This window comes from Mugil cephalus, chromosome 2 (genome assembly GCF_022458985.1).
Source record: "Mugil cephalus isolate CIBA_MC_2020 chromosome 2, CIBA_Mcephalus_1.1, whole genome shotgun sequence".
NCBI classification, from domain to species: Eukaryota; Metazoa; Chordata; class Actinopteri; order Mugiliformes; family Mugilidae; genus Mugil; species Mugil cephalus.
Genome location: NC_061771.1, coordinates 20750136 through 20811083, shown reverse-complemented (window position 1 = coordinate 20811083; position 60948 = coordinate 20750136). Strand labels below are relative to the sequence as shown.

Genomic DNA, 60948 nt, shown 5'->3' with positions numbered 1-60948 from the left:
ACAGAGTCACACCGCAAGGGACAAAGGAGACGTCAGATTTTTCCAGTCGCCCTTCCTGGTGTGTGGCAATTAGATGTCTATTTGTGTCAGTCTGTATTAAGTGTGCAATTATTCAGCTTTTTCATCATGTGTCGTGTATATGCACAAAATGAGGAAGTAGACAAAAAACTCTGTGAACAAAAAACTCAAACACAAAAAAACAAAAACAAAGAAAAAAAAAACAAAACACAATGGCCCACAGTAACAAAGCCAGGTAGGTCGTAACGCAGTTGACGCTGTCTGATCTCTGATCCGGTTACACAAGATGGAGGAGTGGGCGGGTGTCCATCTCAGGTGAACTATATAGGATTCACCCTCAGGGACCGATTCACAAGTAATCGCAACTGCGTCAGAACAATGACTGGAAGGCAGGGAAATTTTAGTCCACCTGAGCAAAGACGGGGCAAAGCAACGGGAACCAGCCAAAGGTGAGCAATGAGAAAACAATGTTAACACCTCTCTGTGCTATTTTGTGATTACTTTGTTAAGCGTCCTATGTTTTGTTTTGTTTTTATCTCTGATACTTTTTTGGATGAAGCATAGTGACTTTATTGTTTTATGATAAGTAGATAAAACTGTGAAGTTAAGCTACACCGCTGAGTGACTGTTTTCTACAGATCTTGATTGAGTATGTGGATAAAACCAACATAGACAGTCGATATGTTTATACTCGCCCCTCCTGTCAAACTCCACATTCGTACCCAGATTAGATAGAGAAGCATTGTGTTGTTTCCGACTTTTTTTCTTTAATACTCAAATGCATTCAATGCATGTTAGAGCGTTTTTAATTGTATCCGATCTATGTCTCCGATATAATCATTGTTGGGGAAGTATGCAGTCAACTACAAGTACAGTCGGGAAATCTATAAAACATGTGTTGCCATGGCAGATTTCTTTGAGTAGTAAAAGCCTCCTCAGTTAGTAAAAGCCGTCACATTCTTAACAGCCCTGCACTAAATGTCTGCTTCGTGCAATGTCTGCAAACTCAACCTTATGATCATTTTGGACGATCAATTTTATTGACTGAGCTGCTACTTTGCCTAAAGATTCAAGTTACACAACTTTTCGTGTTGTTTTTATTTTTTCAGAAAAACCTCATCAAAGTCGTCTTTGGGGGTTTTAGGATTTATTTTTCTAGGTTATGCTTGAGGATTTTTCAAATCTTGCAAATGCTAAATTGCACGTGTATGGCATTTATAATAGTTTAAATGCTAACTACATGGTGTGGTCATTCATGCTGGTGTTTGAATGTAACAAAACTTGTTGCAGCTTGTGCTTTTTTTGTAGCGCTTATCTTCATGAAAAGCTTGCCAGCAACCAAAACAAATACATTTGCAGCACACAGCAACAGCGTTTTTTGTCTCTCTCTGACACGTTAATAGTGCAGCAGCTTGAAAATCCAATCACTCTCAACAGTTCATATTGGAGCTAAGCCAACAAAAAGAAATCCAAAGAAAGGTTATACTGGAACTATTGTGCTGTTGTTAAGCTTTTGATAGGAATATGTGTTGATGTTAAAGCCAAGGTGTAAGACTAATACTGCTTGTAAGCCTGACAATAGAGAGTACGATGACAGACAAGAAAGCTGATAGTTGACAAGCTACATACTCATAATGCCAATGTTTCTGTTCTGTTTGCTCATGTCGACTACACTGTTTTTCATTTGCGTCTTTCAAGGTGGCAACCTGGACTAACCAAATTAGAGGGAGTGGTAAAAGTCTGCTGGGCCTGTTCAGTCCATGAGGAGAGACAAAGGGTAGAATGGTGTTGTCTCTCAGGCAGGGTTGTCTGTGTTGATTGACCTTCGTATGTTGGTTTTGCAGTTATTGTATGCGGCTGGACTTTAGTTGCTGGCATTGAAAAAAGAATTTGGCATTGAAAATAATAGTTGGCTTTGTAATAAATGTTGTATGTCTTTGTACGATGTCTTTTTTTTTTTTTTTTTAAATTCAGTTTACTTCCTCAAGGTTATAAAAGGCTATAAAACAACGCTGAGACTAGGGGTGGGCAATACTGGGAATTTTGATATCCATTTAAAACAAAGTAAGTACAGGGCTAGCATCACCGATACGCTTTTTCCCTCCTTCACTGAACGGCATCAGGAAAATCACAGAGGTCGCATAAGCCTTACAGACATAGCAACAGTAACTAAGGGGGTGGGGCGTAGTGAACGGTTAAGTACGTCATTAAGTTGCGACCAGAAGAAGAGTAGTTGGAAGAAGAATGTATGCATGTATGGTGCAAGAACATTACATGGTTGTTGTTTGAAATGCCGGTCCGCCGCATGAACGACTCTTGTTTATTATATTGGGTAATACGTCAACAGGAAAATGGGCCGTTTTAACGTGGTATTATCCCGCTGAAAAGACACGTATCGCCACCTAGTGTGTAGGAGGAGAACAATTATTCGATTTTTTTTGCGCTGCGTGTAAACTGGGACAAGGACTGCAGTCAGAAAGTCGAATTTTGAGCATAGCTCGATTAAGGTCTGCTGTGTGTGTGTGTGTGGCAGTGGATGGGTGTGTGGGTCAAAATAGGTGTCAGCATATCAGAGTGATCCATCGTTGAATAACAACACGTACTGGTTTTAGATATAAAAGAAAAAATAAATTTCTGAAGGCGACATAAGGGTTCAATATATATATATATATATATATATATATTTTTTTTTTAAACATATGATAGTCCTTACCGTTCTCAAGATCGTTTTTTAGCTTGTCATATGCATGTACTTTGTTCATTTCCTGACATAATTCATGTTAAGAAGCGATTATATCAGTATCACACACGCACACCCTTGTACTTCTATCTTAGTGAGGACACTCATTGGCATAATGCATTCCCTAGGCCCTTACCCTAACCCTAACCCTAACCATCTCAACTAAATGCCTAACCCTAACACTAACCATGACCTAATTGTAACCTTTACCCTAAAACTGAGTTTTAACCTTCAAAAGTGAGGCCAGAAAGTGAGACCGCAATCTTACTCCAAAAAGACTCACTTGTGGTTAAACTCAACTGGCCTTCAGTAGTACAGTACAAAACCTCACACACACCACAAACAGCACCGCCAAAATCACACCACAACAACACAGACACACATTGAAGTTCTACTGGTCCTACGTATCTTACGTTAAGTCAAGAATGTACATCAACACAAATGAAAGCTACTCACCTTCAAAAAACACACCTGAAAACAAGAATAATAAATAAAACTTACGAGTGTCTCCTTCTTCTTCTTCCGCAATTGGCTTTCTTGGAAGTTTTTGTTCCGGGGTCACATGCCAGCGCAGTGGTTGTATAGCATGCACACGCGCATTTTCCGATGAAAACTCCGATTTCAATCACATCTGGGTGTCTCAATCAGATAATGAGAACTGATTTAATGAATTTAATCAGAGTAACGTGTTCACATGCACTTAAGTTGTCCTGTTACAGTCATGCATGTAAACGCACCATACATGCCCAAGTTCACCCCCACCCCCACAAAACCTCATCTGAAAATGACTTCTGTCCAACACACACACACACACCTCAATAGAACATTCACTTATCTGAGGCTAGAAAATAATTTCTGTCTGTAAGCACTGTCGTGCTCAAATGACCCGGTGAGAGTGATGTACAGGTTGTTAAGCCACCCTTACGCAAATGTAGTTTGTAATTTTGGGTGATTTAAATAAAATTTGAGTTGATCTATTTCATTGTCTGCCTCTTGTGATTTTATTTTTTTATTTCTATTTTTATTACCCATAAAGGTTTTGATGCCAGCATAGACAAAAAAGGTAGGACATGACAGATTTATTTTACAGCTGTCTGTGTTATTATTGGAATTCTATATAGCACATGGATCACATTTCTACTCTGTTCATTTTTGAATCTGGGACACCTAATGCATTTTTAAGTAAGGAAGCCAAAATTATATAATGTTTAAGATAACAATGTGATGGTGAAGTTTTGGATCAATCATGATCTGGGGACCCACTGCCCAGTATTTTTAGATGTTCCCCTCTTCCGGCATCCATGGTTCAAACGACAAGCTGAGTCTGATCTCCACTCAAGTTGAATTGGATGCGTTGGAAGACAGAAGCATCTGAAACATGCAGGGCAGTGGGTCCCCAGAGCCACTTTGCATAATAGTCAGCTTATAGGTACATCTATATTACAGGCGTAGCAGAGGCTTTCAGCATGGCCAAGAAGGCCGTAGGGGGAGCTGTAAAAGAACAGTGGCAAAGTACTGAAGGTTTGTGAACTGTGTGTCACAGATACTGATCGTATGAATGTCTGTATGAAAGGTCTTTGTTTTGTATGAATAGATCTTTCACCTTGATGGTAGATAAGACTGGCCCCCATGGAGTGGAGGCCAAGAAGCAAAACCAGATCTACCAGGTACCAGCGGATAGTGCTTGAGGAGACTCCACCAAGAGTCATTTTGCAAGAGGATGAGACATATGAGGACCTAGTAAACCTTGGGAAGTCACGTTTCTGGTCATCGGAGGATGCAGAGGGGTCTGAGTTCACCCTCTGCAATGCAGATGGAACGAGGTGGAGCAAGAAGGAGACTGGTGTCCTGCTAAAAAGAGACTGTTTGGCGAAAAAACGACTGCGACCGGAAACGCATCGGCGTGTTACTACACAGCAGCATTATGAGATATAGAATAATAATAGATAATAATAGAATAGAGATGACGTGTATTACGCTTAGGCTACAACTTTTCTTCAAAGTTTGGACACACCTTGTCATTTAATTAAATGACTGGCAGTGTACATACAATAACAAGGAAGAGAGCTCTCCAACACACTTTTAGAGGCAGTTTTGAGTTGTGAGAGAAAGAAAAATAAAATAAAATAAAACTTACGTTGCGTGTCCTGTTCTAAATATGTCGAGTAGTGTCTTTCCCTGTTGCTGTTTGCAGCGGTTGCCATGGTAGCTATGGTCGCAACTCGATGGCTTAGTTGTCTCTGGCCGACGTCTTTTATTTCCGCGATCAAACCATGGATGTATTATACTGTATTAGATCCATGGATCAAACTTAGACCAAAGACTATCTTTGCCTAGACTCTGCACCAGTGACTTTTTTTTTCCAGATTCCATTCAGTGAAAACTTTTTTACTGATGCCGTTCAGTGTGATATGTTTTTTCCTGATGCTGATCAATGTGATAATGTTTTTCCTGATACCATTCAGTGTGATAACTTTTTCCTGATACTGTTCAGACTTTTTTTTTCCTGAGGCCGTTCATTGTGAAAAGGTTTTTTATGATGCCTTTTAGCCCAATGATTTTTTTATGAGGCAGTTCATTGCAACAAGTGTTTTTTCTTAGGCCTTTTAAAATAAGTGAGCAGGCCATGAGGCCACGCATTGGTGATATTAATAAGTCAACATGTATTGATCATATTTTCACTAATACATGTTTTGGGATGTGTTCACAGGCAGTCTCGATGGCAGTGGGTTGCCGTGACCATATGATTGCTTTAACAAGAAAAACTAAAATGCCTAAATCAGGGGTTAGGATTGCTTACCTTAGGTCATATAAAAGATTTAACGCTGATTTTTTTGTTAATGACGTTAAAGATATGAAACGGTCTGACGTATATCAGGAAAATAATGCAAATATTGCTCTGAAAATCTTGGTGCATCATGGATTGACCTAAGCTAAGGAAGCTAAGGAAGTAGCACTTAAATCATGGAGCTTTGTAGACAGAAATTTGTTCGTAAATTGAGAAGTTGTTAAGTTAAATTACATTAACAAGAAAGCATGCTTTAAGCATAAAATCTGTAACTATGAATGACAGTAAAAAATTACGGAAAGTTTTGAATGAAATTATGTGTAAGAAGTCACGCAATTGTATATATGTTGAATGTGCAGGTCCATTCATTACCAAGCCATATGATATAGCTAATTACTTTAAAAATTTCTTCATCAATAAGGTTGACAGTCTGAGAACTGGTAGGCAATCACATGATGTCAATTTGACAGACAACAAAATTTACAGCATTATGAGGGATAGAACCTTAATAAAAATCTTTTGCTTTTGAAATGGTTAACCAAAGCATTGTGGAGAAGATGTTGCTCTCCCTTTCAGATGACACATCAGCGGGTGTAGATAATTTGGATGGAAAAGTTGCAGCTAGGCTGCTTTCTGAGCCAATATGTCACATTTTTAAAAGATGCATACTGGGTGCATTTTGCAAGGAGCAAAATTTGCATATTACCTGTGCTTAGTAAAATGTTTCAGTTCAGTTTTTGGAACTGAAAGCCTGCACCGTCTTGTGCTCGCTTGGTCGGTCTGGTGGTGATCGCTGTCGCTTGCCATGTGCGCCGGGGTGTGGCGTGCCCCATGGTTGTGGCGGTTGTCTGGTCTTGCGGTGCGTTACTTGGTTCTCAGCCATGGGAGCCACAAAGGTGTTTTTGGCGAGGAGAGAAGGGAGGGGCGAAACAACCGCTGATGATGATTGGCTGGAGTAGGCTCTCACGATAAGCCAACCTCAGGCAGTGTTCAGTTAATGTACAAATCACACCCAACTGGCAGAGGTAATCGGCAGCAGTGCTGGATGTAGAATGCCTGATAGACTGTATCATTGTAGAAGCTTCAGTTCAAAAACAAGTTTTGATCTTCTCCCCTAAAGACCGATCTCTGAAGGGCAGAGATTGTTGTTCCTTTTTTTTTTCAATCAAACACATAAAATGTGTTTTTACACGATCGTTAATGGAAGCGCATAGATGGACAGCGACTGTGCTTATGTCCAGCTTGTATAGAAAAGGGGGGATTTGGTGGCAGATATCGGGCTCTGTGCAGGACAGTGATTTATTCTAATATCAGCAGCCTTTTGAAAGAGCGGGGGTTTGACCGGTCCATTCTTCAGGTCATCAACAAATGTTATCTGCAATGTACGCGATGACATATGAGGGAGGAAAAAGCAGGCTGTTTTGCCTGTGTGAAAGTGGTGTATGTCTACCAGTTGGGGTCTGAGGTGCAATAAATATTCAAAGTTTATACGTGTCTATACAATTCTACTCTATGCAACTGGCTTGTGAAACCGGCTAAGAAAAAAATTTAATTATTAGACATATTTTAACCTAAAAAAGGAAGACTAACGCAATAGTTACTTTCCCTGGTAACTAGTTACTTTTATAGTGGAGTAATTCAGTTACTAACTCAGTTTAGCTCACTTTTTGGGAGAAGTAACTAGTAACTATAACTAATTACTTTTTAAAAGTAACGTGCCCAACACTCTTTACAATTGCTCAGCATCCATTGCTCTCTACCAGCACAGCATTAGTGTATATGACTGACAAATGGCTGAAATCCATGGCAGTGGTAGGTGCTGTACTTCTCTATTTTACTGCCACTTTAGACTTGATTGATCACAGCATTAAGCTCACCGTTTTCTCTGGCTTCGATAACGAGTTACCTCGATGGCAGACTTGTGGAGTTCCCCAGGGAAGTTGATTAGTTCCACTTTTATTTTCTATTTTCATACATTACTTACCCTGTGGCATTAAATAGGCTGATTTCACTTCAGCCTATTTAATGCCACAGGGCTTAAAACTCAAGAATACCAGAAGCTGAACTTTCCATTGTTCCTTCTGTCTGATCAAGTGAAAAGGTAAGATACTTGGGCCACATCATCAGAGATCATTTATGTGATGATGATGATGTGCAGCGCTAGTGTTTGTATGCACAGGCGAATGTGTGTACTGATGATGTGAAGATAGCCCTCTTCAGATCTTACTGCACACGCACTGCTCTGTACAGCACACTTGTGGTGCAGTTACAGTAAAGCAAAAATGAAAAAGCTTCAGGTGCTGTATAATGATGCTTTTAAGATACTGTTAAAACAACTAGTGTACTAGTGCAAGCCAAATGTTTGTGAGCAGTAATGTTCCCACTTTGTATGCAGTGCTGAGAATTTTTTTATGTTCAAAGTTATTTGCAGATTATATGAACTGAATAACAAAGTTATCCAGGTCTTGGTTGAGCCTACAGATACTCTTCCTGTTTCTGGAAGCACTGTAGAATTATTTGTATGTGTTTTAGCTAGTTAGCTTTTGAATTTTAGTACCGTGTTTTAATGACTAGATGACTAACTAGTCTGGATTAAACTCAACTATTAATGATGGTTTGACTTGATTTTTTCCATATAAAATCTTAACAAACGTCAAAGAGACATTGACATTTACCTCACATGATAAGGAGAAATCAGTTGACATCCAGTTCTTCCTTTTAATCTTCTTCTCCCATAACTTTTCCCGTTTTTGTTCACGGGGGAAACAGTGGAGTTTCTCCCATGTTTTCCTGATCCTGTGCTTCACATTTTAAATTTTAATCCAATTTTATTCTATATTATTGCTACTTCTCTATTGGTGAGATATTGGTTAAATGCATCTAACATGGCGCCCATGAAACACGCGGCCAGCTCAGAACCAATCAGCATAGCGGGATAGCTCAGACGGTCCATTCCCTAGTTGAACAGACACTCTCTAATATACGGCTCTGGCTTTTCCCTGACAGGAGTCAGAACAATACATTTATGCGTCTGGACAGACTTGTTACCAACCTCACTAGTAGGCGCAGGCATACACTCAGTGCATCGGAATTGCACTTATTTTTCATAAGACATTTAAAGTTGTTCATGAAATGTTTTGTAAGGGGATAGTTCAATAAATGTAAATGTTTTCATGATGTACTTGTACTCTATATCTTCTCTTTTGTGATAACACACGTCTCTTTTCTCTGCAGTTTTAATGGACAGCAGAAGGAAGACACTAAAAACAATCTTGAGCTGCATCCTGGGAGCAGTGGCAGCCTTGTTGTTTTATCTAAATGCTGTAAATAGTAACAGACTGGTAAGAAGATGGAACCTGCCAATTCACAGGAAATCTCCATCAACAACAACAACGGGAACAACAGCAGCAGAACCGCAGTGGGAGGATCCTGGGCCGTATCATGTGGCTTACCCACGAAATTACACATTCGTCATGGACGACACGCCTACATGCAAGACCACGACCCCATTCCTGATCCTTGTAGTTCCTGTTGCACCGAGTAACGTGGAGAGTAGGAACGCCATCCGGGAGACATGGGGAAGTGAAAAGCTGGTTCTAGGTCAGCTGGTTGAGACTGTCTTCATACTGGGCCTCCCCGGAGGAGACAATGCTGAGCAGCAGCAGGAGAGACTTAAAGAGGAGAACCAGCAGCATCGCGACCTGATTCAGAGTAACTTCCAGGACAGCTACCGCAATCTGACCATCAAGACTATGGTCATGTTGGAGTGGCTGGCGAAGAACTGTGACAAGTCTTCCTTTGTCATAAAGATTGACTCAGATGTGTTTCTTAATGTGAAAAATTTGGTCAAACTGTTACTGGATCCTGGCACGTCAAAGGAAAATTACATGACAGGCTTGGTGTGGTGGCACAGCCCGGTTTTAAGAAACCCATTCATCAAGTTTTACATGCCGACAGATGTGATCCCCGAGCCAGAGTATCCCCCGTATCCTCTGGGCATGGCCTACGTCATGTCTCTGGATCTCCCTGCAAAGATCTTGAGAATTTCACCTCAGATCAAACCTATCTATATTGAAGACGCCTACCTGGGCATGTGTCTGAAACGCCTCGGCATCTCTCCCACGGACCCCCCTACGCAAAAAACGTTCTTCGTTGATCCCAAGCATCCTCTGAGCCGCTGCGATCTTTCAGAAGCGATCGCTACGATGACAAAAATGCTCTCGCAGATGAAGTGGTACTGGGAGAGAAGTAGGAAGGAACAACCGTGCTCAATTGCGCAGGTTAACCAAGAGTGAATTTAAGGCTGTTGGTGGTGGTGGGAGGAACAGAACAGGTATTTATTGTGAAAGATTCTTGGGTAGAAGATTTTTCCTGTTATCAGATCAGATCACCAACCATCACTTTACAAGCCTTCTAAACGTAACTTTATTGTGTCTCTTTATGTTTGTCCTTTTGCTTGAGCTGAAATGTCTTTGGTAGATGTTGCACAAGATTTGAACAATGTTATTATGAGTTAAAGAATCCTGTTGATTTATTTTAGACATAAAAGTAGATTTTTAGTGACTATACTTGTATAAGTAATACTTTAATTTCCAGCATCTCAGGGTTATTGTGACAGCTGTGGATTTCCTATTTTTATATATGTCATCCTGGGGTGAAACCAAGGAGAGAATCCTTTCTGATTGTGTGTTCAGGGTCCTTTCAAAGTTACAGAATGAATTGCGGGGAAATTAATTACCTTTTTGTATGGTATTCCTCTATCAATAATTAATAAGTAAATGGTTTGCATGGGATGTTTTTTTGGCACCGTGTTGTGAAGATGTCCATCAGGGAGGGGAGAAGGCAGCGGACAATCCTCTTTGCTGCCTTGACTGTCCTCTGAAGTCTCGCTCTGTCCGCCTCGGTGCAGCTCCCGTACAATGTGGATGCACAGTACGTCAGCAGGCTCTCTATGAAAATGAAAATCGTATCAGACTTTATTGTCATTAAGTACAATGTTTCTGTGCAGATGGTGGCAAGTAAGCAAGCAAAGTAAGTGCTTTAAAAAAAAAAAAAAAAATGGTGCTAAGACTCTGATGGAGTCAAATTCTTATTTTACAGTTGCTGTTTCTCATCCTTCCAGTAGAGGTCAGGCTAATATAAGATATAATTTACGCTCAGAGCGGCTCAGCTCTGACCTTCAGGAATTTTTTGTTTGAAAACATTTGCAATCTGGAATGACACTTTTAAAATGATTTTTTTTTTTTTTTTTCATGAAATAAAAAAAAAGACTCACATGAACTGTTCTCAACTTGTCATGAGTGACTTTGTTTTGGTACAAAAGATGAAGAAAGATTTCCTACATGTGGCATCGATGCATTTCTATTTTCTATCTATATACACTAATGAGCCATACCATTATGACCACTGACAGGAGAAGTAAATAACACTGACCTTCTTGTGTCAATTCAGTGTTCTGCTGTGAAACCTTTGGGCCTGACATTAGTGTGGATGTTACGTAGACATGTAGAACCCATCTAGACCAGACCAGGTACCCCCACTCCATAGCAATGACACTCCTCAAAGGCAGCTGCCATCCCCACCAGGATCCTGCCTGACACAGACACACACACAAAACTGTTATGGAGGCACAAGGGAGATCTACACAATGCTAGAAAGGTGATCATAATGTTATGCCTGATCGGTCATTATGTCTGCTCTTGAATGGAATATGTCAGTGAACACCTTTAGGGCATTTCTTCAAATGTGGTGTGAACTTTCACTTGGACTCAAGGTTGAAGCAGCTGGAATTTGGTGCTCACAGCATCGCTGTAGCCCCACAAAACGAGAACTCCTACAAAACAAGTCTTAAGCCTGACCTTAAAAGTAGAGACGGTGTCTACCTCCCGAACCCAAACTGGGAGCTGGTTCCACAGGAGAGGAGCCTGATAGCTGAAGGCTCTACCTCCCATTCTACATTTAGAGACTCTAGGAACCACGAGTAGACCTGCACTTAAAGATCGTAGTGATCTGTTGGGACAATATGGTACTATGAGGTCTTTCAGATATGACTGAGTTAGGCCTTTCAAGGCCTTGTATCTAAGGAGGAAGATTTTAAGTTAAGTTTTAAGTTCTATATTTTATAGGGAGCCAATGAAGAGAAGCTAAAACTGGGGTAATATGGTCTGTCTTGCTAATTCCTGTCAGTGCTCTTGCTGCAGTATTTTGAACCAATTGGAAGCTTTTTAAAGAGCTATTTGGACAGTCAGACAGTAATGAGTTACAATAATCCAGCCTGGAAGACACAAATGCATGAACTAGTTTTTCCGTATCACTCTGAGAAAGGATGTTACTAATTTTGACAATATTACGAAGGTGAAAGAAAACAGTGCTGGTCACCTGCTGTATGTGTGAATTGAAGGACATAACCGGGTCAAATATAACAACAAGGTTTTCCACAGTAGTACTGGAGGCCAAGGTAATGCCATCCAACAAAAGCAGGTGATTAGATAATGAATCTCTGACATGTTTAGTGCCAAATACAATAACTTCTGTTTTGTCTGAGTTTAAAAGTAGAAAATTACATGTCATCCTGACGTCTTTAAGGCATGCATGGAGTTTAACCAGCTGATTAGTTTCATCTGGTTTCATGGATAAAAATAGCTGGTTATCATCTGCATAGCAATGGAAGTTTTTGCCATGCCCTCTAATAATATTGCCTGAGGGAAGCATGTATAATGTGAATAGTACTGGTCCTAAAACAGAACCCTGAGGAACTCCATAGCTTACTTGGGTATATATAGAAGAATTGTTGTTTACAAGGACAAAATGAAATCTGTCTGACAGATATGATTCAAACCAGTCTAATGAAGTTCCTGTAATCCTTATCATACTTTCAAGTCTCTGCAGTAGAATACTGTGATCAGTAGTGTCAAATGCAGCACTGAGATCGCCAAGGTCCATCGTCTGAAGCCATGAGGAGATCGTTGGTAACTTTGACCAGAGCCGTTTCTTTACTATGATGAGATCTAAAACCTGAAATTCTTCTAACAAACCATTCCTGTTTAAATGATAAACCAACTGATTGGCAACACCCCTTTCTAAAACTTTAGAAATAAAAGGAAGGTTGGAAATTGGCCTATGGTTTGCTAGAACATCTGGGTCAAGAGTAGGTTTTTAAGTAAAGGTTTAATTACAGTAGTCTTAAAAGACTGGGGCACATATCCTATTAATAAATATAAGTTAATCTGATTTAATATGGGGGTATTAATTAATGGAAAAGCCTCCTTGAGCAACTTAGTCGGGATGGGGTCTAGAAGACAAGTTGATGGTTTAGATGCTGTAATCACTGAAGTGAGCTTAGGAAGATCAATTAGAAAGAAATAATCCAAATATTGACCAGGTCCTACAGAGGTTTCTAATGCCACTGTACTTACATCTTGGACAGCTGAAAGGATGCTATGAATTTCATCTCTAATGCCAACAATTTTATCATTGAAGTGAAGTCATCACTGCTGAGGGCTGAAGAAATAGATGGCTGTGACTCTTTGTCAGCCTGGCTACAGTGCTGAAAAGAAATCTGAGGTTGTTCTTGTTTTCTTCTGTTAATGAAGAATAATATGCCGTTCTACTTTAACCAAAACTATCTTTCCAGGCTATGTGAGCTTCTTCAGAATTAGTGGAATGCCAAATTCTATCCAGCCTTCAAACTGCCTGCTTTGAACTACGCAACTGTGAATTATACCATGGAGATACTCTATTTATTACCTTCTTTTTCAGAGGAGCAACTTGTACTCTATATCTTAGCACAACCTTTAGTGTTGTGCTAAGTGATGCTGTCGTACTGTCAACAAAATAATCTATTTGTGATGGAGTTTGATTGTGGTTGCTGTCATCCACATCACTTACATAAGGCACTGAGGTAAATACTGAAGGTATTAATTCCTTATATCTAGTTACAGCATCATCAGATAAGTTTCTACCATAACGAACTGTCTTTCCAATTTCAGTGTAATCTCTTATACTAAATTCAAATGTTATAAGGAAATGATCAGACAAAAGAGGGTTATGAGAATATATTGTCAGACCTTCAGTTTCTATGCCATAAGTTAGTACAAGATCTAAGGTGTGATTGAAACAGTGATTTGATCCATATACATTCTGAGAAAAGCCAATTGAGTCTAATAATGATATAAATGAAGAGCTAAGACTGTCACTGTCAACATCAACATGGATGTTAAAGTCACCTACTATAATGACTTTATCTGTTCTAAGCAATAAATCACAGAGAAACTCAAAGAATTCTGCTAAAATGTCAGAGTAAGGAGCAGGTGGGCAACACCACAACAAAGAGAACAATTTTTTGTGTTTTCCAGTCGGGATGAGCAAGACTAAGAGTAAAGCTTTCAAACGAATTAAAGCTTTGCTTAGGTCTAGGATTAATACATAAATCAGAGTGGAAGATTGCTGCCACTCCTCCTCCTCGGCCTGTACTTCGAGGAATGTGATAGTTACTATGACTGGGTGGCGCAGACTCATTTAAACTGACATACTCATCATCCTGCAGCCACGTTTCAGTCAAACTAAGTAGATCAATCTGATGATCAGTTATCAAATCAGTCACTAAAAGAGATTTAGACGAGAGAGATCTGACATTTAAAGGACCTCATTTAATTTTCTTATTGCTCCGTTGTACTTTTCGATTTACAACATCTGGGAGCAGACAGCACATCTATGGAGTTTGGGGAGTTTTGGGTGTGAGACGGTACTAGAGAAGCGGCAGAGAAGCGTCTAAGACTGCAACTCTGCCTCCTGGGTTGAACTCTGGGTTGTCATGGTTTGGGGGGTTTAATAAAAGCGGCCTTAGCCTTAGCCAGCAGTTTCAGATAAGAATTAGTGTCGCCCACGCTGGCCCCCGGAATGCATCAAACTATGGTCGCTGGTTTCTCTAACTTCACGTTCCGCAAAACAGAGTCGCCAATTACCACAGTTGGTTTCTCAGCGGGTGTGTCGCCGAGTGGGGAAAATCTGTTTGAAACGTGAAGCGGTTGGTGCTGCTCCGTGGGCCGGGTAAGACTGTGCTTCCTTTGTACCGTCACCCAGCCGCCCTGCTTTGGTATTATGGTATTAGTGGGAGTGGGAGCAGCAGTAGTTATAGTCAAGCTGTGAAGTTATAGTCATGGCGAAGTGGTGGTCCCATTAACAGCACTGACTTGATTCACAGCTGATTGGTTTGCTACCAGAGACAGGACCTTAGTGCACAGAGGGAAGTTTATTGAGTCTTCCTCTCACTTCCTCTTTTTGTTTTTTGTTTTTTTTTTAGCTGGCAGCAAAATCCACCTGCTCTTCACCTGGTACGACGTGTACTTTGAAGATTCTTAGCCCTCCATCAGAGGTGCAGTTTGTCAGCGAGCTGGGGAAACTACTTCTCTGTCTACATGGTGCACATTATAGGTTGAACAAACCATTTCCCACTCACAGTAATTTTGCATCTGGTTCAATGTTTCTTTTTTCTCCCAGCACTTCCCTGGTAGCTTCACTGATCTCAGCGTGTTTAAGGCAAAAAGGCAAATTGTACATTTGAAGAAACACGCTCCATTTTAATATTTATTAGTGAAATAATTATTGTTCATTCTAACAATGAACAAAATTAATGAATGTAAAGTTACTTATAAGAGTATAGGGAATTAAATAATACCTACTGTGGCCTTTAAGGGTCTGATTTTACTGTTTATTTGGCATTTCTATGACAAATGAATTATACCTAGTGCTTTGCAATGCCCACACAGAGGCACCTCTCTTTAAAACTTTTTTAAATCATTTTTTTTAAGTAAATAATGAAAAAAAAATGGATTTATTTAAAAAATGCATGGAATATTTAAGGACTGTGTTTATTTATAACTACTTTTAAATTTGCCCCCTGGAGACAAATAAACTTATGTGAATTGAACTGGAATGAACTGGACTGAATTAAATCTCTGGCCTAGTGTGTGTTTCTGCTTGTGAATGTGTGTGTGGTGTGGCTGTCAGTGGGTACAGGTGGCAACCAAATCATCAGCGGAGAAAAGGGGCTATTAATAAACCAGAGTCTGAGAAACACACAGACTGGGCATAGGAATAGAGACAGACAGAGGACACAGTGTCTTCAGAAAGGAAACGAAAGATAAACCACACTTCACAAAACCAGAAAGAGGCATTCACATAGAACAGTTAATAGAAAGAGGGACAGGGTAAAAAAAAGAAGCATGGACGCTGTTCTCATCTTCCTTTAGTGTTTCTGGCTCAGCACCAAACACAGAGTCTGACTGCCTCCCGTGGGGAGAATAACTCCAGGCCTGAATTCCTTTGTGTTATTTCATGTTTTTTCTCTCTCTCTGCCGCAGCAATCTTTCCCTGTATGTGCACCAGCCCTCATTAAGGGCAACTTCACCAATGCTGACAACGTTGTAAAACACACCGTAGGGGCGGCTATATGCAGTGTACAAGCACGTAAACCCATACAACCATGCAGCCCTGCTGCAGCCTGCACGGCTTGAAAAACACATGCATGCACATTAACGCTCTATCTGCGTCTTTGTTTTACTGTCAGTGAAACACTCCCACTCTGTACCCGACTACAGCCTTCCTCCGGTGCTCGCACGGCAGGAGCCACACTTAGCCCATTACATGGCACTTTCTACTGTACGTTTAGAGTGTTTCAGCATGGGAAGTGTCTGGCGACGCGCATGCCACTTATCCTCACCAGGGCAGCGGGGAGTTGCTGGAGCCTGTCCCAGCTGCCAGAGGCGTGGTACCGCCTGGGAGGTATCAGCGCTAACCACCGAGCCTTTAGCGTTTTATGAATGAGAAAAAAAAAAAGAAAAAAAAAGTTGCACACAGACTACAACAGTTATAACAGTGGATGGTACAGACAGAGCAGTTTAAACATGTTTGAGCAGGGCTCTCAAGTCTCACGTGAGACTCACTCACCGCACCACACAGACTTTAAAAGAGATTAAATTCAGGCAGCTCTGCATAATCATCGACTAATCATAAAACATCAGTGACCAATCAGCCAATCAGAACTGAAAGGGTAATTACTTCATGACTTAATTTATTGTTATTATCACTATTACTGCTTATGACTCAAGGTTATCTTTAAACCTGTGTACAATGGTATAAAAAAGTTTAGGCACCCCTTTGAGGCTGCATAATAATTTACTCCGTCACATTGGCATGCATGCCATTAATTTTCTAATAAAAGCTGAGTACTGGGGTATGTTCCAGACAAAGATTTTTAGTGTAGCATTATTAAGTTGTATGAAATTAAATCACATGTGAAAAATAGGCTGTGCAAAAATTTGGGCACCCTTGTCATTGTGTTGATTTGAACACCTGTAACTGCGTTAGGTCATAACGCAGGTGACGCTGTCTGATCCTTGATCCAGTTTTACAAGAAGGAGAAATGGGCGGGTGTCCATCTGACGTGAACGATATAGGATTCGCCCTCAGAGACCGATTCACACCTAATCGCAACTGCGTCAGAACAATGACTGGAAGGCAGGGAAATTTTAGTCCACCTGAGCAAAGACGGGGCAAAGCAACGGGAACCAGCCAAAGGTGAGCAATGAGAAAACAATGTTAACACCTCTCTGTGCTATTTTGTGATTACTTTGTTAAGCGTCCTATGTTTTGTTTTGTTTTTATCTCTGATACTTTTTTGGATGAAGCATAGTGACTTTATTGTTTTATTATATGTAGATAAAACTGTGAAGTTAAGCTACACCGCTGAGTGACTGTTTTCTACAGATCTTGATTGAGTATGTGGATAAAACCAACATAGACAGTCGACATGTTTACAGTCCCTGACAAAGTCATGTCACTTATCCATTTTGTAGAAACAACAGCTTATGACCTGACTTTTAATTAATCCATTGCTATTCCTGATGACTTCATCAATAAATTGCATGAATCATTGTCTCAGGTCAGATAAGAGAAGCATTGTGTAGTTGTTGGCTTTTTTTCTTCAATACTCAAATGCATTCAATGCATGTTACGAGTGTTTTTAACCGAATCCAACCTGTGTCTCCAATGTGATGATTGTCGGGGAAGTATGCAGTCAACGACAAGTACAGTCGGGAAATCTATAAAACATGTTAACAGCCCTGCACTAAATGTCTGCACAAACTCAACCTTATGATCATTTTGGACGATCAATTTTATTGACGAGCTGCTACTTTGCCTAAAGATTCAAATTACACAACTTTTCATGTTGTTTTTATTTTTTCAGAAACATCTATGGCATGGCATTTATAATAGTTTAAATGCTAACTAACTGCATGGTGTGGTCATTCAGGCTGGTATTTGAATGTGTGCTATTTTTGTAGCGCTTATCTTCATGAGTGCACCCAGTTCTTACACTCTGATCACATATAATAAAGCACACCAAAACTCAACCGTCTCCCTGACTGGAGTTAGGAACTTTGAAAAGCTTGCCAGCAACCAAAACAAATACATTTGCAGCACACAGCAACAACGGTTTTTCTCTCTCTCTCTCTCTGACACGCTAATAGTGCAACAGTTTGTCAACCAATCACTGTCAACAGTTCATATTGGAGCTAAGCCAACAACAAAAAGAAATCAAAAGAAAGGTTATATTGGAGCTGTTGTGCTGTTGTTAAGCTTTTGATAGGAATATGTGTTGATGTTAAAGCAAAGGTGTAGGACTAATACTGCTTGTAAGCCTGACAATAGAGAGTATGATGACAGACAAGAAAGCTGTATTTCACACATCAGGAATCACCACATGGGGGACCCTGGTCCGGGCACGGACACAGTGACGGTTCATCCCAGGCCCGTTAAAATTCTAATATCAACCCTTTAAAACCTGAATATCCGTCTGCGCACACAAAGAAGCTTGCAAGTCATTCAAAAATTGGTGGACATTTTCTGTCCCACACCAAAAAAAGTCTTTCCATTCTACATTCAGTGTGTCACTCTAACCAACGCAATCCTGTTACTCAGATTATCAGAAAAATACAACTTAATTCAAAGTTTTTCAGTATTTATTAATATAACTAATTATGTCTTTGACGCTTACTGTACCATGACAAAGCACATCTAGCATGTATTACTGGAAAAAAGCTAACATTTGCATTGATTAACCCTGTTATTTGCAACCCTGTTATTGTAATTACAGTAGCAGGGTTGTATCTCATGTAGTTCCCTCAGAAGGGAGAATCCAAAATAAAATCTGTATGTATAATTTATCTTAATTTACTTGTTTTAAATGCATTACCATATTTTTCAGAATATAAACTGTATTTTTCCTTCTTTTATTGCCACCAGGTCAATGTTGCAATAACTTCCTGAAAGGAATTATTCATTTAGCATGAACGCAAGTGTTTTCAAGTGTTCATATTTAGAATATTTACAACTGCAATTTTTTTTAAATCTGTAAAATGTTATTTAACAGCACTTCTGTGGTCCTGAGTATTTATTTGTCATATTTATGTAATGATTTACAATCAAAATTCATGTGTCCATTCAACCGTTACTCAGTGCAGCCCTGTTACTGTAATTCCAACCCTGCTACCATGTTATTATTCTTAAAATAATCTGAAATGATCTTTTAAACTCATGAGGTCCTCTTGACCTTTTAGTAGTTTAAATGATTTGATGTATAATGTTTTTGAGCCAATATTGGAAAACCAATACTGAAATAAATTTTAAGAAAGCAAATTACTATTGAAATGTTGGGTAAGCTAGACTTCAAAAGTTGCTTAAATTAAAAAACAAAACAAAAAACAAAACAAGTTTTATCTGAAATTAAATGATTATTCAATGTGAATGTGACTTATGTAATGGTGAAAGATTTAATTAGTTCTTTTTTTTTTAAATAAACTTTTTCAGGTTCATGAGTATTTGTAACAGGGTTGCACTAAACACAGCCCAAAACAAATATAACATGTCATAAAAAGTGTACCGTTGATGCTTGAGCTGAACGATTCAAATTATTTGATGGGTTATTACATGGTTTTCTTAAATATGTGACAAAAAAAAAATGGAGGATAGATTTTTCTACGGTTTTCATGCCCAAATTGTCCTCAAATTCTGGAATGACCCTTGCGGTATTTGAATGGCGTAACTCACGATGGACAAAATTGCGCTTTCTGGAAAAAAAGCTGCCATTACGGTAATGGTGACGCACCACTGCTGTCGGCTCCAGACCAGTATACACCACAGACATGGCATACACAGTCAATGCTCCACATGCTTCAGGCTGAGGAGCAAACACGATCACGGAGCCCCAGAGCTATACCCTTGAGTTATACCCTTGAGATGTCACGAAGCTCTTCCAAACAAAAGCACAACTTCCCAGTATTCAGCCACCCTTTGAATATTGTCAATAGCGCAAACAACTGTGAGTTACAGTAACTGAAAATTGGCGTGCTTTTACAGAGGGTATAAATGGTTAATAAAAAGATATTTCATTCGTGCATGCGCCGCTTTTCTTGTTAATACGTCAGGAGTGTCATCAATGGCAAAGGTGTTCCTTGGGACTGTCTGTGTTTATTGACCTTCACATGTTGGTTTATGGGGCCGGACTTTAGTCTTCAGCACTAAAAAAAGAATTTGGCATTGAAAATAATATTTGGCTTTGTAATAAATGTAACGATATCATATTTTTTTTTTTTTTTTTTTAATTCAGTTTACTGCCGCAAGGTTATAAATAACTATAAAAGACTGAGACTAGGGACAGGAAATACTGGTAATTTTTATTTCCACTGGATACCAAGTAAGTACAGGGCTATCACCGATACTGATACCATTTTATTTTTATTTTTTTCTCTCTCTTTCTATACTAGGGCAGTAGTCATCCGATAACTGCAAATTGGAAGCCACGTTTCCGTCAGTCTGCCAGTTAGTGATTACTGCACTGTAACGAATTTCTTGTAGAATTTACAGTAAATACCAGGCAAAAAAGTTTCCAATAAATGCTGTAAAAGTGTTGTTAATTACTGTAAAAAATAATTACAGTATATTACTGGAAACTTTTTACAAGTTTTCGGTGTACATACATTACAGCAATGTATTGTTGTTTTATATTAGAAACAACCATTAATTGTATTTTAGTTTACAACATTATCTTGTATTCCATTCAAATCATGCGACCGTCTCACATCAGTGATACTGGGGTCAAGCTTCCTTCAAGCATCAGATTCTTAGCAACAAAACTCTTCCAGGTCTAATTAAACCCAATAAAAACGCTGAGCCACAGTGGCTGCTGAGCAAAAGAGTCAATGTATTAGCCGAGCGCTCGCACACTACGAAAAGCCTTAGCTTACATAGAGGTGTGGATGAGAGACTGGAGATAACCGGGTAACTATGCACGTACAGGCTTTCGCTCCAAAAGTTTTCTAACCGGGAGGAATTTAGCTAATGTGCTCATATTCCCTCCGTCCGCGAGCTGACGGCCTAATGTTCGTAGCTAGCGTTAGGTCAACCTAGCAAACATTTGCAAAAATGGTGCAGTCCCACAACCTGCATTTTCCATATAAAACGGGACTGGAATAAATAAAATATGATAATAATAACAAATAAAAACAAATATAAAATACAGTCACTCACACAAATAAAGAGGACAAATATCATGTCCTCTTTCAAACCACCTTCTAACAACAGTGTTTAACTGTAATTAGACATGTACGTGCGTTTGTACATGTACAATGCACAATATTACATCGGGCACACTGGGCCAAAGAGAAGTTATCAGAGAGGTTCCCAGATATCGATCCAGCATGTAATTGTGGTAAAATGACCCCATCTTCATATATACACCGGTCTGGAGTTGTTCCAAGCTGACAACTTTTTGGACCTCAGTGTTCACAACAATCTCGGAGATCCTTGAGGTGTCCGTTGATTTTTTTCCCTTTTATTTATTTATTATTTTTGTAAGTCTTCATTTATGTACTTTCTGGGGTGGGAGATGAGGGCTGGGTTTCTGAGTGTCTGTATTGTGTGTTCTGTGTTCTGTATGTAAAAAGCTCAATAAACAAAGTTTGAAAAAATAGTTTGAAATTACTTAATTATTATCACTCAGTAATAGTGAAAAATGAACTAGTCTTACTGTTATTTGGCATTATCATTGGTATTATCATTATAACAGCAAGCTAGCCATAAGTCGATCAGAGGTAGTTTAGAAGCTCGTTGAGAGAAACACAAGCAACTTCTATAATAGAAACCAAGCTGACCCAAGTCTGAGTTCTTTATTTATTTATTTGACCAGGTTTTCAATATATAATTTAAAAGAGAGCTCCTGATCTAAAAGGAACCCCAAGTATTTGTAACTGGTAATAATCTGGATTGGGATACCTAAAGTAGTATTATTAGTGGATATATTTCCATTGAAATAAGAAGCTTTTGAGAAAACCATGATTTTAGATTTGTTGGCAAATTGAGACTTTGCAGGGGGGCTGGACAACAGTAAAAGCAGACCGTAACCACTCAAATGCATGCACTACAGCATAGAATTGATAGGCAGCAGTAGACGTATTGACACAAAGATTGTTTATATAGATAGAGAATAAAACAGGACCCAAGACCGAGCCTTGTGGCACACCTTCAGTGATCTCTAGTGAATGATGTAAAACTGGCCATCTGAATGATAAAATTGTATTAAACCGAATGTTTTTGGAATTTTAAATGTGTATACTCCTTATGAATGTTATGGAAATGAGGATGAATACCTGAACATACTTGCTATTATAAGTTCATTTATTAAAGAAAGTGCTTATACATGTATATTTGTCATGGGTGATATGAATGCTGATATTTCAGACAATTCTGTGAAGATAACAAGCTAGTTTCATTTCATCTCGTGTTCCGTACCGCTTAATCCTGCACTAGGGTCGCAGGGGTTGCTGGAGCCTATCCCAGCTGGCATAACAGCAGAACATTTTAAGCATGCTAGCCACAGAGTTTCTCAGTTTTGCTTGAGATGTGTTTTCCTGGGTTTTTAATGATGACATATTACCTGAATCTATGCTGGCTGTCCTGTTAGTGCTAGTAGTTAATTAACCATCTGATGTATGCTAATAATCTGGTTGTTCTGTCTCCTTGTAGTGCTGGCGTGCATTAAGTTTTACTCTGAGAAGAGTGTTATGATTTTTAAAACTCAAGAATACCAGAAGCTGGACTTTCCATTGTTCCTTCTGTCTGATCAAGTGAAGAAGGTAAGATACTTTGGCCACATCATCAGAGATCATTTATGTGATGATGATGATGATGTGCAGTGCTAGTGTTTGTATGCACAGGCGAATGTGTGGACTGATGATGTGAAGAAAGCCCTCTTCAGATCTTACTGCACACGCACTGCTCTGTACAGCACACTTGTGGTGCAGTTACAGTAAAGCAAAAATAGTTTGTATGTGTTTTAGCGAGTTAGCTTTTGAATTTTATTACCATGTTTTAATGATGTGATTGTCTCGTCATCTGGTATTTATTTTTGTCTGTGTCTATATTTACCAAATTAGTCTGGATTAAAGTTAACTATTTACTATTTTTCCTATATAAAATCTTAACACAGATTTAACAAAGAGACACGTTGACATTTACCTCATATATAATAAGGATAAATCATCTGACATCCCGTTCTTCCTTTTGATCTTCTTTTCTCATAACTTTTTCTGTTTTTTTTTGCTGAGAATGTTTTTATGTTCAAAGTTATTTGTGTTATTTGTGTTTTAGCTAGTTAGCTTTTGAATTTTAGTACCGTGTTTTAATGACTAGATGACTAACTAGTCTGGATTAAACTCAACTATTAATGATGGTATGACTTTATTTTTTCTGTATAAAATCTTAACAAACATCAAAGAGACATTGACATTTACCTCACATGATAAGGAGAAATCAGTTGACATCCAGTTCTTCCTTTTAATCTTCTGCTCCCATAACTTTTTCCGTTTTTGTTCACGGGGGAAACAGTGGCGTTTCCCCCATTCTTTCCTGATCCTGTGCTTCACATTTTAAATTTTAATCCAATTTTATTCTATATTATTGCTACTTCTCTATTGGTGGATATTGGTTAGATGCATCTAACATGGCGCCCATGAAACACGTGACCAGCTCAGAACCAATCAGCATAGCGGGATAGCTCAGACGGTCCATTCCCTAGTTGAACAGACTCTCTCTAATACACGGCTCTGGCTTTTCCCTGACAGGAGTCAGAACAATACATTTATGCGTCTGGACAGACTTGTTACCAACCTCACTAGTAGGCGCAGGCATACACTCAGTGCATCGGAATTGCACTTATTTTTCATAAGACATTTAAAGTTGTTCATGAAATGTTTTGTAAGGGGATAGTTCAATAAATGTAAATGTTTTCATGATGTACTTGTACTCTATATCTTCTCTTATGTGATAACACATGTCTCTTTTCTCTGCAGTTTTAATGGACAGAAGAAGGAAGACACTAAAAACAATCTTGAGCTGCATCCTGGGAGCAGTGGCAGCCTTGTTCTTTTATCTAAATGCTGTAAATAGTAACAGACTGGTAAGAAGATGGAACCTGCCGATTCACAGGAAATCTCCATCAACAACAACAACGGGAACAACAGCAGCAGAACCGCAGTGGGAGGATCCTGGGCCGTATCATGTGGCTTACCCACGAAATTACACATTCGTCATGGACGACACGCCTACATGCAAGACCACGACCCCATTTCTGATCCTTATGGTTCCTGTTGCACCGAGCAACGTGGAGAGTAGGAACGCCATCCGGGAGACATGGGGAAGTGAAAAGCTGGTTCTAGGTCAGCTGGTTGAGACTGTCTTCATACTGGGCCTCCCCAGAGGAGACAATGCTGAGCAGCAGCAGGAGAGACTTAAAGAGGAGAACCAGCAGCATCATGACCTGATTCAGAGTAACTTCCAGGACAGCTACCGCAATCTGACCATCAAGACTATGGTCATGTTGGAGTGGCTGGCGAAGAACTGTGACAAGTCTTCCTTTGTCATAAAGATTGACTCAGATGTGTTTCTTAATGTGAAAAATTTGGTCAAACTGTTACTGGATCCTGGCACGTCAAAGGAAAATTACATGACAGGCTTGGTGTGGTGGCACAGCCCGGTTTTAAGAAACCCATCCATGAAGTTTTACATGCCGACAGATGTGATCCCCGAGCCAGAGTATCCCCCGTATCCTCTGGGCATGGCCTACGTCATGTCTCTGGATCTCCCTGCAAAGATCTTGAGAATTTCACCTCAGATCAAACCTATCTATATTGAAGACGCCTACCTGGGCATGTGTCTGAAACGCCTCGGCATCTCTCCCACGGACCCCCCTACGCAAAAAACGTTCCTCGTTGATCCCAAGCATCCTCTGAGCCGCTGCGATCTTTCAGAAGCGATTGCTACGATGACAAAAATGCTCTCGCAGATGAAGTGGTACTGGGAGAGAAGTAGGAAGGAACAACCGTGCTCAATTGCGCAGGTTAACCAAGAGTGAATTTAAGGCTGTTGGTGGTGGTGGGAGGAACAGAGCAGGTATTTATTGTGAAAGATTCTTGGGTAGAAGATTTTTCCTGTTATCAGATCAGATCACCAACAACCACTTTACAACCCTGCTAAGAATAACTTTATTGTGTCTCTTTATGTGACACAATAAAACTGAAATGTCATTGGATGATGTTGCGCAAGATTTGAACAATTTTATCATGAGTTGAAGAATCCTGTTGATTTATTATTTATTAATTTTTTGTTTGAAAATATTTGCAATCTGGAATGACACTTTTAAAATGATTAATAAAAAAGACTCACATGACTGTTCTCAACTAGTCATGAGTGACTTTTTTTGGTACAAAAGATGAAGAATCATTTCCTACATGTTGCATCAATGCATTTCTATTTTCTTTGTATATACACTAATGAGCCATAACATTATGACCACTGACAGGAGAAGTAAATAACCACATGTAGAACCCATCTAGACCAGACCAGACACCCCCACTCCATAGCAACGACACTCCTTGAAGGCAGCTGCCTCTTTCTTCATATGTGGTGTGAACTTTGGACTCAAGGTTGAAGCAGCTGGAATTTGAAGCTCACAGCATCGCTGTGGCCTCACAAAACAAGAACTCCTACACATTTCATGTATTGTCAAACAGGATAAAATGCTGAGGGGAACTTCACTGTCAAGGTTGTAACTTTCTGTTAAAACCTTCATAAAATTTCTTTACTGATTATGGTTCCATAGACTTGCGAGAACCATAATCGTGAAATGTTGAAAAAAAAAAAAAGCTCTATTAGTTACAACTGAAGGTTGTTGTTATCCTTTGTGCAATCCACACAATTTCCTGATCCCCGCCTCGCCCCACTCCAAAGTTCAGCCACACTATTTGGTTGGTTTGCTCAGTATTGTTTTATTGTGCACATGTCGCCGATTGTCACAAGCTGCGCGCATCCGCCAATGCACTGAAACTAAATAGTTTCACACACATGGGCCACTGTCTTTTCACCTTCAGGTCTTAAAAGCAAAGTAAAATGACAAAAACAAAAACCTCCTGTCGACGGCAGCCTACACAAACAGGTCATCAGGTCTTGGTCATTCTTTTCACTTTTTCATCATGATTTTCAAAAGCCAATTCATCAGATGTTCCTGATTTAATGTCTTGTAAACATTTGGTTTTCCTCCCTGAGATAGTTACATTCCCTTGTAATCTTTCAAACCTTTCCTTGCACGCCCTGTTTTGACACTGTTGCTCATCCTCAGCAGGCGGCGCAGGCTCAGCATCAGGCACTGATGACAACTTTTGGAGGACCACCGGATCTTGCTCTGCCCTCTTGTTCTTCATTCTGTTGTGCTGCTCATACCTCTCCACGTCTTTCTCTCTTTTCATCTTCTTGGTGGCTGGTCTGTGTGTGTTTTATTCATTTCCCAATGAGTACTATGCTTGGCAGACTTTACAGGGAATGAATAGCATTCCCATGCAGGGTATCATAGAAACAGAGCCCACACATGGATGCTGGGGAGGTGGTGGGACTGAGAAATTTCACAGACAGCCAGAGCAACAGCAAGCAGTACGAGCAGTTGCAGCAACAAGTAGCAGAGTAGCCAGGAATTATCGGGAAAGTAGAGGATTTAAATAGCCCGCCTTTCTCAGATGAGGAGAGCATTTTGATTTTTGACTGATTAGGATTTGTTGTCTTGTCTGAACTAGCTCTGCATGCCTCACATCATCAATATAATATGTATTATATTATCATTCCTGACTAGTTAAACAAACTGTCCTATAAACTACTAACTATCCATACTAATATTGAAACAGAAAATCATTGTTTTCATTTAATTTTCACGGTATAGGTGCCAATGTAATGTAGGGCAAGGAAAAGTAGCTGTTACTTACAGAGGATGGTGGCTGCTCTCCATCGTCAGTCATGGTTTTACCGTGAAATCGAAAGTGAAGTCCGCTTAAGCAGAGTGTAAACCATAGCTACATCAATGCATAGAACAACACTGCTGGTTGAGGAGGACGGGCCATTTATGAATCACGAGATATTTGTTTGTGGATCTGTGTGGATCTTCGACAAGAATGTCTCAGAAATACGTAACCGAGGAAAGAGATGCATGTGTGTGATTGATGATCCACAAATGCTAAGTCATACTTCACAAGCAGAACTTTCAGTTTTACAAATGGCTTTTTTGTTTTACGAATACACATTTAGTGGTAAAAACCAACAAACAAGTTACAAATCCTTGATTTCTATTTGTGGAAAGAATATTTGTATGCATACAACAACACTGCCACCTACTGGTGAGGAGGGCAGGCCATTTGCCAATCACAAGCTATTTGTTTGTGGATCTGTGTGGATTTTCAACAAGAATGTCTCAAAAATGCGCGAGGAAAGAGATGCGTGTGTGTGATTGATGATCCACAAATGCTGAGTCATACTTCACAAGCAGAATTTTCAGTTTTACAAATGTCTTTTTTTGTTTTTACAAACGGAAAATTGTGTATTTACAAAAACAATATATCTACAAGTGTAGTGTAATTTATAAAGCCTGTAATGTGCTAAGAAGATAAATGAAAAACAGAAGCAGATGACAAAGAGGTCATGTTTTATCATAATGTTATAATGATTACACTGATATCTCTGATTATAATGTCATTAGATTGATTACAATATGATGTTTGATATGATGGGCCTTCACCAGGCATATGCTACTGGAACACAGAGGGAGAGTACTGAAATCAAAAGTAAATCTACTGTATTCCTCACAAGGACACGTGTGTATGTAGAAGATACGCACAACGCATACAACAAATGTTGTTGCTGTGTGCTGCAAATGTATTTATTTTGGTTGCTGACAAGCTTTTCAAAGCTCCTAACTCCAACCAGGGAGACAAGTGAGTTTTGGTTTGCTTTATTATATTTGATCAGACTGTAGGAACTGAGTGCACTCATGAAGATAAGCACTACAAAAATAGCACACAAGCTGCAATGACTTTTGTTACATTCAAACACCAGCCTGAATGACCACACCATGTAGTTAACATTTAAACTATTATAAATGCCATACACGTGCAATTTAGCATTTGCAAGATTTGAAAAGTCCTCAAGCCTAACTCAGAAAAATAAATCCTAAAACCCCTAAAGACGACTTTGATGAGGTGTTTCTGAAAAAATAAAAAACAACATGAAAAGCTGTGTAATTTGAATCGTTAGGCAAAGTAGCGGCTCAGTCAACAAACTACATCCTCCAAAATGGTCATACAGTTGAGTTTGCAGACTCAACTGTATGACCATTTTGCACGACGTAGACATTTGGTAAGTGTACAATTCATGTGTCGAATATAGATGTCTCCACATGAGCAAATTTGAGTCACATTTTGACATATCTGCCATCAAGGAGTGTCATTGCTATGGGGTGGGGGTGTCTGGTCTGGTCTAGGTGGATGGTACATGTCTAAGTAACAATCACACAAATAATGTTGTGGCTGATTGGTGTATACAATCAAGCATTGTAGCTCATTCAAAAAATGAAACATTGTGAGAAGATCTGCCTCAAAGAAAAGGGAATCAGCTTTGACTGTGAACTTGTAAAGACAGTCGATTGTACAAGGTGAAGAATATGGATTACTTCCAGCAGAAACCAAGTGGGGGAAGAACCAGTTCTCCAAGGCAACAGTAACTCAAATAATCACTGGTTACAACCAAGAATTGCAGAATACCATCTCTGAATGCACAACACGTCAAACCTTGAAGAAGATGGACTACAGCAGCAGAAGAACCAGTTCTTCCTCCTGGAAGTTCTCCAAAACAAATATAAACACCTGGCTTGAATATAAACAACTTGGCACCAGACCAACATCTGGAAAAGACATTCACAAGAAAAACTGGTTTTAACTAATTTAACCTTTTCAGTGGACAAATGACCTATTACTCCCAGGCTATTACAGGCAAATGGATCAGAAAGCAACAAATGATCTTGTGAACAGAGAGTGAGGACCAGGCAATAGTCCAAATAATACTTGATATATGAAAGTATAGCAGTGACTGACGCTTCAGGTGGCCAGAACAGCCCATCTCACCTGAGACTATAACACAAAGGTGTGTTGTGTGTCAACACTTCACAATTAGTAACGAAGCTCAGAGAGGCACGGTACACAGTGTCAGCCATTCAAAGTCAACCCCATGTAGTGGCTGGGACATTCATGCACAACCATCTCTAGGGTTTAGAGAGAATGGTTGATGTGAGAGATCAGAGGAGAATGGGCAGACTGGTTAGAGATGACAGAAAGGCAACAGCAACTCAAATAACCACTGGTTACAACCAAGGAATGTAGAATACCATCTCTGAATGCACAACACGTCAAACCTTGTAGAAGATGGGCTACAGCAGCAGAAGACCACACCGTGTGCCACTCCTGTCGGCTAAGAACAGAAAACTGAGACTACAGCTCACACAGGCTCAACAAAATTGGACAATAGAAGATTGGAAAAACGTTGCCTGGTCTGACAATTCTCGATTTTAGCTGCGACATTCAGATGGCAGGGTCAGAATCTGGCTTAAATAACATTTAAGCACACTTTGGGCCCCTTATTACAAACTGAGCATGGTTTAAATGCCACAGCCTACCTGTCCATCCCTTTATGACCACAGTGTATCCATCTTCTGATGGCTACTTCCAGCAGGATAATGCACCATGTCACAAAGCTCATATCATCTCAAACTGGTTTCTGGAACATGACAATAAGTTCACTGCACTCCAATGGCTCCACAGTCACCAGATCTCAATCCAATAGACCATCACCTTTGGGATGTGGTGGAGCAGCTGACAAATCTGCAGCAGCTGTGTGATGCTATCATGTCAATATGGACCAAAATCTCTGAGGAATGTTTCCTAGACCTTGTTGTAAGTATGACATGAAGAATTAAGGCAGTTCTGAAGGCAAAAAGGGGTCCAACGTTTTACTAGCAAGGTGTACCTAATAAAGTGGCCGGTGAGTGTAGAAATAAATAGTGCTTTACCTAATGGACATCTTCGTGTGAACCTTTGGATATAGAGAATCACTATTGTGGTTATTAGGTGAAGATATGTCAACTACATGGATAATAATTATTAAATGTATAAAAATAGCTTGTACAGGCCTACATGAAATACCAAAGCACAGTTTAATGAACATGGTTACAAATGAAAAAGTCAAAATAATTAATATTAATATAATGTGTCTGCTGATGTGCATGTGCATGCATGTCCTTTATAATTACAGTATTCAGTGATGCACAGGTCTGTCTTTTCATAATTATTTCCGTGACAGTTTCCAGAGGTGAACGTGATGCTCGTTGCGAGGAAATAGGGTACTGCGAGTCCTGTTACTCATACATTATTCAGAAGATGAACACAGGCAGTTTGATTGTGTTGAGCTTCGTTTGAGCTTCCTGCAGTGGGTTTAGGTATTTGTTGTTTACCTCTTGCCAGATAGATGAAACCATTCTCTTAATTTGCTTATGCACTGTGTATTTGCATGTGTTCACTCAGGCTGCTTTGCGTAGACCTTTCCTTAACTCTCTTGTGAGAATGACACTCTGTTCTTCTTTTCATATTCCGTATTTATTCCATATTTCCCCATACACGCACACGGTGGTCTTTCCATCTCAGGATTCCAAAGACTATTCAGCATTGAAAGCCACATGTATGTATGTACGCTGACAACACACAGTATCCAAGCCAAATATTCTGCTTACAATCGGTTTAGAAGCCCAAACCAAATAAAAATGCTCCATATGAACACCTCAGTCAGAATAAACAAGCCCAAACTCAATAAAATTTCATTTGGTTTCACAGGGGCAGAATATTCTTTTTCCCAAACCGATCTAAAGTCATGTGAATGGTGAATCAGAATGAAGTCAGGCTCCGTTTTGTATGAGCATGCTCTGTCTTGACGTAAATGTGCAGTGACGTTCGAGTGACGTTTGTTTTTAACAACAAATCTGAAAGAACTAGACATTATCGCACGCTTAGATGGCAGAAAAAATAGAAATATTTGAACTGTTTAAAAAGGTCCATCGAAAATTCACTGAAGTCAGGGTAGACCCGAGTGTGGAACAAATTCAGAACCGCTATTATAAGGTTAAACAACGCAATAGCAAAGGTGGATATGAGCCCACAAACTTTGCGAATCAAGCCGTTGCTTTTATAATAAAACCATATAAATAACAGCAACTTGTGAAGTTCTTCCTTGGTATTTCTTGCCCTGTGTTTTTCCCCTTTCATTGTTGGAATTAGTTTTTTCCTTTTGAGCTCTGCCCTGATTAGTTTCACCTGTGACTCTTTAACCCCTCTGCTCCTGTGTCTATATAACCCTGCCTTTTGGCTTCCATTTTTCATGAAGTTTCCTTTTTTTTGGTAGAGTATATTGAAAATGCGGGCTCGGTGGTGAGCACTGATGCCTCATAGCAAGAAGGTTCGGGTTTGAGTACTGCTTGGCCCTTTCTTTTTTTCCAGGTGTGATGAGCTGTGTAGCATTCGCATTCCCATCACAGCTCCTTCAGTCAGTGATTATATGATATTATATCTCCTGTGATCCCCCATTGTAAATGAAATTTTAAAATGGATTCTTGTCATTTCATAGAAGAGTTTGATGGTTATACCTGCCTGACCAAGGATACCTCTGACAGCCCTATCCACTGACCCCTTGTCCTAACCTGAGCCTGAGGATATGAGGGACATCATATGCAGTCATCAATTCTTGATTGACCCATCACCTCCCCCAAAAAAGGTGAAAGAAGGACAGCATGCCTTTCATTTTACAGGGTTTTATTTATTTCCTGAAAGACAAATGTACACTAGTTAATTTTTGTTCATACTATTTAAAGTTGTCCGCTTGTGGGCACCTCACACAAGTTCAAGCTTATTGCCTTTATCTGTAGGCACTGTAACAAAGACAATCACATGCTTTTCCAAACATGACAGAAATTTAAATGCACTGTACTGTAATAGCTTTATTCCACCAATAGATGTCAGACTGCGTTCCCTCAGGATATTACTGTCCCACATTCAGAGCCTGCAACTCTACTATACGCCTGTGTTATGTTTGTTTGTGTTGTATTTAACGTCCAGTGCACACCTAATACACAAACATGTAAAGAAAATGTGTGTAAATGTAACTATGACTAGTCAGACCCACATTAATTTTAAATTGTATTGAATTCTAATTTTAAAACATAATTATTTGTCTCCAAATCAGTTTTATTCATATAGGGATCAATAGCAATGTAGAAATAGTCTCAAGATGCTTTACAAATCCCAGCCTGAAACCCCCAGATCAAGCACCAAGCAAAAACAAAGAAGAGAGAGAAGAGAGCAGCAGGTGAAATTAAATACATTTAACTAGAGCGTACATGTAGAATCTAATTGTGATAAAAATACAATATACAGCTGATTAATTAATTACATCATCATTATTGTTATTAAATTAATGACAGCAGTAGTTCTATTACAGGTAAGTTAGCTGCTCTAATTATTTAATACAAGAGGCATCATATGCAGGTTGGAGAATGATGCATTCAGGTTGGCGTGGATAACTGCAGGCTGTGAACACTGGGCAGGTTGAACCATGGTTAAAGTGGTATGGACCTCCATAGGTCAGAACCACACAACTCTAGACCAGAGACACTTGCTAGAAGATGAAAGAGAGATGGAGACAGAGACGCACAGCTAATGTGCTATACAGTAGTAGCACACAAATGCAAAATTAATAGAGTAGGGGACAGATGCATCATCCCCCAGCAACCTAGGCCTATGGCAGTGTAAGTAAAGGATGGTTCGGTGTCACCTGCGACAGTCCCCACTGTAAGTTTTATCAAAAAGTCTTGAGCCTAACCTTAAAAGTAGAGAGTTGTCCAGCAGCTGCTTCTGCTGCTAGGAGAGAGGTCTGGTAAATTAAGGCTTTAGCCCCCGTTCTACTTTTCGAAACTCTCTGAAGCACAAGAAAGCCTCCACTTTGAGATGGAAGTGCAGGTACGGTTTGGTATGGTACTATGAGGTCTGTGAGATATAATGGAGCTAGAAGGGACTTGTATGTTTTGGAGGAGGACTTTAAATTCTATTCTGGATTTGACAGGGAGCCAAAGGAAAGAAGCTAAAACTGGAGTTATATGATCTCGTTTGTTAATTCCTGTTGAAATTCCTATTGAAGATATATAATAATATGAATACATGATGCTCTGTAAAGAATATACAGTAGTGGCAGCAATGTTTACACATAGGGAGGCGCAGTAGAGTCTTATATCCTGAGGGGACAAATAACCTCCTCAACCTGTATAAATATATATAAATATATCAAGCGGAAATAACAATAGATAAGGAAGCATTTATGATGTGAAGAATAATGGTCCTAGCACAGAACCTTGAGGAAAGTAGAAGACTAATGGTACAGTGACAGCCTGGTACAGTGCTGATAATAAATCTGGGGTTGGTCTTGTTTTCTTCTACTGTTGATGATAAGCTGTTAAAGTATCTATCTGAGCTATCTGAGCTTCTTCATATTTAGTGGGGATTCTTTCCAACTTTCGAAGTGCTTTGGACCGTGCAATTGTGAATCATACCTGGAAGCAGAGTAGCAACCAAGTTAAGAATTGTTTATTGTTTTATTGACAATACTCAGTACTGCTCACGCCCAAGGTGCAAGATGGTTTTTGGCAGAACACGCAAGAACCTCTGTGATGTACAAACAGCGTGCTGGCACTCATCCACCACGGGAGTTTCAGCAGCATTCTGAGTGCATTGTTGTAAGCCATCCGTAACTTATTAAAATTAGCGTTGGGTTCAACTGGACATTATTGCCCAGACCGAATAACAAATCATGCACACGAACAACAAAAATGTGTTTCTCCAACAAGGCAACTGAGCAAACCCAAACATAAAAATATTGGACAGGCAAACTACACAATCAGACATATAGACAAGCTAAGATACTGGAAAATCGCACATCATTTTCACAGTGGTTGGATTTCACAGTGTAACAGAGTGACGAAAAAACACTGAAGATTTGTGGGAGTTGAATATCTTGTGTTCATGCAGTCAGTTTGTGTTTGTGTGTTCAGTCATTCAACAGTCATTTGAGCAGTCGGGTGTAGGGGATTTGGAGGCCAGGTCAACACCTTGTGCTGTCTTCATGTTTTGTTCCTAAACTGTTTTTGTGTGTGTCTGTGTTAGGTTATATCCTGCTGGGGATGGCTGCTGCCATCAAGGAGTGTAACATCCACACGAATGCTAGATCCAAAAATTTCCCAGCAAAATGTTGTATTTGCCCAAGATGGTCAGTGTTATTTTCTTCTGTCAGTGGTTGCAAAGTTGTGCCATATCCGTCTATGTCATTTCAGTTTCAAAATTTAGTGTCTCTCTTTTGCGCTCGTGTGCAGTTCTGCCAGAGTTCAGCCATGCATTTGTGAAATATTGCATCAAGAATCGATCTTAGGTCTTCAAGGGCATGGGCTGTCTGAAATTTTTTTTTCACCAATGTATGTATACATCTCAGGAACAACACCTGAAGCCTCAGTCCAGAAGAGTACAGTCCTAGGAAAAGCTAAGATACTGCGCGGGACCCTCAAACTCCCATGCCTCTGGCTCAAGGGTAAGCCAGGACAACAGGTCGGTGGAAGATGTCTTCATCAACCCCACAATCAGAGACTGGGTACCAAGCCCCAAATACCAACAGCCTCAATACAAGAGCTGCTGACCTGAGAAGGAAGATTGTGACCCAACTAGAGTCCTGGAGCCCCCAACAAATACCAAAGCCAAGTTGTGAAGTACCTTCATAAGATCTACCAATGGATGTGAATGCTGCACTAATGACAGTCCCTATGGGAACCATCACCGAGACCAATAAACTGATACACAGTACAGCAGCAGTGATGCTAGAGATGCTTGGGTGCAAGATGGGCTCAGGGCATAACAGGCAGCACCCCCCATGGAATATACAGTTAGAGGCCAAGATAAAGGCATCACGGAGAGAAGTTACATATACATATACACACACATATATACACATATATAAAATCCATGTTTAGGTCAAAACAAAACCGAAGTGAGTAATATGTATTTTAAGGCCTACGGACAAAATGTAATGTTCCACAGGCTGCTGATTCTTGGACTGTTTAAGTTTGAAGTGAGTTTGGTGACTGCAGGTCCTTACCTTTTCTGATCTTTCACAGCTGAGTGACAGCTCCGGATCCATCTTGACTGGTGTGACCCTTCCTTTTTCCTTTCCTTTCTTCTTCCTAAACAAGCCAACACAACATTTGAGAATTCAAGTCATGGGGTTATAGGAGAACTTCGACGCACCACTTTTTCCTCTCAAAAATAAAACATACGAGGGGCACTAGTAGTGTGTATGAAATTGTTTACAGAGATTTTACTTATTTTTTGGATTACAGTTCATCTGTTTTTAATAGTCAGACCTTTGCTCCCTTTGACATTTCTGTAATTGACACTTATAATTTAGATGTTGACCAAGACCAAATTTTTTTTCATCATTTAAGTTTTCAAATTTTTGTATTTTTTTATAATAAATCTCAATTTAATAATTTATGTGATTCTATACCTCCTGATGTATTCTCTACTTTTCACTTGAATATAAGAAGTCTTTCTAGCAACTACGATACATTTACTCATTATTTATATTCACTCAAATATATTTCTATCATTGCTCTATAAGAAACTTGGCTTACAGAAGCCTCTAAAGACATTTTTAAATTACCTACATACAATGCAGTCCATTATGTAAGAGAGAATAGATCTGGAGGTGGTGTTTCTCTGTTTATTCATGAAACATATAAATTTAAAATTAGAGAAGATTTCTCTCTGAAGTTAGATGGAGCTGAGGTGCAATCTGTCTTTATAGAGCTCTCTGGTGTCTCTGGAGGAAGGAATGGTAACATCGGTGCTATATATATATATATCGCCCTCCTGTCTCTGTTAAAGACTGTAATGAAAGTTTGTCTTCTTTAAGAAGAGTCATCACTTAAACAAACCCTAGCTTACAAATGATTTACTGAAACACCTAAGGAAAAAGAACAAATTGTACGCTCTACTCCTTTTTTCTCATAGTGTTTATAAAGCCTATAGAAATAAATACACTCATTCCATAAGATTTGCAAAAAAAAAAAAAAAGAAATAGAAAGAAAAAAATATTTCAGTGAAAAAATAAAAAAAACTATTCAAATTATATTAAACCACATGGAAAGTGATAAATAAGTTGTTGCAAAGAGGAAATACTGTATCGGAGCTGCCTTCTGTCTTTCTGGATGGTGAAAATTCTTTCAATAGTCCAAATGATATTGCTCAAAACTTTTATGATTTCTTTGTTAATATTGGTTATGAACTAGCTAACAAAATTCCTCCTTGTCATGGTAATCCATTGAACTTTATTTCAACAAATTTCCCTAGTTTCTCTTCTTTTAAGCCTCCTGATATCCAAGAAATAAGTGACATAATTGATACATTGCTGATGTTTTGGGGATGTGTGAGCTACGAAGGCACAGGAAACTTGGTCAAAGTTGAAGGAAAGATGAATGCAGCACGTTATCACCAAAACTGGAGGCAAATTTGCACTCATCAGCCCAGAAGCTGCACATGGGACGTGCCTGGACGTTCCAACATGACAACGATCCAAAACACAAGGCAGTTTTTTTTTTGTTTTTTTTTTAAAAATATTTTTAAGCTATTTATTTTCTCTTTTTTTTTTTTTTTTTTTTTTTTTTTGCATATTTAAGCCTATTTAAGTTTATGTTGTCCTCTTATATTTTTAATGCAGGTTCCATATCTTAAATGCTACTGATCTACTGATTCGCGTTGCGTCACTGACTCGAGTCAGTTCGCGAACGGATCACCTACTGATTCGTTCGCCAAGTGAACCACCTGTACGTGAACGGATCAGTTAGTGATTCGCTCATCTCGTGAACCAGTTCACTGCAGGTCGCGAGTCAGCCTCTGTGTCATTGCCGACCATTGGTGCCGATACAGAGGCTGAGATGCAGGAAGCCCCGCCGGTTGAAAGAGCTTTCTGGACCAAACGATTTTGGGGAATGGAACATACATTGTTTTACGTTTATAATTTGTTTAATTTCCGCAATTAAAACACACATTGTTTTACATTTATAATTTGCATCGCCTGCGTTGTACTTTTAATCACTGTTGCGACTTTAATGGTGGGAGGGGTGGATGGGGCACACATTATTTTTATTTTATTAAATATTTTTTATTAAACACAAATTATTTAACAAATGTGATGTAAATTGTAATGTTAACGCCCGCAATATTTGTTTTCATTTGTAATTTGTTTAATTTCCACAATTGACTGACTCGATGAACGAATCAATTGAACGAATCATTTCGATGAACTGATTCGAGTGATTCGGTACAGCTAAAAAGATCGTTGGTTCCCATCACTACAATGTATGTATGTAGTGTTAGCACCACTTTAGCACGCTAGCTAGCAACCCCGAATCATTAGCATCATCTTATCACGTTTTATGAAAACATTTATTTTTAAACGTGCACCACAAATATTAGAGCATGCAACAGTAAGGCACAATGTATGTATGTAGTGTTAGCACCACGTTAGCACGCTAACTAGCAACTCCGAACCATTAGCATCATCTTATCACGTTTTATATCTATGGTTACAAAGTGCATGACTCGTCTCATTCAGACAAAACGTCAAGCCAAACGTACCGTTTACTGCTGTTACTCACTTTCTATGTTACACTGAGGCCAGGCATGCATGATAACCTGTAGCTCATTAAGCACGTGTTCAGGTCACTAGTAACAGCGCGACGAGTGTAATTTCCGTGACTCACCGCTGCTAAATGACGAAATGACTTCGGGTGCCCGAAGAGTAATGGAGGAGGGAGGAGGGAGGAGGGTGGAAGGGAGGCGAAGGGTGGCGAAGGGTGGCGTTAACATTTGAGGTGTTAAATACAGGATCAGAGTTTAGAGTAAGAAGTTCTGAGTTAATATTTAAACATTTACACCTAGAGGTTTGATTTAGTGACACATCCTTTTTACACTCGGTTTTGACAACAACTATTTATCGACTGAGAGTTAATTATGATGGATTAACTCTACCCAGAGTATAGTTAACTCTACTAGTGTATGTCTAGTTTAACACCAACAATTCAACTCTTCTCAGTTTGCTGTGTAAACTATTGCTCGGGGACATTTGAAAAAAAAAAAAAAGGCCAAGAAAGCAAAAATTCTGCTGGGGTATGTAAACTTTTGAGCACAACTGTATTTTCTTTGTCTTTGAAAACAGGCATTGTGCCAGAGGATCTAAAAGTTGCTAGAGGTGTTTTGCTAGGTTTTATTTTGAAAACAGGAAGTACATGTAAGCAGGTCGGGTGACTCACTTCCTTACTTATAACAAGGAAATGAAGAGAAGCATGCTTCATAGACACTGTTTTTGCAAATTTTCTCTCTTTTTGTTTTTTTTTTTTTCCATTTGTCTGCATTTGTCTGCATAGTTGAACACCACAGGGTGTCAACATTATATGAGGTTGATGCAGATAGGGTTTGGAGCCAGAAGGGCGTAAGTGGCATTTTGGGCGAATATGAGTTCTATACATCAAAATAAAGGTCTTGATGAGCTCTATCCAATGGTGCCAAAAAGACCTATCTGAGATCAAATTGCATTGAATAAACCAACAAAACAATATAGACCTAACACAAAAGTGTCAGTAATGTTTGGAGCCAGAAGGGCGTAAGTCCTTAGTTACGCCCTTCTGGCTCTGAAAAATGTAGGGTGTAGGACGTAGGACATGTTAATTCAGAGCCAGAAGAGCGTAAGTGTAGTTGGTGCCTTTAAACTGCATTCAAAATAGCTGACACAATTGCAGACATGGAACTGTCTGAGGCAGAAAAGATTTTGATTAATATTATAAAACATACTAGTGAATCCTATATTGAAGAAGTTAAGTCAGAGTTGGTTTTGAATGTATTTCATCACAAGTGTGATCATGATAAGACATGCCTGCCTGCCTTGAAAGCCTTCCCTTGTTAGCCTTGTTAGACCATGTTAGATTAACATGGCTAACATTAATCCCGTTGTTTTGGTCTGATCTTGCAATGGAGTATTCCTCACACATACAGTCCCCTCTAAAGGTATTGGAACAGCAAGGCAAGGCCTTTGCAAAAGGCAAAAGCAAAGCAAGGCCCTTGCTTTTGGTTTTCACTGAAGACAATTTGGGTTCAAGATCAAAAGAAGAGTATGAGACGAGTTCAGAATGTCAGCTTTTTGTCAGCCTGTTCCAGGTTTCAACCCAGGCCAAAAAATAGACTAGTCATGCAGAGTTATTTAATGTTTGAACAGTCAACCTGACGAGAAACACCTGTCAGTCACATGTTCCATTACTTTTGCTCACCTAAAACTGCTGTGGTGTAATACAAATGGTGATAAAAGCCGACATACTGAACTTTTCTCTCACACTCATATTTTGATCTTAAACCCAAATGTCTTCAGTGAACAACAAGGGAATTTGCCTGTTCCAATACTTTTGGGGGGAACCGTACGCACAGTTCTACAATGCTCTGACAGTGAGTGGAACTAAACAGACTAGTGAACAGAAAAGCAAATAAGACGCGACATAATTCTTTGGATGAGGTCAATGAATAGAAAAGTGAAATGAGTAAAAAGTATATAGTATAGTATTGTACTATATAACTCATGATTTACCAATCAGAAGTGTGTTTAGCAAGTTCATTGACTTTTATTGCTGTCTGTACCGTTCAGCAGATGTCCAGAATAAAAAATTGAAATTAGAAAAAAAAGAATGTTAAAGTTAAAAGAAAATTAATTACTTATTCAAGTGTTAATTATTCAATTAATTCCCCTTTTTACCAATTATTGTCTGCATTGTTCAGCAGATACGCCAAATGTACCCATAGAAGACTTGAAATGTTTGGTGCCAAAAAGGCGTATTTGACGTTTTTGCCATATTTTTTGGATTTTAAAATGTTTTAGAACATGTTCATTGTATTAATATGCTATCAGTTTATTCCTTAAATACTCATTCATATAAAAAAGTTTGTGGTTGCAATGTTGTGGTTTAAGGTTAAAAAATACAGTTGATTGAAGTGTGGTCAAAATCTTGTTTTGTCTCTCCTGTAAAATTTGTCAAATGCCACTTACGCCCCTCTGGCTCCAAACCCTCGTTATATTCTTGCAGCTGAAAGCTTTATTACTTCAGTGCGTGAGTGTGACCATCACCAGCCCTCCCTGAGAACTGTCCTGTTGATCTTTATTGAGTGTAGTGACCTTGTGTGGCAGGGAGGGCAGTGCTACACCTCAGTGGATAGAGGGGGGGAACAAAGGAAAGAAAAGATGTAGAAGGATGGACAGTGGAGGAGATACATGTGGTGCTAGTAGGAACTAGTGGAGTGCAGGGTTCTGTGCTTCCCAAGTCACCTCACTCAAGTATGACTGGGTACAGTCATCTCTGGAGAGATGAGAGAGTCCAGGGGGGGTAAGGGTGTCCCAATGGAAGGAGAGAAGTCTGCCATAGGGCACGTAGTGATAGAGTGAAAACAATAATCCAGCCCTTAATAGCTGGGACTCATCAATTCTTTTTGATGTGATCCAGCACGGGCTGGCAGGTGACAACACACATGCATGTGGGCATTCCCTAAATATGAGTGAGACCATTACCAGGGCCCAGAGTCAGGTCAGAAGCCCCAGCGCCCGAGAACCTCCACCCCAGTGTGGGGCGCATGGGTGACAGGACCAGAGAACCACTGTAGCCACGGGGCAAGCCACACCCCAGCGCAGATGTCGAGCGACGACCAACACCCCCAGGCCGACCAATTGAGCACAAGTCGGTGCAGGCCAGAGCAGCCCCCCATACCCCCCACACCCCCCAGCCACCGCAGCCCGTCCACCCACCGCCACCAACACCCCCCCCCAAAGACCCCCCCCCACCCTGCAGGGCAGCCATGGACACCTCTCCAGCCGAGAGGACTCCCCCAGGAGCCCAGCAAAGCCCCCGCAGACGGGCACCGGCCCAGCGCCCAACCAGGAACGGGCCATCCGAGCAGGGGGGGCCAAGGAGCCGGCCCCATGCCCCTGGCGCACCCAGGCCAGGGAGACCACGGGAAGAGAGAACCCCCACCCGCCAGGGAGAGACCCCAGCCCCCCATCGAAGGGAGAGGGGAAGCACCAAGCCACCACCCGAACCAGTCGATACCGGAACAACCGGGTACCCAAGGGAGCCGCCACGAACCCGTCGCCACGCAGCACCGGGAGACAAAGCCAGGCCAAGAGGACACCAGAGAATCTAGGTAGATACCCCTACCAACGGCCGTGGGGCCACAGACCGCCAGCCCAAGATCCCCCTGCTAGCGGAGGACCAGGCCCCCCAAGCTGTGCCAATGGATAATGAAAAGTGACAGTGTCCCTATTACTGTGCTTCCTCAGTCCCTGATGAGGAAGCAAGCCCCTACACCGTGACCCTGGATGTGGTGTGGTGAATTAAGACAGGGGGCAAACAGGAGGGTCAGGTGGGTCTTTCTCTCTTTTGCCTCCTGCGTTATATACCTTTTGATGGCATCGCTGGTATGTATTGATTTGATTTAATGTTATTAATGATCGCAGATGGTTATTTTCGTGATAATGTCTAGTTTGATAAGTTTATGCAGGAAGTCTATCAAGTCATCTTTATTAGTCTGCTATGACTTGTTAAAATTCATGTAAGGGAATAAATGTCAATAAGTAGTTGATTATGCATTAACATATGTTAAAATACAATGGTTTACAGATAAATAAGTAATAGATAGCAGTTAAAAAACAAGCACTTTAGTTTATTTAAGAATCAGTTTATTTACATTGTGTTGTGATGCTAGACAGCAAAGTAGTCCTGGGCTACATTTTTAATGAAACCAGGTGCTTTAATGTTTATGTAAGTGACCGGGTATTACGTATCCAAGGTCATCCCGCCCAGATCAGTGGCGCTATGTGTCAACAGAATAGAACAGAACAGAACAGAACCCTGCGGATCACGCGAGACGTTCTGTCGCCACAGGCCAATTGAAGGACACAAACTGGCTGAGTGGACCCAAATCTCTATGCACACCAGAGACATGTGCCTTGGAGAGCACCTACAAACTTGTAGATCCAAGTTCAGACCTAGACATTTGCCCTCTAGTGTGTCCACTTTGAGTGCTACAACAACATCCAAGCAGCTCGGTTCACATCGTTTCTCAAAGTTCTCATCCTGGAAGTCGCTAACTAGGGTCATTACACACCTCATTCACATAGCCTGTTCTTTCAACACAACCTCGAAGAAGGGGACATGTAAGGGCTGGCACTACTGCAAAACAGGATACATCGTCAAGGAGTCTGATCAAGCGTTTCACATCATCATTCAAGCTGTACAGGAGGAAATCTACAGTCAAGAGATCAAATGTATCCAAAAACATGAACAGATCCCCAAAAGTAGTCCCCTCAGAAATCTGGATCCTTTCATTGATGTACACGGCCTTCTGAGGGTCGGAGGTTGTCTCCACAATGCAAACCTGGATCAGAGTGAAAAGAGTCCAGTGATTATTCCTGGCAAACATCAGGTTGCAGCCTTACTCATCATGCATCACCACGAACACATCCATCATCAAGGCCGTCTCTTTACAGAAGGGGCTGTCCGTTCAGCTGGCTTTTGGATAATTGGTGGCAAGAGAAATGTGAGCAGCATCATTTACCAGTGTATAACCTGCAGTAGCCTTATAGCCCCACTTACAATACAAAAGATGGCCAATCTGCCAGCAGACTGCCTTTCGACAGAGCCTCCCTTTACAAATGTTGGGTTCGATGTGTTCGGCCCTTGGAGTGTCTCTTCACGTAGAACAAGAGGAGGTCATGCACACAGTAAGCGATGGGCCGTGATTTTCACGTGTATGAGTCTAAGAGCGGTTCATATTGAAGTCATAGAATCCCTTCACACATCCAGCTTCATCAATGCGCTAAGGCACTTTCTGGTCAAACACACGGTCCAGTCAAACACATCCGCTCAGACCGTGGCACCAACTTTGTTGGTGCCTTTAAGGAGTTAAAGATACCCTGGAACATTGACGACATCACTGTGAAGACTTACCTGTCAGATCAAGGTTGCTTTTGGACCTTTAACCCTCCACACACCTCCCATTTTGGCGGCACATGGGAAAGGATGATTGGTCTCGCGAAGAGAATCTTAGACTCCATGTTCCTTCAGCTGAAGGACCAACTAACCCATGAGGTGCTGGTGACTTTCATGGCAGAAGTAGCAACCATCATAAATGGCCGTGGTTCCAGTGACAACTGACTCCAATGATTCATTCAAATGCTCTTCTCACCCAAAAGGTGAATGTCCTTTCTGCTCCTAGTGGAGATTTTGGAGTTTCAGACCTCTACAAGCACCAGTGGCGGCAGGTCCAGCACCTGTCCAACACCTTCTGGGACAGGTGGCAAAAGCAATTCCTCCCAATATTACAGGCACGCAAGAATTGGCAGTCTACTGAATGGCCTATTGGACTGGTAACGCAGACCTTCCCCAGCGAGGACGGGAAGGTACGAAAGGTTCAGGTCAAGGTCACACATACATTAGTGGCTAAACTCTTTCTTAGGCCTGTTTCTGAGATAGTGGTTCTTTTCCTCCTGGAGGTCCAGTGAATTTAACTACGTAAGACTTTATTGAGGGGCGTGTATCCATGCCAGGCGGGGAGTGTTTTGCTACAATCAATATGTAACAATAGTAATGAATAGCAGTTAAAAAACAAACACCTTAGTTCATTTAAGAATCAGTATATTTACATCGTGTTGTGTAAGTATAAAAAAGTAGCAATTTTATTTGTATTCATTATGCTCTTTGTTTGTTTTAGCTTTACTCTTTCATACATCAATAAACCTGTGGACAAAGGACAACTGTCTTCAGAGTCATGATGTCAGGAAGGAGTTTGTCTAACTGCCAAGGTGTATCGCAGCACATATACTGAGAGCAGCATAAGAGTTATTCCATTATTTAAGCAGATGATCCATGTTGTTTTAGTAATTCATATCTACCTTGCCATGCTTTTCAAAAATATTAGAAAAAATGATACACAAAAGGATGCTATTTCATCTAGACTCTTATTCAGTTATTTACAAACACCAATATTGTTTTTCTTATTTATATTAATGATTTGTTTAATATTTCTAATATCTTTTCTCCAATAATGTTTGCAGATGATACAACCTTGGTTCTCTCTCATTCAAACTTCAACACTTTGATTAAGGATGCAAATGCTGGTTTAATTGCCTGCGACACATGGTTTAGATTAAATAAATTCATTGAATATAAAAAAAATCTAACTTTACTATTTTCAGTGGTAAAAAAATCATACTCAAAGGATTTATCTAAAATTATACTAGAGTCTGTTGAGATGCCTCAGGTGTCAAGCACAAGATTCCTGGGAATTATTGTTGACGAAGGTTTGAATTGGAGAGATCAGATTGATTGTGCTAACAGAAAGATAAATAAAACCATTGGTATTATAAGGAGGATTATTCATTTTGTCACTACAAACTGTCTCCTTACTCTTTTTTATATATTCAATTTATCCCTATCTTTCATATTGTGATATAGTTTGGGCAAGTACATATCCTACTACTCTCTAAAAAAACTTTGATCCTCCAGAAACTTCAGATTTTAACTATTTATGACATTAACATTTTTCAAATATGTGTTTTTCTTTACAACATCATTTGAAATGAAGGAAATATTCCAAAACAGTTCAAGACTTACTCCAAAGAAAACTCACAGGTTCATTGAGACTCAACGCGTCAATCTTCAAATCCTCATCCTCCTAAACTTCTCACTACTAGAGGTCAGTTTTCAATCATATTTAGGGGTGTTAAGTTATGGAATGGTTTTTCCCACTTGTCAAAAAATGGTTCCTCTGTGAAGACGTTTAAAAGATCATTTAATTGCTGCCTCGTAATGTGTTGTTTATGTATATGGTTGCTGCTCATCGGTAGACACACTGTACATTTTTAATGCAGCTTATCATTACTGGTGTTTTATTGTTGTATTGTTGTTGTTTTGTTGTATTATTGTTTTATTTCTACATTATTGTTGTTGTTAGTCACCATAAAGTCTTATGCAGTCCTACTTTTTGATGTTTTCTGTTTTATAATAAATATAAATTATATTAATAACATGAAATTGTAATATCAGTTCATTATTATTATAAGGTGGAGGCTTCAAATAAGCCCACTGTGTTTTTTTGCCTCTCCCTGTCTTATTATTATCATGTCTGTACTATTTATGTTTAATTTCAGTTGTGCAAATAAACTAAACTAAACTAAAAACTGCCCACTAGTTAACTCAAGCTTTATTAATAAAGCAAAACAATTGTGGAGGTGTGAACTCCACACAGGATAATTTCTGTCTTGTCTGCATGGAGTCCTTGCCTGACGACCTTAGTAGCATGTGAATTTGGACATCGTCCACAAAACAATGAAAAGAAACGTTACGTATTTGGCAAAATGTCACCAGGTGGCAACAAATACGAAAGAAAAAGAATAAGACTCGATCGATCCTAATTAAAGCCAAAGCTGAGGGCCATACGATAGCGAACGGTATACCATAATATTACATGGATGCACCATGTTTTGTCTAAATTCAAATATAAAATATTCAAATGGGCTCAGAGAGCCCATTTGAATATTTTATATTCAAAGTGTATATTGTATATTAGAAATGCCTGATTGGTGTACACCAATCAGGCATTTCTAATATACACCAATGGCACTCACTTCAGAGCCAAAACATCTGAGACAGTACACAAACCCAAAAACTAAACAGCAGACAGAATGTTTCAGGTCAGCCTTCTTTGCACTAAAACAAAGAGGAAAACTAGTAGTTATTTGTACGATGTCATGCTTTTACTTAGTGGTTAAGCCCACTTGGCCCCTGTACTAAAAATGAGTTTGCCACCCCTGCTCTAAGGAATTAGACACAAGGCTCGTATAGACCCCTTTAATCCACTGCACAATAGTTCCGACTTTGAATTCTGAAGTGTTAGTTTGACTTTGATAGCTAATTAAGTTTTAAGAAGATACGGCGCCGTCTATAACCTTTTATGCATATCAGTATAGTTAATGTCACATCAATGGCCACTTGACTTACGCATGACTTATTTTGCAGAAAAATGAGATTAAATGGGTCACAGGCTCATTAAATAGTCTCTTTAATTGATTAATTTAAATAGAACAATTACATCATATGAAAGATAATCTTTCTGACAGTAGTGATTCTTAGTTCATTGTAACAAAGAAAGTTCAACATTCACCCTCAAAATGTCCTGTGTCCCTTGAAGAAAGAGCCAAGGTGATGCACCATTCCTGCACCCTTCAGTTTGCAGAAAGATACAGTGTTTCTAAGCAACCCAGTGCAAATTAACTTTTTCATTCACATTTCCAGTTTCCATGAAAAATCAGGATGAATAAATATTTCTGACACATAATGACATTAAATACAAGTAAAAAAATAAAATTTCCTTTTACCATTTGTACAGTGCAGCACTTTAGTTTCTTTACCAACAGGCATCCCCAAGACCGTCAACCCCACACTGAATCCCTGCCACCATACATCTTAAATGCTTGTCTTAACAAGGAGGTCCAGGCTTCTTGAGGTCTGTCCAATAGTCCACCAACTCTTTTGAAGAACCAAGAATGTAGGTGATGATCTTTGAGTATTCACAGCGATTATATTTTGTGTTATAGGCTCTGAACTGGGAGGGGTTTGGAGGTGATGTAGGTTTGAGTCCTAGCTTCTTCATGCACATTCCGATGTAAGCGTCCTCTATGTTAAAGGGTTTGACTGATTTGGAGACCTCCACAAATTTCTCTGGAAGATCATTGGAAAAGATGTAACCCATTCCCAGAGTGTAGGTCGGGTACACAGGCTCCGGGTACGACTCCTCAGAGACATACCACTTTGAGTTCTTTGAACGGACAACTGGCCTGTCCCACATTAGCATCCCTGTCAGGTAGTTCTGCTTCGGTATTTCAGGCTTCTGTAGCATGAGCATGAGATTGTCAATGTTCAGGAACAAGTCTGAGTCAACCTTCATGGCATAGGCAGCTGTAGAGCAGCGTGTGGCCAACCAGTCCATGATCACCATGGTTTTGATGGTCAGATTGAGGTATGTGTCACTGAAGTCACTCAGGATCAGGTCGTGGTGCTCTAGATTCTCCTGTCGGATCTTTTCAAGATCAGTTCCTTCAGATAAACCCAACATGAACAGAGTGACTACCACCTCACCCTGCACCAGACTTTCGTTGCCCCACGTCTGCCGGATTGCATTCCGAGCTGCTACATTTTTTGGCTCCACTGGAACCATTAGGACCAGGAAAGGGGTCTTGTCTTTGCATGCCTCTGGATTATCTATAATAAAATGGTAGTTGCGTGGATAGGTGTTGTGATATTGCACACCCACAGGTCGTTCATTTACAGCATTCCTGTGTTTTGGATCGGCATGATAAGCCGGTTTAATAACTTGATGGGTTTGGTTGAAAAACCTCTGGAAGTGCTGAGAGAGTGAAACGTTCTCCCACAATGACAGAGAGCGGCTGGACATGGTGTAAAACAAAACGAAGAACACCAAAGAAAGTATGAGCAAGAACCGGAACCAGGATTGAAACAAAGTGCCCTTTTGGTGACTCGAGCTCCAGACAAGTGGCCTACAAAAGAGAAAGAAGACAAACTTAAATGTGGTTAGTATGCCACCCAAAAAGGAAACCTTTCTATATGCCTGTAAAGCATAGACCGCCATTCAGTAGATATGTTACAGTTAAGGAAAAATTCCTTAAATCAATATTTAACACACAATTGTTTTTCAAAGCAGGCTTATTTCATCTAGGGCTGCATGATTATGACCAAAATGCATATCACGATTATTCAGCATGTTAGCTTTGGCCTACATGTATTCCTTGCACTTTGGGTACACTGGGTAACCATGAGACTGCCGCTTCAAGGTGCACTCGCTTATAAGTTAGGCAGCTTAATGAAGCCTGAACCATGCGTTCGCCCTCTGGTGGTTGGATGACTACTGGTTGAGAAACTGCTTGATTCACATTTTGAATGTAAATATTGCCGATAATCGGATTAATTTAATCGTGGCAGCCAAAATTGATTAAAATTCGATTAACTGTGCAGTAGTAACTTCATCATTGCATGGCAAAATTGATGCATAGTGACATAAAATAAAACTGCTTCCAATATCAATGGTGGTCTAACAAAAGTATGAAGGTATGACATTAACGTTTTCACTAAAGACAATTGCTCTTTAGTCTCTACAATTCCAGATGTTCAACCTGGAGCAGATTGTTATCATGACCACCTTCCTAATATTGTGTAGATCTCCCTTGTGCCTCCAGAACAGTTGTGACTTGTCAGAGAATGGACATGGACCTTCTGAGGTTGTCGTGTGGTGTCTGGCAACAGGATGTTGTTAGTGGGGGGGTCTTTGGGTCCTATGGGCTGAGGGGAGGTACCACTGTGGAACAGGATTGTTCCAGTCCATCCCACAGATAGTTGATCAGTTTGGGATCTAGGGAATTTGGAGGCCAGGTCGACACCTTGTGATGTTTTTTCACATTTATTTGAGGCGTTCCTAAACCATTTTTGTGTTAGACTGCATCCTGCTGGAGATGACTGCTGCCATCAAAGCATGTCATTACTATGGGGTGGACGTGTCTGGTCAGGTTTAAGTGGGTGATACATGTCTAAGTAACATCCCCATGAATGCCAGGTCCAAAAGTTTCCCGGCATAATACTGTATTGTCACTAGATGGTCAATTTTATTTACTTCTACTGTTAGTGGTCATGTTGTGGCTAATTGGTGCAAATGGCCAAAAAATGTAATTATGTAGATATTAACTTTGGTGATATTGTGACTCGTCCTGCTAGTTTAGCTCAAGCACTGATGCTGCTTTAGTCCTGCAAATTATCCACTTAGATCAAGCGGATTTTATTCATGACTGCCGTTTGCGCATGCCATACTGTGAATTTGGGTATCGCTCTGATACCAAGTAAATACTGGGCTAGTATCGCCGATACCGATACCTTTTCTAGAAATGTCATGATCATTAAGCAACTTCATAATTCTGCCTTTAATTCGTTAAGTTTATAATTATGATAAAATACCGGACAAATATTTAGACAAATAAATTGGGTTTTCTTGACTAATTACAATATAAAACAATTTAACAATATAAAATTTAAATAATTCCCATTTTACTATGTACAACAACAGCGATCTGTTAAAGTACGCGCACGGTTTTTTAAATACCGTAACTCACTCAAACAGTGGTTTGCATTATTGACAAAATTGTATACGATTGATTAATGAGGATTGACTATTTTAGAAAAAAGAAAAAGGAACAATGTAACAAAAATATAAATAAAACAACGTCAACAATACAACAACAATGGAAGTTATTCAGTAAAAGTCAGTAATAGTAAAGTTGAGCAAATAAGTAAACAAAAGCAATAATGTAATAATAAATATAAAAATTACAAAATAAAAATGATTAAATAAATAACTAGGACTATGTTGCTCATTAATTTTTCACCACAGTCTGTATCCCGTGTAATTGTTCCATGGAAACGGGAAGCACACTCGCAAAAAAAAATTTAATTTTGAAAGCAAAATGTCCATCAACACGAATATATATTTAATTATACGCTTTATTTTGTTGATATTTGTTAATCGCAATATTACCCTCGAGGGTGTGCTCAAACGTAATCTGAGCACTTCCATTCACAGGCAAAAGTCTGTTCAGCTTTTCTATTTGTTATTTCATCAAAATACTTGGGTTGAAATTTATTTAGTATGTGTTGGTTAAGCAGGGTTTAGAAGAAAAGATGAGATTTGAAATGCATGTGTAACTAGGACTGTTCGTCTTTATACATAAAATGTATAAAAAATGTTGATTTAAAAAAATTAACACTAAATAAAAAGTTCTTAAAGGAATGCTTTCTGAATATTTATTAACATGTACTGAAATAACATTTTTATTTGAATTTTTATTTGAGCCACCTTAAAATAATTAGTTAGCTCCAACCTTCTTAAGTGGTTTATATGAAGTAGAATATTTCAGGTTAATCTGAATGTTTTGTTTACATCGAATCAATGAAGACAACTTATTTATTTTAGTTAAGGACAACCTCAAATAATTGAGTTGGTCCAACTTCAGAAATTAGTTTACATGGAGTTACATGTAAACTAACTAACGGAACTAATATAACTTGCATTGTGCCAAGTTAAAAAATTGGGTGTGATTGATTACTTCAATTTTCTTCAATTTTAGTTTAAACAAGGCTTTCTTTTTTCAGTGCATCAAGAGTAAAGTCTTTTAATTCAAATTTGCTTTGGCTCTATTCAAATATTCAAATATAATAGACATCACCACTAAACCTGACAGACAAACAACTTGTACTTGTTTGAACTGCGAGTTCAGAGTCATCGTCTGGCTGTTCAGTGTGTTTATACTAAGCTCCAGCTCAGATATTACACTGTAAGCTAGGAAAATGAGCTCACCGCAAGACATATACAGCCCCGAACCAACCCCCAAGTGGCCCAGTCCACCTGAACTGAACTGAATTTAGGTGCAAAGGAAAAACATTTTTTTTTTCAACCTATTAAATTTATTTTTATTACAGTGAAATAACTACTTCCTCAGGTTCTGTTCAATTACAGCTATGTTATGGTGTTTGTATGCACTTTTAGATGTTCCTTTGTCATGTTAACAAATGTAAAAGATAAGTTAATATTTTAATTCGTCCCACAGTAGTTAAAAATAAGCGTATTTTCCAGCACATGGATTCATTTTGATTTGAAACTTGTAATAACCAGCTGCCAAACGGCCCAGATACACACCTTAATTTTGAAAGTTGGCCTGAGTAAATTTATAATTGCTCTGCTGTAAGCTATCTTAACAGACATTGACATGTATTCTCATGAGGCAGCTAAGTAGACAAAAAAATTAAAAATGCTCCCTCCATTGTACTCTTATCCTTTAATTATAGAGTGCTGTTCTGAAACCAAACATACTGTTTGCTCTAATCAACCACCTATCCTAGTACCATTACAGAGGAAGATACTGTTTGGCAAACTTCAGATACCATCGTGTGTCATGATTTAGATTTCTTAGACTAGTATATAATAAAAATAAAACATCTCAATTTAAAAATAGAACAGATACCTCCTGTTCTTTTATTTATTATATTATTTAAATTGATTGGGCATAGAAACTCAGTTGTACTCAGTTGGATTTTTTTCCCATAAGGAAGTTAAATGCAAAAATTATCCCATGATTTGTGTGTTATTAGTTTATATACACATCAGCCAGAACATTATGACCACTGACAGGACAAGAAAATACAATCTTGTGCATCTTGTGACAATTCAATATTCCGCTGGCAAACTTTTGGACCTGGCACTGATTTACATTTGCACTTTATTTACTTCACTCTTACCATCATGTTTACATCCTCCATGGACAGTTTAGATAGTTAATACATTTATGACACAGTTTCTCTTTCTTTTTTGTATATACTTCGAATTGTTCTTTCTTTGTTTGTGTCCCTTAAAAGTGTCTCGTATTTACACGTCATGCTGCTCACTCGTATCTTAAATCGCCCCCACGGGAACTAATAAAATGTCTTTAATTTATTCCCCATCCACTGACCATGGATGGTGGGTTTGGGGAAGATGAATAAATTGAGAAAAGAATCCTCTGTCAGCACTGTATGCAGAAAAAATAAAAATAAAAATATTATTAATAATAAGTCAAAAATTTTACATAAAAAAATCCATGTTTAAGTCAAAACAAAACCATAGCGAGTAATCTGTGCGTAATGTGTATTTTATGGCTTAAAGCATAAATCGAGGGTTTGGAGCCAGAAGGGCGTAAGTGGCATTTTGGGCGAATATGAGTTCTATACATCAAAATAAAGGTCTTGATGAGCTCTATCCAATGGTGCCAAAAAGACCTATCTGAGATCAAATTGCATTGAATAAACCAACAAAACAATATAGACCTAACACAAAAGTGTCAGTAATGTTTGGAGCCAGAAGGGCGTAAGTCCTTAGTTACGCCCTTCTGGCTCTGAAAAATGTAGGGTGTAGGACGTAGGACATGTTAATTCAGAGTCAGAAGGGCGTAAGTGTAGTTGGTGCCCTTAAACTGCATTTAAAATAGCTGACACAATTGCAGACATGGAACTGTCTGAGGCAGAAAAGATTTTGATTAATATTATAAAACATACTAGTGAATCCTATATTGAAGAAGTTAAGTCAGAGTTGGTTTTGAATGTATTTCATCACAAGTGTGATCATGATAAGACATGCCTGCCTGCCTTGAAAGCCTTCCCTTGTTAGCCTTGTTAGACCATGTTAGATTAACATGGCTAACATTAATCCCGTTGTTTTGGTCTGATCTTGCAATGGGAGTATTCCTCACACATACAGTCCCCTCTAAAGGTATTGGAACAGCAAGGCAAGGCCTTTGCAAAAGGCAAAAGCAAAGCAAGGCCCTTGCTTTTGGTTTTCACTGAAGACAATTTGGGTTCAAGATCAAAAGAAGAGTATGAGACGAGTTCAGAATGTCAGCTTTTTGTCAGCCTGTTCCAGGTTTCAACCCAGGCCAAAAAATAGACTAGTCATGCAGAGTTATTTAATGTTTGAACAGTCAACCTGACGAGAAACACCTGTCAGTCACATGTTCCATTACTTTTGCTCACCTAAAACTGCTGTGGTGTAATACAAATGGTGATAGAAGCCGACATACTGAACTTTTCTCTCACACTCATATTTTGATCTTAAACCCAAATGTCTTCAGTGAACAACAAGGGAATTTGCCTGTTCCAATACTTTTGGGGGGAACCGTACGCACAGTTCTACAATGCTCTGACAGTGAGTGGAACTAAACAGACTAGTGAACAGAAAAGCAAATAAGACGCAACATTATTCTTTGGATAAGGTCAATGAATAGAAAAGTGAAATGAGTAAAAAGTATATAGTATAGTATTGTACTAGTGTGTACATCAGAAGTGTGTTTAGCAAGCTCATTGACTTTTATTGCTCTGTACCGTTCAGCAGATGTCCAGAATAAAAAATTGAAATTAGAAAAAAAAGAATGTTAAAGTTAAAAGAAAATTAATTACTTATTCAAGTGTTAATTATTCAATTAATTCCCCTTTTACCAATTATTGTCTGCATTGTTCAGCAGATACGCCAATGATACCCATAGAAGACTTGAAATGTTTGGTGCCAAAAAGGCGTATTTGACGTTTTTGCCATATTTTTTGGATTTTAAAATGTTTTAGAACATGTTCATTGTATTAATATGCTATCAGTTTATTCCTTAAATACTCATTCATATAAGAAAGTTTGTGGTTGCAATGTTGTGGTTTAAGGTTAAAAAATACAGTTGATTGAAGTGTGGTCAAAATCTTGTTTTGTCTCTCCTGTAAAATTTGTCAAATGCCACTTACGCCCCTCTGGCTCCAAACCCTCGAAATGTAACATTCCACAGGCTGCCGGTTAAATTTGAAGTGAGTTCAGTGACTCCGGGTCCTTACCTTTTCGGTTCTTTCACACCTGTGCGACTCTCCATCTTGACTGGCGCGACAAGCCCAGCTAAACAAGCCAATCCAACATTTGATAATTCAAGTGACGGTTACAGGACGACTTCCATGCACACACATTTTACTCTCGGGGTGAGGCGGGGTGGTCGCGTGCAGCTTCATGAAATGGTTTTAAGAGATTAGATTTTTTTTTTTTTTTTTTTTTTTTTTTAAAAAAAGACCCCACTGGTTACACACACATTAAGTTTGCTTTTGCGTTTACAATTAAAACCAACTGTAATTTGAAAATTTATTGCATGGGGTCATGGGTTCTTATTTTCTGTGATGCTGTATGGGTGGGGAGAGGAATTGGGCTTCACCACAGTGATTCAGCAGCGGGGAGGAGACACTAATGATGCAATTGGAAATCAGCCCTGGCTGCCTTTCCTTTTCCCTTCTTTAAGCCTTTCCTAGCAGCTTTGCATGAGCTGTGAAACACATAATTCATCCATTCACGTGACAGACATATAGAGTGTCCTCATAGTATTTTCCATGAAAACTAAAAACAAAAAGAATAAGAATGGTTTGTGAGAGAATGATGGTGGCAAAACAAAAGCAAATTCTCCCACTCCATCGCCTCGGCTGTAATCTGAAAATTTATTGCATGGGTCCTGCGGTTATTTTTTTTATTTTCTATGTCCATTGAGAAGGAGATGATTAAGAGAGTCAAGCATGAAAAAGTAATTGACACATTTGCGTCTTTCAAAGTGGCAACCTGGACTAACCAAAATTGAGGAAGTGGTAAAAGTCTGCAGGGCCTGTTCAGTCTAGGAGAGACAAAGAGTAGAATGGTATTGTCTCTTAGGCAGGGTCGTCTGTGTTTATTGATCTTCACACGTTGGTTTATGGGGCCGGACTTTAGTCTTTGGCATTAAAAAAAAGAATTTGGCATTGAAAATAATATTTGGCTTTGTAATAAATGGTGTATGTCTTTTTATGATGTGTTTTTTTTTTTTTTTTTAAATCCCTTTACTGCCTCAAGGTTATAAAAAGCCATAAAACAAGGCTGAGACTAGGGACAGGCAATACCAAGAAAGTACAGGGCTATCAGTGATACCGTTTTGTTTTTCTTTTCTCTCTTTCTATACTAGGGCGGCAGTCGTCCAATAACTGCAAATTGGCAGCCACGTTTCAGTCAGTCTGCCAGTTAGTGATAACTGCACTGTTACGAATTTCCCGCAGAATTTACAGTAAATACCAGGCAAAAAAGTTTCCAATAAATTGCTGTAAAAGTGTTTTTTTTACACGTTTTTGGTGTATATAAATTACAGCAATATATTGCTGTTTTATATTAGAAACAACCATTAATTGTATTTTAGTTTACAACATTATTTTGTATTCCATTCACATTACATGAGTTACCTAGAAACTAATGTTGCCAGTAAATTGCTGTTACCTATTCTTCTTATTGTAAAATGGTTTTACAGTTAATCTTTGTTTGTCAAGTCAGTGCTGGAAAAAAAAGTAGCAACAAACATGTTTAACATGTAAAAATGAACCATATTTAGTCTCAAAGCCATTCAAAGTCCATTAATCTGTGGAGATGTGCAGAGACATGCATACATAAATAGGACTTTTCTTGTAAATAAAATATTTTTTGTACTTTTTGTGCAGTTTGCTCATCAGAAATACAGTAGGTATAGTGGATGGCATAGTTGTCATATTCATTCATCAAGGGTATGTATTATGCAGCACTCTCTCTCCTTAAATATGGTTGTAAGAATTATTTGTTGTACAACATCTATATTTAAAATTGTGTTTATTTGTTTAGATATGTAAGTTCAGAATTTCAGGTCAGTGTTGGATGTTTCATTGTCAAATGAATTTGCCACATTTATTTCTTGGAAAGCGTTTAATTATGAACTTTTTTCATACATTTCTCAAGGGAAACGATTCAGTTCTCACTTAAAACTCAAAACTGTATTTAAACAATGGGAATGGCACTATAATGGCACTTAACCTCGACATACAACACAGAGCATGAAATCATTTAGAAATGTAAATAGTGTTAAGTTGAACTGAGGGAAAAACATCAAAATAAATTTGGCATTACTTCTTCCAGTAAATGTCCTTTACTTTGTATTGTCCAAAAGCTACATCACCAAAAAGAATCCAGGCTTTCATCCATTGTCTGTCGTTGCCAAATAACTGTTTTATTCGTGAGCTTAGACCACTACTGCGTCCAGCAGCCTTGTAGAGCTTCATAATACTAATGGAACAGTTATCTTCTTTGTCCAGTTGTAGGCTCCCTGCAAGTGATTCTCTTATGTATAGGTTGGGATGAAATAGTGCTGACAGTTCACGGAATAAGAGTGAGACTCGATTAAATTGACATATCTTGCTTGAGAGAAAACTCAATGATTCTTGATAAGATCTCTGAAGGTAGGTATTGAACTTCATGCTCATTGCCAGCATCCTCAACCATGTCAAGGAAAGGGTTAGCTAGAGACTGACCATCAGCATTAGGTGGAAACCCTGGTTCAGGCTCAGACAGAAGGCAGGGTTCATCATCAGGCATCATTCTCTCCACTTTACCCTGGCTCTGGGGATGGTATGGAGAGCTCTGAATGATTTTTACTTGTAATGACTCCATAAGCTCTCTTTACAGCACCTTTGAACTCCTTCCCTTGGTCATGCTGTATGACTTTTGGTGGACCATGCTCATTGTAAATGTCTTCAAGGTGTCTAGCAATCCCCGCACTGTGTTTACCTTACAGTGGTCTTAGCCATACATATCTACTAAACACATCTATTACAGTCAGGATGTACCTCTATGTGACTCAACTATACCTGACCCTCCATTTTGCCATGTCAACAAGGTCTACCTAGTGTCGATCTTGAACTGCTTTGGCCATGATAGATTTTGGTGAGGGTTCGTTCTGGGATGTTGCCTTATGGAGCTGGTAACATCTTGATCTGTCCAAGATGTCTTTCACACTTACTCGGCTGAAACCCAAGTACTGTTCCTGAAGGTATATGTTTAATTTTCTTACACCAGAACCTTTTGTTTTATCAAGAGCCTTATTTACAACTGCAGAGATAGTAGACTTTCTGGGACCAATTTTCCATTAAATGTAATTGACTGACCATCCTCACTGAGGGCATAATGCTGCATAAGTGCAGAGCGCTGGGTCTTGGATCTCTCTGCTACAGGAACATTAAATTCCCCCTTTAGTGCCTTGAGTAGGTCCCATCAGACATTTGTCTGTGTCCATGTCCTCTGCATTCTGAAATGATGCAGAAGAGGATAAGATTGCTTGTAAAATACCTGCAATGGTATTAAAGACAAAGTTATTACCTTTTTCAAATTTAAACAGTGACCTGCAAAGAGTTTGTATACAACACACAGACATAATGTTGAGGTATAAACCTCAGCTCATTCAGCTGTCTTATTATAGCAGATATTTCCTTGCAACAATACACAACAACTTGTATTCATACAAAAAAATGCAACTGCAACAATATGTACTGAGATATAAATCTATACCTGTACATCTTATTAGCCTAGCTATTCCTCTGTTAATGTTAATGATTCTCAATTATATAAGAATGTATCAACAAGGATTCTACAAAATTAAAGGTGTTAACCGTAGTGAATCAGTTAATTATTTACCTTTCCACGTGTTTGAAGTATGGACGTTTGCACACAGTTAAGGTATGTCTAATCAGTCTAGTCAGTCACATGGCTTTGCTAGCTTGAGGTGAATTAGCTATTCCATTGCCATCTAGTGGTCAAATGCGAGTGCTGCAGAAAATATTTCCCTTTGCGCATGCAACATTTCTAGATGGTCTCTGCACAGAATTAAGGAATAAGAATTAAGAAATAAAACCCAATCAATCCATAATTACCCCTCTAAGCCATCCCGGATAAGAGTGTGTGTGTGTGTGTGTGTGTGTGTGTGTGTGTGTGTGCGTGTGTTCTATCCAGAAAATAATGTATCGATGATATACATACATATAATAAACATATATCAATACCTTATCAGCTCCATTTGTAACATTTTCATCTAACACCGAGCAAACACACTAAGAAAATGAACAAAAACAAAAACAAAAACAAAATATATTCTTTCCAAGAAATGCAGTGTCTTATTTATCTATTATTACATTATCGGCTACAGTAAACCTAGGCACACGATCCCCCCCTCAACTACAGGTAAGTATTCAGCTCTTATGGGAAAAGTAGTGACACCAGTGGATGGATGTTGGATTCGCTCGCCTGCGATATTATGACCGTTTAATCCAGATAAAAGCAGACGTTTTTGCGTTACCGCTCAACGGGTTGCTGTGCGCGCTCCCGCGGCCCCTTATTGCACTGTTGTATATAAGCTAATTTATCTATTCACTCTATTTTTTCTCAGAATGTCTATGTTGTACCTGTTTTATTTTGTCTTTTTCCTTTGCATTTTGTTCAGTTAGATTTTTCATACATACATTTTATATAATGCATAAATAATTTTTAATAGTTGGATAGTACCATAATTATGGACTTTTATTAAGACAGTAGAATCAACCATCTTGAATCTTGAATCATGACCTCACCGGTGCGATCACATGGCCCTGTGTTGCCATGGTGATTACGTCACTCATTTGATGTTGTGTGTGTGTTCATCAAAGAGTCATCCGAGATTCATCAGAGATTCAGAGATTCATTAGAGATTAATCCTAGATTTATCAGAGAGTTAGTTGATATTAGCCAAAATAGGGCGACATTCAAGTAAACTGAAAGTTAGATTGTTAAATCGCTTGATCTTCACTAAAAAAGCAACACCAATCAGGCAACTTGAAACTTTCAAACCCGTCAACCTATACATACACGATTATGTATCGTAATACGACACCAACAACAGTTCCAATGGACGGAGGAGATCCCACAGATTACTGTGGACACAGTTTATCCGCTGATCGAATCCTTTTTCAGCAGCATCACACCAGACCAGTGGGCATGTTTGAGATTAGGTAAACCAGATAATGTTACCAGTTCTATGCTGGCACAGCTGCTGTCAGACTTGATAGAGCTCATTTCCAGTTCCTTGCTGGAGAAAATCAAAGAGAGGTGTCTTATTTCTGAGGAGGTTGTCTTGACCAGCATGGGTGACACACTTCCTCAAACTTTTGCTCAAGTCCTGGACATTAAAGAAGAGGTCCGCTCTGAGAGTTTAGAGGTGTTGACCAGCATAATTGCCCAAGACGTGACTGAGAGCGTCAACTCCATCCTCTCTGCTGGTGAGGACACTGAAGAGCAGGAAGTTCAACGACACGCCACTCCCAAAAGAAGAATTAGACGAATGGTTCGATACATCAGCAAGATGTTGGAAGAATGTATTGCAAAGATGACGCACAAACCCAGAAAAAATAAGAAAGAGAAGAAACCTGTGGTCGCCCCACTAGAAGACGTTGACAAAAAGTCAGAAGATCTGGGGTCTACAAAAACTAAAAGTGGCATTCAATCATTGTACACATACACCCAGGAGACAGCCTCCATAGGAGACAAGGAGGGCTGTAAGACTAAAACAACAGAAACTGACACAGACAGAGAGGAGATCCAAGGAGAAGCAGTCCCAGACTCATCTTCTCTCAAGGCTGAAGTAGATGAGGATGACGTCACTCAGCCTGGAGATGAAGAGGTCCAGACTCCTAAATCCAGGACATGCAAACTGTCCCTGAAGAGAATTGGGGGCATAATTCAAGGGTTCTTTGTGAAACCTTTATTCAGAAAGCCTCGTGCTGGAGTCACAGTGGCATCTACACAGTCACCAGACGTCCCACAGCTGAACTCTGTGAAGGTCATTGTGCCTGAGCAGCAGCATTCAGATGTTGCTGCTGTGGTGCTGGTTGTACCTGAGCAGCAGTTTCAGACAGGCTCTGCTGTGAGGGTGGTTGTACCTGAACATCACATACCAGACGACAAAACACCTCCAGAATGTGGACATCAGGAACTCTCCTCCCTGGAGATCATAGTAGTGGAAGATGAAAATGCTCAGTCTGACGAAGAGACCAAGAGCTTCGCAGTAAGCCAGGCTTCAATTGTTTGCCCAGAGTCCAAGAAGAAACTGTCTTTGAAATTCAAGACTAAGGGCTTTTGTGCTAAAAGGATTTTCAAGGTGTGACCTGCTGTAGTCAGATCACCCTCTAGGAAGTCATCAAAAGCTGCCTCTACAGATAGAGTTGGGTCTCAGCAGCAGGTCGTTACTGTGGTGGTCACTGTTCCCGATGAGCAATTTTCAGAGGCCATGGCTGTGGTGCTCCTAGGTCCTGTAGACAAACCAGCCCAAGACTTTGAGCAGCTGGAAACCTCCTCTCTGGACAGAGTAGTTCAGGACAGCACTGCTCAGTCTGAGGTTGAAGAAGTTCAGGGTCTGAAAGAAACAGGTCCAAAGTCTAAGAAGAAATTGTCTCAGAAAGAAGTTGGAACCATATGTAGAGGCTTGTGTGTGAAACCACCTGCCCAGCTCTCACCAGAGGCCACCACCGTGGAGATCCCTGAACCTCAACACCAGTCACTGAAAGACAAACCAGAAGATGTGGAGTCTAGAAAAACTAAAAGTGACATTCAATCATTTGATACATACACCCAAGAGACAGCCTCCATAGGAGACAAAGAGAGCTGTAAGACTAATACACCAGAAACTGACACAGACAGAGAGGAGATCCAAGGAGAAGCAGTCCCAGACTGGTCTTCTCTCAAGGCTGAAGTAGATGAGGATGACGTCACTCAGCCTGGAGATTGAGAGGTCCAGATTCCTAAATCCATGACATGCAAACTGTCCGTGAAGTGAATGGGGAGCATAATTCAAGGGTTCTTTGTGAAACCTTTATTCAGAAAGCCTCGTGCTGGAATCACAGTGGCATCAACACAGTCACCAGACGTCCCACAGCTGAACTCTCTGAAGGTCATTGTGCCTGAGCAGCAGCTTTCAGATGTTGCTGCTGTGGTGCTGGTTGTACCTGAGCAGCAGTTTCAGACAGGCTCTGCTGTGAGGGTGGTTGTACCTGAACATCACATACCAGACGACAGAACACCTCCAGAATGTGGACACCAGGAACTCTCCTCGATGGAGATCATAGTAGTTGAAGATGAAAATGCTCAGTCTGACGAGGAGACCAAGAGCTTCGCAGTGAGCCAGGCTTCAATTGTTTGCCCAGAGTCCAAGAAGAAACTGTCTTTGAAATTCAAGATAAAGGGCTTTTGTGCTAAAAGGATTTTCAAGGTGTGACCTGCTGTAGTCAGATCACCCTCTA

General features: G+C 39.5%; 3 protein-coding genes across 4 annotated transcripts; 2 read left to right on the top strand and 1 right to left on the bottom strand.

The window, feature by feature from the left end:
• Positions 1 to 386: 386 nt before the first annotated feature.
• On the top strand, positions 387 to 10818 carry LOC125004315 (beta-1,3-galactosyltransferase 5-like). The gene is made up of 2 exons (XM_047578832.1): positions 387 to 467; positions 8781 to 10818. Exon 2 carries the CDS (start codon positions 8786 to 8788, stop codon positions 9839 to 9841), a length of 1056 nt encoding a protein of 351 aa, XP_047434788.1. The 5' UTR covers positions 387 to 467; positions 8781 to 8785; the 3' UTR covers positions 9842 to 10818.
• Positions 10819 to 17043: 6225 nt separating this feature from the next.
• On the top strand, positions 17044 to 25334 carry LOC125004329 (beta-1,3-galactosyltransferase 2-like). Of its 2 annotated transcripts, XM_047578856.1 has the most exons (3): positions 17044 to 17123; positions 22629 to 22738; positions 23954 to 25334. In XM_047578856.1, exon 3 carries the CDS (start codon positions 23959 to 23961, stop codon positions 25012 to 25014), a length of 1056 nt encoding a protein of 351 aa, XP_047434812.1. In that variant the 5' UTR covers positions 17044 to 17123; positions 22629 to 22738; positions 23954 to 23958; the 3' UTR covers positions 25015 to 25334. The 2 variants fall into 2 exon arrangements, with proteins under 2 accessions (XP_047434812.1, XP_047434814.1); XM_047578858.1 differs by lacking the exon at positions 22629 to 22738 and having other exon boundaries at positions 17047 to 17123.
• Positions 25335 to 46244: 20910 nt separating this feature from the next.
• Positions 46245 to 53696, bottom strand: LOC125003443 (beta-1,3-galactosyltransferase 2-like). Its single transcript, XM_047577400.1, has 2 exons — positions 53662 to 53696; positions 46245 to 47756 (listed from the first exon to the last, which is right to left on the bottom strand). The coding sequence occupies exons 1-2, from the start codon at positions 53694 to 53696 to the stop codon at positions 46679 to 46681; spliced, it is 1113 nt and encodes a 370-aa protein (XP_047433356.1). The 3' UTR covers positions 46245 to 46678.
• Between the last annotated feature and the right edge of the window lie 7252 nt (positions 53697 to 60948).

Bases quoted from the DNA above. Each gene is read 5' to 3' on its own strand.
- LOC125004315 (XM_047578832.1), top strand. From the start codon at position 8,786: ATGGACAGCAGAAGGAAGACACTAAAAACAATCTTGAGCTGCATCCTG.
- LOC125004329 (XM_047578856.1), top strand. From the start codon at position 23,959: ATGGACAGAAGAAGGAAGACACTAAAAACAATCTTGAGCTGCATCCTG.
- LOC125003443 (XM_047577400.1), bottom strand. From the start codon at position 53,696: ATGGAGAGTCGCACAGGTGTGAAAGAACCGAAAAG. The intron at 47,757-53,661 runs GTAAGGACCCGG...TCTCTTTTGTAG, and splicing joins GGTGTGAAAGAACCGAAAAG to GCCACTTGTCTGGAGCTCGA.